Source organism: Lepus europaeus, chromosome 19 (genome assembly GCF_033115175.1).
Source record: "Lepus europaeus isolate LE1 chromosome 19, mLepTim1.pri, whole genome shotgun sequence".
Taxonomy (NCBI): Eukaryota; Metazoa; Chordata; class Mammalia; order Lagomorpha; family Leporidae; genus Lepus; species Lepus europaeus.
Genome location: NC_084845.1, coordinates 27,109,867 through 27,181,955, shown reverse-complemented (window position 1 = coordinate 27,181,955; position 72,089 = coordinate 27,109,867).

The window sequence follows — 72,089 nt, the reverse complement described above, 5'->3', positions numbered from 1 at the left end:
TAGAAAATACGAATGTGTAGACTGGTGTCTCCATGTGGAACCAATTAGTGTTTCCCAGCACAAAATTAAATTTTCCCTGATAAAAACATTCAAAACAATATAATCCATCGATAATATCCAGAAAACACAAACACAGAGTCTGTAGTAATATCTGGGATATAGTAAGCCAAAAAAAAAAAAAAAAGAAAACGGATATTTCTGGTTTCATCCAGTCATATCCGGACAAAGTGAGGTGGAATTCGTATGCAATGGACCGAGAAAATCACAGTAAAAATGGTTTTGGAGAAAAGTAAAGTCTTTTTCTTAGGAAAGTGCATAAAATGTCATCTATACAAACAGAAATATCATGTTTGTTTGCCGCAGTTCCTCTAGCTTTCTCCCTAGAACATACGAATGTGTATACTGGTGTATCCATGTTGAACCTATTAGTGTTTCTAAGGTACAAAATTAAATGTTCCCTGATAAAAACATTCAAAACAATAAAATCCATCCATAATATCCAGAAAACACAGACACTGAGGCTGTAGCAATATCTGGGATATAGTAAGACAAAACACAACCGGATATTTCTGGTTTCATCCACTCATATCCGGACAAAGTGGGGTGGAATTCATATGTAATGGATCGAGAAAATCACAGGAAAAATGGTTTTGGAGAAAAGCAAAGTCTTTTCTTTAGGAAAGTGCATAAAAGTCATCTATACAAACAGAAATATCATGTTTGTTTGCCGCAGTGCCTCTAGCTTTCTCCCTAGAAAATACAAATGTGTAGAGCTGGTGTCTCCGTGTGGAACCAATTAGTGTTTCTACGGTACAAAATTAAATGTTCCCTGATTAAAAACATGCAAAACCATAAAATCCGTTCATAATATCCGGAGAACACAAATACAGAAGCTTTCACAATATCTGGGATTGAGTTAGCCAAAACACAACCGGATATTTCTGGTTTCATCCAGTCATATCCGGACAAAGTGGGTTGGAATTCGTATGCAATGGACCAACAAAATCACAGTAAAAATGGTTTTAGAGAAAGGCAAAAAGTCTTTTCCATCGCAAGTGCATAAAATGTCATCTATACAAACAGACATATCATATCGATTTGCAGTTCCTCAAGCTTTCTCCCTAGAACATAGGAATGTGTTCCTGGTGTCTCCATGTGGAACCAATTAGTGTTTCTACGGTACAAAATTAAATGTTCCCTGATAAAAACATTCAAAACAATAAAATCCATCGATAATATCCAGAAAACACAGACACTGAGGCTGTAGCAATATCTGGGATATAGTAAGACAAAACACAACCGGATATTTCTGGTTTCATCCACTCATATCCGGACAAAGTGGGGTGGAATTCATATGTAATGGATCGAGAATATCACAGGAAAAATGGTTTTGGAGAAAAGCAAAGTCTTTTCTTTAGGAAAGTGCATAAAATGTCATCTATACAAACAGAAATATCATGTTTGTTTGCCGCAGTTCCTCTAGCTTTCTCCCTAGAAAATATGAATGTGTAGAGCTGGTGTCTCCATGTGGAACCAATTAGTGTTTCCCAGCACAAAATTAAATGTTCCCTGAAAAATAACATGCAAAAACATAAATTCCGTTGATAATATCCGGAAAACATAAACACAGAGGCTTTCACAATATCTGGGTTGTAGTAAGCCAAAACACAACCGGATATTTCTGGTTTCATCCAGTCATATCCGGACAAAGCGAGGTGGAATTCGTATGCAATGGACCGAGAAAATCACAGTAAAAATGGTTTTAGAGAAAAGCAAAGTTTTTTTCGCTATGCAAGTGCATAAAATGTCATGTATACAAACAGAAATATCATGTTTGTTTGCCGCAGTTCCTCTAACTTTCTCCCTAGAACATACGAATGTGTATACTGGTGTCTCCATGTTGAACCTATTAGTGTTTCTAAGGTACAAAATTAAATGTTCCCTGATAAAAACATTCAAAACAATAAAGTCCGTTGATAATGTCCAGAAAACACAAACACAGAGTCCGTTGCAATATCTGGGATTGAGTTAGCCAAAACACAACCGGATATTTCTGGTTTCATCCAGTCATATCCGGACTAAGGTTGGTGGAATTCGTATGCAATGAACCGGGAAAGTCGCAGTAAAAATGGTTTTGGAGTAAAACAAAGTCTTTTCCTTAAGCCAATGCATAAAATGTCATCTATACAAACAGAAACATCATGTTTGTTTACCGCAGTTATTCTAGCTTTCTCCCTAGAAAATACGAATGTGTAGACGGGTGTCTCCATGTGGAACCAATTAGTGTTTCCCAGCACAAAATTAAATGTTCCCTGATCAAAACATTCAAAACAATATAATCCATCGATAATATCCAGAAAACACAAACACAGAGTCTGTAGTAATATCTGGGATATAGTAAGCCAAAAATAAAGAAAACGGATATTTCTGGTTTCATCCAGTCATATCCGGACAAAGTGAGGTGGAATTCGTATGCAATGGACCGAGAAAATCACAGTAAAAATGGTTTTGGAGAAAAGTAAAGTCTTTTTCTTAGGAAAGTGCATAAAATGTCATCTATACAAACAGAAATATCATGTTTGTTTGCCGCAGTTCCTCTAGCTTTCTCCCTAGAAAATACAAATGTGTAGAGCTGGTGTCTCCGTGTGGAACCAATTAGTGTTTCTACGGTACAAAATTAAATGTTCCCTGATTAAAAACATGCAAAACCATAAAATCCGTTCATAATATCCGGAGAACACAAATACAGAAGCTTTCATAATATCTGGGATCGATTTAGCCAAAACACAACCGGATATTTCTGGTTTCATCCAGTCATATCCGGACAAAGTGGGTTGGAATTCGTATGCAATGGACCAACAAAATCACAGTAAAAATGGTTTTAGAGAAAGGCAAAAAGTCTTTTCCATCGGAAGTGCATAAAATGTCATCTATACAAACAGACATATCATATCGATTTGCAGTTCCTCACGCTTTCTCCCTAGAACATAGGAATGTGTTCCTGGTGTCTCCATGTGGAACCAATTAGTGTTTCTACGGTACAAAATTAAATGTTCCCTGATAAAAACATTCAAAACAATAAAATCCATCGATAATATCCAGAAAACACAGACACTGAGGCTGTAGCAATATCTGGGATATAGTAAGACAAAACACAACCGGATATTTCTGGTTTCATCCACTCATATCCGGACAAAGTGGGGTGGAATTCATATGTAATGGATCGAGAATATCACAGGAAAAATGGTTTTGGAGAAAAGCAAAGTCTTTTCTTTAGGAAAGTGCATAAACTGTCATCTATACAAACAGAAATATCATGTTTGTTTGCCGCAGTTCCTCTAGCTTTCTCCCTAGAAAATACGAATGTGTAGAGCTGGTGTCTCCATGTGGAACCAATTAGTGTTTCCCAGCACAAAATTAAATGTTCCCTGATAAATAACATGCAAAAACATAAATTCCGTTGATAATATCCGGAAAACATAAACACAGAGGCTTTCACAATATCTGGGTTGTAGTAAGCCAAAACACAACCGGATATTTCTGGTTTCATCCAGTCATATCCGGACAAAGTGAGGTGGAATTCGTATGCAATGGACCGAGAAAATCACAGTAAAAATGGTTTTGGAGAAAAGCAAAGTTTTTTTCGTTATGCAAGTGCATAAAATGTCATGTATACAAACAGAAATATCATGTTTGTTTGCCGCAGTTCCTCTAACTTTCTCCCTAGAACATACGAATGTGTAGACTGGTGTCTCCATGTTGAACCTATTAGTGTTTCTAAGGTACAAAATTAAATGTTCCCTGATAAAAACATTCAAAACAATAAAGTCCGTTGATAATGTCCAGAAAACACAAACACAGAGTCCATCGCAATATCTGGGATTGAGTTAGCCAAAACACAACCGGATATTTCTGGTTTCATCCAGTCATATCCGGACTAAGTTTGGTGGAATTCGTATGCAATGAACCGGGAAAATCGCAGTAAAAATGGTTTTGGAGTAAAACAAAGTCTTTTCCTTAAGCCAGTGCATAAAATGTCATCTATACAAACAGAAACATCATGTTTGTTTACCGCAGTTATTCTAGCTTTCTCCCTAGAAAATACGAATGTGTAGACTAGTGTCTCCATGTGGAACCAATTAGTGTTTCCCAGCACAAAATTAAGTGTTCCCTGATCAAAACATTCAAAACAATATAATCCATCGATAATATCCAGAAAACACAAACACAGAGTCTGTAGTAATATCTGGGATATAGTAAGCCAAAAAAAAGAAAACGGATATTTCTGGTTTCATCCAGTCATATCCGGACAAAGTGAGGTGGAATTCGTATGCAATGGACCGAGAAAATCACAGTAAAAATGGTTTTGGAGAAAAGTAAAGTCTTTTTCTTAGGAAAGTGCATAAAATGTCATCTATACAAACAGAAATATCATGTTTGTTTGCCGCAGTGCCTCTAGCTTTCTCCCTAGAAAATACAAATGTGTAGAGCTGGTGTCTCCGTGTGGAACCAATTAGTGTTTCTACGGTACAAAATTAAATGTTCCCTGATTAAAAACATGCAAAACCATAAAATCCGTTCATAATATCCGGAGAACACAAATACAGAAGCTTTCACAATATCTGGGATTGAGTTAGCCAAAACACAACCGGATATTTCTGGTTTCATCCAGTCATATCCGGACAAAGTGGGTTGGAATTCGTATGCAATGGACCAACAAAATCACAGTAAAAATGGTTTTAGAGAAAGGCAAAAAGTCTTTTCCATCGCAAGTGCATAAAATGTCATCTATACAAACAGACATATCATATCGATTTGCAGTTCCTCAAGCTTTCTCCCTAGAACATAGGAATGTGTTCCTGGTGTCTCCATGTGGAACCAATTAGTGTTTCTACGGTACAAAATTAAATGTTCCCTGATAAAAACATTCAAAACAATAAAATCCATCGATAATATCCAGAAAACACAGACACTGAGGCTGTAGCAATATCTGGGATATAGTAAGACAAAACACAACCGGATATTTCTGGTTTCATCCACTCATATCCGGACAAAGTGGGGTGGAATTCATATGTAATGGATCGAGAATATCACAGGAAAAATGGTTTTGGAGAAAAGCAAAGTCTTTTCTTTAGGAAAGTGCATAAAATGTCATCTATACAAACAGAAATATCATGTTTGTTTGCCGCAGTTCCTCTAGCTTTCTCCCTAGAAAATATGAATGTGTAGAGCTGGTGTCTCCATGTGGAACCAATTAGTGTTTCCCAGCACAAAATTAAATGTTCCCTGAAAAATAACATGCAAAAACATAAATTCCGTTGATAATATCCGGAAAACATAAACACAGAGGCTTTCACAATATCTGGGTTGTAGTAAGCCAAAACACAACCGGATATTTCTGGTTTCATCCAGTCATATCCGGACAAAGCGAGGTGGAATTCGTATGCAATGGACCGAGAAAATCACAGTAAAAATGGTTTTAGAGAAAAGCAAAGTTTTTTTCGCTATGCAAGTGCATAAAATGTCATGTATACAAACAGAAATATCATGTTTGTTTGCCGCAGTTCCTCTAACTTTCTCCCTAGAACATACGAATGTGTATACTGGTGTCTCCATGTTGAACCTATTAGTGTTTCTAAGGTACAAAATTAAATGTTCCCTGATAAAAACATTCAAAACAATAAAGTCCGTTGATAATGTCCAGAAAACACAAACACAGAGTCCGTTGCAATATCTGGGATTGAGTTAGCCAAAACACAACCGGATATTTCTGGTTTCATCCAGTCATATCCGGACTAAGGTTGGTGGAATTCGTATGCAATGAACCGGGAAAGTCGCAGTAAAAATGGTTTTGGAGTAAAACAAAGTCTTTTCCTTAAGCCAATGCATAAAATGTCATCTATACAAACAGAAACATCATGTTTGTTTAGCGCAGTTATTCTAGCTTTCTCCCTAGAAAATACGAATGTGTAGACGGGTGTCTCCATGTGGAACCAATTAGTGTTTCCCAGCACAAAATTAAATGTTCCCTGATCAAAACATTCAAAACAATATAATCCATCGATAATATCCAGAAAACACAAACACAGAGTCTGTAGTAATATCTGGGATATAGTAAGCCAAAAATAAAGAAAACGGATATTTCTGGTTTCATCCAGTCATATCCGGACAAAGTGAGGTGGAATTCGTATGCAATGGACCGAGAAAATCACAGTAAAAATGGTTTTGGAGAAAAGTAAAGTCTTTTTCTTAGGAAAGTGCATAAAATGTCATCTATACAAACAGAAATATCATGTTTGTTTGCCGCAGTTCCTCTAGCTTTCTCCCTAGAAAATACAAATGTGTAGAGCTGGTGTCTCCGTGTGGAACCAATTAGTGTTTCTACGGTACAAAATTAAATGTTCCCTGATTAAAAACATGCAAAACCATAAAATCCGTTCATAATATCCGGAGAACACAAATACAGAAGCTTTCACAATATCTGGGATCGATTTAGCCAAAACACAACCGGATATTTCTGGTTTCATCCAGTCATATCCGGACAAAGTGGGTTGGAATTCGTATGCAATGGACCAACAAAATCACAGTAAAAATGGTTTTAGAGAAAGGCAAAAAGTCTTTTCCATCGGAAGTGCATAAAATGTCATCTATACAAACAGACATATCATATCGATTTGCAGTTCCTCACGCTTTCTCCCTAGAACATAGGAATGTGTTCCTGGTGTCTCCATGTGGAACCAATTAGTGTTTCTACGGTACAAAATTAAATGTTCCCTGATAAAAACATTCAAAACAATAAAATCCATCGATAATATCCAGAAAACACAGACACTGAGGCTGTAGCAATATCTGGGATATAGTAAGACAAAACACAACCGGATATTTCTGGTTTCATCCACTCATATCCGGACAAAGTGGGGTGGAATTCATATGTAATGGATCGAGAATATCACAGGAAAAATGGTTTTGGAGAAAAGCAAAGTCTTTTCTTTAGGAAAGTGCATAAACTGTCATCTATACAAACAGAAATATCATGTTTGTTTGCCGCAGTTCCTCTAGCTTTCTCCCTAGAAAATACGAATGTGTAGAGCTGGTGTCTCCATGTGGAACCAATTAGTGTTTCCCAGCACAAAATTAAATGTTCCCTGATAAATAACATGCAAAAACATAAATTCCGTTGATAATATCCGGAAAACATAAACACAGAGGCTTTCACAATATCTGGGTTGTAGTAAGCCAAAACACAACCGGATATTTCTGGTTTCATCCAGTCATATCCGGACAAAGTGAGGTGGAATTCGTATGCAATGGACCGAGAAAATCACAGTAAAAATGGTTTTGGAGAAAAGCAAAGTTTTTTTCGTTATGCAAGTGCATAAAATGTCATGTATACAAACAGAAATATCATGTTTGTTTGCCGCAGTTCCTCTAACTTTCTCCCTAGAACATACGAATGTGTAGACTGGTGTCTCCATGTTGAACCTATTAGTGTTTCTAAGGTACAAAATTAAATGTTCCCTGATAAAAACATTCAAAACAATAAAGTCCGTTGATAATGTCCAGAAAACACAAACACAGAGTCCATCGCAATATCTGGGATTGAGTTAGCCAAAACACAACCGGATATTTCTGGTTTCATCCAGTCATATCCGGACTAAGTTTGGTGGAATTCGTATGCAATGAACCGGGAAAATCGCAGTAAAAATGGTTTTGGAGTAAAACAAAGTCTTTTCCTTAAGCCAGTGCATAAAATGTCATCTATACAAACAGAAACATCATGTTTGTTTACCGCAGTTATTCTAGCTTTCTCCCTAGAAAATACGAATGTGTAGACTGGTGTCTCCATGTGGAACCAATTAGTGTTTCCCAGCACAAAATTAAGTGTTCCCTGATCAAAACATTCAAAACAATATAATCCATCGATAATATCCAGAAAACACAAACACAGAGTCTGTAGTAATATCTGGGATATAGTAAGCCAAAAAAAAGAAAACGGATATTTCTGGTTTCATCCAGTCATATCCGGACAAAGTGAGGTGGAATTCGTATGCAATGGACCGAGAAAATCACAGTAAAAATGGTTTTGGAGAAAAGTAAAGTCTTTTTCTTAGGAAAGTGCATAAAATGTCATCTATACAAACAGAAATATCATGTTTGTTTGCCGCAGTGCCTCTAGCTTTCTCCCTAGAAAATACAAATGTGTAGAGCTGGTGTCTCCGTGTGGAACCAATTAGTGTTTCTACGGTACAAAATTAAATGTTCCCTGATAAAAAACATGCAAAACCATAAAATCCGTTCATAATATCCGGAGAACACAAATACAGAAGCTTTCACAATATCTGGGTTGTAGTAAGCCAAAACACAACCGGATATTTCTGGTTTCATCCAGTCATATCCGGACAAAGTGGGTTGGAATTCGTATGCAAAGGACGGAGAAAATCACAGTAAAAATGGTTTTGGAGAAAAGCGAAGTCTTTTCGTTAGGAAAGTGCATAAAATGTCATCTACACAAACAGAAATATCATGTTTGCCGCATTTCCTCTAGCTTTCTCCCTAGAAAATAAGAATGTGTAGAGCTGGTTTCTGCATGGTGAATTAATTAGTGTTTAAACGGTACAAAATTAAATGTTACCTGATAAAAACAATCAAAACGATAAAGTCCATCGATAATATCCAAAAATTACAAGCACAGTGGCTTTCTCAATATTTCGGATTTAGTTAGCCAAAATACAACCGTATATTTCAGTTTTCATCCAGGCATATCCGGACAAAGTGGTGTGGAATTCGTATGCAATGGACAGAGAAAATAAAAGTAAAAATGGTTTTGGAGAAAAGCAAAGTCTTTTTTTTAGGCAAGTGCATAAAGTCAGGTATACAAACAGAAATATCATGTTTGTTTTCCACAGTTCCTCTAGCTTTCTGCTAAGAAAATATGAATGTGTAGAGCTGGTTTCTCCTTGTGAAACCAATTAGTGTTTCCCAGCACAAAATTAAATGTTCCATGATAAAAAACATTCAAATCCATAAAGTCCGTTGATAATATCCGGAAAACACCAACACAGAGGCTTTCAAAATATTTCGGATTCAGTTAGCCAAAACACAACCGGATATTTCTGGTTTAATCCACTCATATCCGGACAAAGTGGGATGGAATTCGTATGCAATGGACCGAGAAAATCACAGTAAAAATAGTTTTGGAGAAAAGCGAAGTCTTTTCGTTAGGGAAGTATATAAAATGTCATCTATTCAAACAGAAATATCATGTTTGTTTGCCCCAGTTCCTCTAGGTTTCTACCTACAAAATACAAATGTGTAGAGCTGGTGTCTCCATGTGGAACCTGTTAGTGTTTCTACGGTACAAAATTAAATGTTCCCTGATAAAAAAGATTCAAAACCATAAAGTCGGTTGATAATATCTAGAAAACACAAACACAGAGGCTGTAGGAATATCTGGGATTGAGTTAGCCAAAACGCAACCAGATATTTCTGGTTTCATCCAGTCATATCCAGACAAAGTCGTGTGGAATTCGTATGCAATAGTCTGAGAAAATCATCGTAAAAATGGTTCTTGAGAAAAGCAAACTCTTTTCTTTAGGCAAGTGCATAAAATATCATCAAGAGGAACAGAAATATCAGGTTGGTTTGCCACAGTTCCTCTAGCTTCCTCCCTAGAAAATACAAATGTGCATCTGGTGTATCCATGTGGAGTCAACTACTGTTTCCCAGCACAAGATTAAATGTTCCCTGATAAAAAACATTCAAAAAAAAAAGTCCATTGATAATATCCGGAAAACACAAACAGAGAGGCTTTCGAAATATTTCGGATTGAGTTAGCCAAAACACAACCGGATATTTCTGGTTTCATCCAGTCATATCCGGACAAGGTGGTGTGGAATTCGTATGCAATTGACCGAGAAAATCACAGTAAAAATGGTTTTGGAGAAAAGCAAAGTCTTTTCGTTAGGCAAGTGAATAAAATGCCATGTATACAAACAGAAATATCATGTTTGTTTGCGGCAGTTCCTCTAGCTTTCTCCCTAGAAAATACGAATGTGTAGAGCTGGTGTCTCCATGTGAAATTAATTAGTGATTCCCAGCACAAAATTGAATATTCTCTGATAAAAAACATTCAAAACCATAAAGCCCGTTGATAATATCCGGAAAACACAAACAGAGAGGTTGTAGCAATAATGGGATTGAGTTAGCCAAAACACAATCGGATATTTCTGGTTTCATCCACTCATATCCGGACAAAGTGGTGTGGAATTCGTATGCAATGGACCGAGAAAATCACCGTAAAAATGGTTTTGGAGAAAAGCAAAGTCCTTTTGTCAGGCAAGTGCATAAAATGTCATCTATACAAACAGAAATATCATGTTTGTTTGCCGCAGTTCCTCTAGCTTTCTCCCTAGAAAATACGAATGTGTAGAGCTGGTGTCTCCATGTGGAACCAATTAGTGTTTCCCAGCACAAAATTAAATGTTCCCTGATAAATAACATGCAAAAACATAAATTCCGTTGATAATATCCGGAAAACATAAACACAGAGGCTTTCACAATATCTGGGTTGTAGTAAGCCAAAACACAACCGGATATTTCTGGTTTCATCCAGTCATATCCGGACAAAGTGGGTTGGAATTCGTATGCAATGGACCAACAAAATCACAGTAAAAATGGTTTTAGAGAAAGGCAAAAAGTCTTTTCCATCGCAAGTGCATAAAATGTCATCTATACAAACAGACATATCATATCGATTTGCAGTTTCTCAAGCTTTCTCCCTAGAACATAGGAATGTGTTCCTGGTGTCTCCATGTGGAACCAAATTGTATTTCTACGGTACAAAATTAAAGGTTCCCTGATAAAAACATTCAAAACAATAAAATCCATCGATAATATCCAGAAAACACAGACACTGAGGCTGTAGCAATATCTGGGATATAGTAAGACAAAACACAACCGGATATTTCTGGTTTCATCCAGTCATATCCGGACAAAGGGGGGTGGAATTCATATGTAATGGATCGAGAATATCACAGGAAAAATGGTTTTGGAGAAAAGCAAAGTCTTTTCTTTAGGAAAGTGCATAAAATGTCATCTATACAAACAGAAATATCATGTTTGTTTGCCACAGTTCCTCTAGCTTTCTCCCTAGAAAATACGAATGTGTAGAGCTGGTGTCTCCATGTGGAACCAATTAGTGTTTCCCAGCACAAAATTAAATGTTCCCTGATAAATAACATGCAAAAACATAAATTCCGTTCATAATATCCGGAAAACATAAACACAGAGGCTTTCACAATATCTGGGTTGTAGTAAGCCAAAACACAACCGGATATTTCTGGTTTCATCCAGTCATATCCAGACAAAGCGAGGTGGAATTCGTATGCAATGGACCGAGAAAATCACAGTAAAAATGGTTTTGGAGAAAAGCAAAGTTTTTTTCGTTATGCAAGTGCATAAAATGTCATGTATACAAACAGAAATATCATGTTTGTTTGCCGCAGTTCCTCTAACTTTCTCCCTAGAACATACGAATGTGTAGACTGGTGTCTCCATGTTGAACCTATTAGTGTTTCTAAGGTACAAAATTAAATGTTCCCTGATAAAAACATTCAAAACAATAAAGTCCGTTGATAATGTCCAGAAAACACAAACACAGAGTCCGTCGCAATATCTGGGATTGATTTAGCCAAAACACAACCGGATATTTCTGGTTTCATCCAGTCATATCCGGACTAAGTTTGGTGGAATTCGTATGCAATGAACCGGGAAAATCACAGTAAAAATAGTTTTGGAGTAAAACAAAGTCTTTTCCTTAAGCCAGTGCATAAAATGTCATCTATACAAACAGAAACATCATGTTTGTTTACCGCAGTTATTCTAGCTTTCTCCCTAGAAAATACGAATGTGTAGACTGGTGTCTCCATGTGGAACCAATTAGTGTTTCCCAGCACAAAATTAAATGTTCCCTGATAAATAACATGCAAAAACATAAATTCCGTTGATAATATCCGGAAAACATAAACACAGAGGCTTTCACAATATCTGGGTTGTAGTAAGCCAAAACACAACCGGATATTTCTGGTTTCATCCAGTCATATCTGGACAAAGCGAGGTGGAATTCGTATGCAATGGACCGAGAAAATCGCAGTAAAAATGGTTTTGGAGAAAAGCAAAGTTTTTTTCGTTATGCAAGTGCATAAAATGTCATGTATACAAACAGAAATATCATGTTTGTTTGCCGCAGTTCCTCTAACTTTCTCCCTAGAACATACGAATGTGTAGACTGGTGTCTCCATGTTGAACCTATTAGTGTTTCTAAGGTACAAAATTAAATGTTCCCTGATAAAAACATTCAAAACAATAAAGTCCGTTGATAATGTCCAGAAAACACAAACACAGAGTCCGTCGCAATATCTGGGATTGATTTAGCCAAAACACAACCGGATATTTCTGGTTTCATCCAGTCATATCCGGACTAAGTTTGGTGGAATTCGTATGCAATGAACCGGGAAAATCGCAGTAAAAATGGTTTTGGAGTAAAACAAAGTCTTTTCCTTAAGCCAGTGCATAAAATGTCATCTATACAAACAGAAACATCATGTTTGTTTACCGCAGTTATTCTAGCTTTCTCCCTAGAAAATACGAATGTGTAGACTGGTGTCTCCATGTGCAAACAATTAGTGTTTCCCAGCACAAAATTAAGTGTTCCCTGATAAAAACATTCAAAACAATATAATCCATCGATAATATCCAGAAAACACAAACACAGAGTCTGTAGTAATATCTGGGATATAGTAAGCCAAAAAAAAGAAAACGGATATTTCTGGTTTCATCCAGTCATATCCGGACAAAGTGAGGTGGAATTCGTATGCAATGGACCGAGAAAATCACAGTAAAAATGGTTTTGGAGAAAAGTAAAGTCTTTTTCTTAGGAAAGTGCATAAAATGTCATCTATACAAACAGAAATATCATGTTTGTTTGCCGCAGTTCCTCTAGCTTTCTCCCTAGAAAATACAAATGTGTAGAGCTGGTGTCTCCGTGTGGAACCAATTAGTGTTTCTACGGTACAAAATTAAATGTTCCCTGATAAAAAACATGCAAAACCATAAAATCCGTTCATAATATCCAGAGAACACAAATACAGAAGCTTTCACAATATCTGGGATTGAGTTAGCCAAAACACAACCGGATATTTCTGGTTTCATCCAGTCATATCCGGAAAAAGTGGGTTGGAATTCGTATGCAATGGACCAACAAAATCACAGTAAAAATGGTTTTAGAGAAAGGCAAAAAGTCTTTTCCATCGCAAGTGCATAAAATGTCATCTATACAAACAGACATATCATATCGATTTGCAGTTCCTCAAGCTTTCTCCCTAGAACATAGGAATGTGTTACTGGTGTCTCCATGTGGAACCAATTAGTGTTTCTACGGTACAAAATTAAATGTTCCCTGATAAAAACATTCAAAACAATAAAATCCATCGATAATGTCCAGAAAACACAGACACTGAGGATGTAGCAATATCTGGGATATAGTAAGACAAAACACAACCGGATATTTCTGGTTTCATCCAGTCATATCCAGACAAAGTGGGGTGGAATTCATATGTAATGGATCGAGAATATCACAGGAAAAATGGTTTTGGAGAAAAGCAAAGTCTTTTCTTTAGGAAAGTGCATAAAATGTCATCTATACAAACAGAAATATCATGTTTGTTTGCCGCAGTTCCTCTAGCTTTCTCCCTAGAAAATACGAATGTGTAGAGCTGGTGTCTCCATGTGGAACCAATTAGTGTTTCCCAGCACAAAATTAAATGTTCCCTGATAAATAACATGCAAAAACATAAAATCCGTTCATAATATCCGGAGAACACAAATACAGAAGCTTTCACAATATCTGGGTTGTAGTAAGCCAAAACACAACTGGATATTTCTGGTTTCATCCAGTCATATCCGGACAAAGTGGGTTGGAATTCGTATGCAATGGACCAAAAAATCACAGTAAAAATGGTTTTAGAGAAAGGCAAAAAGTCTTTTCCATCGCAAGTGCATAAAGTGTCATCTATACAAACAGACATATCATATCGATTTGCAGTTCCTCAAGCTTTCTCCCTAGAACATAGGAATGTGTTCCTGGTGTCTCCATGTGGAACCAATTAGTGTTTCTACGGTACAAAATTAAATGTTCCCTGATAAAAACATTCAAAACAATAAAGTCCGTTGATAATGTCCAGAAAACACAAACACAGAGTCCGTTGCAATATCTGGGATTGAGTTAGCCAAAACACAACCGGATATTTCTGGTTTCATCCAGTCATATCCGGACAAAGCGAGGTGGAATTCGTATGCAATGGACCGAGAAAATCACAGTAAAAATGGTTTTGGAGAAAAGAAAAGTTTTTTTCGTTATGGAAATGCATAAAATGTCATGTATACAAACAGAAATATCATGTTTGTTTGCCGCAGTTCCTCTAACTTTCTCCCTAGAACATACGAATGTGTAGACTGGTGTCTCCATGTTGAACCTATTAGTGTTTCTACGGTACAAAATTAAATGTTCCCTGATAAAAACATTCAAAACAATAAAGTCCGTTGATAATATCCGGAAAACACAAACACAGAGTCCGTCGCAATATCTGGGATTGATTTAGCCAAAACACAACCGGATATTTCTGGTTTCATCCAGTCATATCCGGACTAAGTTTGGTGGAATTCGTATGCAATGAACCGGGAAAATCGCAGTAAAAATGGTTTTGGAGTAAAACAAAGTCTTTTCCTTAAGCCAGTGCATAAAATGTCATCTATACTAAGAGAAACATCATGTTTGTTTACCGCAGTTATTCTAGCTTTCTCCCTAGAAAATACGAATGTGTAGACTGGTGTCTCCATGTGCAAACAATTAGTGTTTCCCAGCACAAAATTAAGTGTTCCCTGATCAAAACATTCAAAACAATATAATCCATCGATAATATCCAGAAAACACAAACACAGAGTCTGTAGTAATATCTGGGATATAGTAAGCCCAAAGAAAAGAAAACGGATATTTCTGGTTTCATCCCGTCATATCCGGACAAAGTGAGGTGGAATTCGTATGCAATGGACCGAGAAAATCACAGTAAAAATGGTTTTGGAGAAAAGTAAAGTCTTTTTCTTAGGAAAGTGCATAAAATGTCATGTATACAAACAGAAATATCATGTTTGTTTGCCGCAGTTCCTCTAGCTTTCTCCCTAGAAAATACAAATGTGTAGAGCTGGTGTCTCCGTGTGGAACCAATTAGTGTTTCTACAGTACAAAATTAAATGTTCCCTGATAAAAAACATGCAAAACCATAAAATCCGTTCATAATATCCAGAGAACACAAATACAGAAGCTTTCACAATATCTGGGATTGAGTTAGCCAAAACACAACCGGATATTTCTGGTTTCATCCAGTCATATCCGGACAAAGTGGGTTGGAATTCGTATGCAATGGACCAACAAAATCACAGTAAAAATGGTTTTAGAGAAAGGCAAAAAGTCTTTTCCATCGCAAGTGCATAAAATGTCATCTATACAAACAGACATATCATATCGATTTGCAGTTCCTCAAGCTTTCTCCCTAGAACATAGGAATGTGTTACTGGTGTCTCCATGTGGAACCAATTAGTGTTTCTACGGTACAAAATTAAATGTTCCCTGATAAAAACATTCAAAACAATAAAATCCATCGATAATATCCAGAAAACACAGACACTGAGGCTGTAGCAATATCTGGGATATAGTAAGACAAAACACAACCGGATATTTCTGGTTTCATCCACTCATATCCGGACAAAGGGGGGTGTAATTCATATGTAATGGATCGAGAATATCACAGGAAAAATGGTTTTGGAGAAAAGCAAAGTCTTTTATTTAGGAAAGTGCATAAAATGTCATCTATACAAACAGAAATATCATGTTTGTTTGCCGCAGTTCCTCTAGCTTTCTCCCTAGAACATACGAATGTGTAGAGCTGGTGTCTCCATGTGGAACCAATTAGTGTTTCCCAGCACAAAATTAAATGTTCCCTGATAAATAACATGCAAAAACATAAATTCCGTTGATAATATCCGGAAAACATAAACACAGAGGCTTTCACAATATCTGGGTTGTAGTAAGCCAAAACACAACCGGATATTTCTGGTTTCATCCAGTCATATCTGGACAAAGCGAGGTGGAATTCGTATGCAATGGACCGAGAAAATCACAGTAAAAATGGTTTTGGAGAAAAGCAAAGTTTTTTTCGTTATGCAAGTGCATAAAATGTCATGTATACAAACAGAAATATCATGTTTGTTTGCCGCAGTTCCTCTAACTTTCTCCCTAGAACATACGAATGTGTAGACTGGTGTCTCCATGTTGAACCTATTAGTGTTTCTAAGGTACAAAATTAAATGTTCCCTGATAAAAACATTCAAAACAATAAAGTCCGTTGATAATGTCCAGAAAACACAAACACAGAGTCCGTCGCAATATCTGGGATTGATTTAGCCAAAACACAACCGGATATTTCTGGTTTCATCCAGTCATATCCGGACTAAGTTTGGTGGAATTCGTATGCAATGAACCGGGAAAATCGCAGTAAAAATGGTTTTGGAGTAAAACAAAGTCTTTTCCTTAAGCCAGTGCATAAAATGTCATCTATACAAACAGAAACATCATGTTTGTTTACCGCAGTTATTCTAGCTTTCACCCTAGAAAATATGAATGTGTAGACTGGTGTCTCCATGTGGAACCAATTAGTGTTTCCCAGCACAAAATTAAATGTTCCCTGATAAATAACATGCAAAAACATAAATTCCGTTGATAATATCCGGAAAACATAAACACAGAGGCTTTCACAATATCTGGGTTGTAGTAAGCCAAAACACAACCGGATATTTCTGGTTTCATCCAGTCATATCTGGACAAAGTGAGGTGGAATTCGTATGCAATGGACCGAGAAAATCGCAGTAAAAATGGTTTTGAGGAAAAGCAAAGTTTTTTTCGTTATGCAAGTGCATAAAATGTCATGTATACAAACAGAAATATCATGTTTGTTTGCCGCAGTTCCTCTAACTTTCTCCCTAGAACATACGAATGTGTAGACTGGTGTCTCCATGTTGAACCTATTAGTGTTTCTAAGGTACAAAATTAAATGTTCCCTGATAAAAACATTCAAAACAATAAAGTCCGTTGATAATGTCCAGAAAACACAAACACAGAGTCCGTCGCAATATCTGGGATTGATTTAGCCAAAACACAACCGGATATTTCTGGTTTCATCCAGTCATATCCGGACTAAGTTTGGTGGAATTCGTATGCAATGAACCGGGAAAATCGCAGTAAAAATGGTTTTGGAGTAAAACAAAGTCTTTTCCTTAAGCCAGTGCATAAAATGTCATCTATACAAACAGAAACATCATGTTTGTTTACCGCAGTTATTCTAGCTTTCTCCCTAGAAAATACGAATGTGTAGACTGGTGTCTCCATGTGCAATTAGTGTTTCCCAGCACAAAATTAAGTGTTCCCTGATAAAAACATTCAAAACAATATAATCCATCGATAATATCCAGAAAACACAGACACAGAGTCTGTAGTAATATCTGGGATATAGTAAGCCAAAAAAAAGAAAACGGATATTTCTGGTTTCATCCAGTCATATCCGGACAAAGTGAGGTGGAATTCGTATGCAATGGACCGAGAAAATCACAGTAAAAATGGTTTTGGAGAAAAGTAAAGTCTTTTTCTTAGGAAAGTGCATAAAATGTCATCTATACAAACAGAAATATCATGTTTGTTTGCCGCAGTTCCTCTAGCTTTCTCCCTAGAAAATACAAATGTGTAGAGCTGGTGTCTCCGTGTGGAACCAATTAGTGTTTCTACGGTACAAAATTAAATGTTCCCTGATAAAAAACATGCAAAACCATAAAATCCGTTCATAATATCCAGAGAACACAAATACAGAAGCTTTCACAATATCTGGGATTGAGTTAGCCAAAACACCAACCGGATATTTCTGGTTTCATCCAGTCATATCCGGACAAAGTGGGTTGGAATTCGTATGCAATGGACCAACAAAATCACAGTAAAAATGGTTTTAGAGAAAGGCAAAAAGTCTTTTCCATCGCAAGTGCATAAAATGTCATCTATACAAACAGACATATCATATCGATTTGCAGTTCCTCAAGCTTTCTCCCTAGAACATAGGAATGTGTTACTGGTGTCTCCATGTGGAACCAATTAGTGTTTCTACGGTACAAAATTAAATGTTCCCTGATAAAAACATTCAAAACAATAAAATCCATCGATAATATCCAGAAAACACAGACACTGAGGCTGTAGCAATATCTGCGATATAGTAAGACAAAACACAACCGGATATTTCTGGTTTCATCCACTCATATCCGGACAAAGTGGGGTGGAATTCATATGTAATGGATCGAGAATATCACAGGAAAAATGGTTTTGGATAAAAGCAAAGTCTTTTCTTTAGGAAAGTGCATAAAATGTCATCTATACAAACAGAAATATCATGTTTGTTTGCCGCAGTTCCTCTAGCTTTGTCCCTAGAAAATACGAATGTGTAGAGCTGGTGTCTCCATGTGGAACCAATTAGTGTTTCCCAGCACAAAATTAAATGTTCGCTGATAAATAACATGCAAAAACATAAATTCCGTTGATAATATCCGGAAAACATAAACACAGAGGCTTTCACAATATCTGGGTTGTAGTAAGCCAAAACACAACCGGATATTTCTGGTTTCATCCAGTCATATCTGGACAAAGCGATGTGGAATTCGCATGCAATGGACCGAGAAAATCACAGTAAAAATGGTTTTGGAGAAAAGCAAAGTTTTTTTCGTTATGCAAGTGCATAAAATGTCATGTATACAAACAGAAATATCATGTTTGTTTGCCGCAGTTCCTCTAACTTTAACCCTAGAACATACGAATGTGTAGACTGGTGTCTCCATGTTGAACCTATTAGTGTTTCTAAGGTACAAAATTAAATGTTCCCTGATAAAAAACATGCAAAACCATAAAATCCGTTGATAATATCCGGAAAACACCAATACAGAAGCTTTCACAATATCTGGGATTGAGTTAGCCAAAACACAACCGGATATTTCTGGTTTCATCCAGTCATATCCGGACAAAGTGGGTTGGAATTCGTATGCAATCGACCAACAAAATCACAGTAAAAATGGTTTTAGAGAAATGCAAAAAGTCTTTTCCATCGCAAGTGCATAAAATGTCATCTATACAAACATAAATATCATGTTTGTTTGCCGCAGTTCCTCTAGGTTTCTCCCTAGAACATACAAATGTGTAGAGCTGGTGTCTCCATGTGGAACCAATTAGTGTTTCCCAGCACAAAATTAAATGTTCCCTGATAAATAACATGCAAAAACATAAATTCCGTTGGTAATATCCGGAAAACATAAACACAGAGGCTTTCACAATATCTGGGTTGTAGTAAGCCAAAACACAACCGGATATTTCTGGTTTCATCCAGTCATATCCGGACAAAGCGAGGTGGAATTCGTATGCAATGGACCGAGAAAATCACAGTAAAAATGGTTTTGGAGAAAAGCAAAGTTTTTTTTCGTTATGCAAGTGCATAAAATGTCATCTATACAAACAGAAATATCATGTTTGTTTGCCACAGTTCCTCTAACTTTCTCCCTAGAACATACGAATGTGTAGACTGGTGTCTCCATGTTGAACCTATTAGTGTTTCTAAGGTACAAAATTAAATGTTCCCTGATAAAAAACATGCAAAATCATAAAATCCGTTGATAATATCCGGAAAACACCAATACAGAAGCTTTCACAATATCTGGGATTGAGTTAGCCAAAACACAACCGGATATTTCTGGTTTCATCCAGTCATATCCGGACTAAGGTTGGTGGAATTCGTATGCAATGAACCGGGAAAATCGCAGTAAAAATGGTTTTGGAGTAAAACAAAGTCTTTTCCTTAAGCCAGTGCATAAAATGTCATCTATACAAACAGAAACATCATGTTTGTTTACCGCAGTTAATCTAGCTTTCTCCCTAGAATATACGAATGTGTAGACTGGTGTCTCCATGTGGAACCAATTAGTGTTTCCCAGCACAAAATTAAGTGTTCCCTGATAAAAACATTCAAAACAATATAATCCATCGATAATATCCAGAAAACACAAACACAGAGTCTGTAGTAATATCTGGGATATAGTAAGCCAAAAAAAAGAAAACGGATATTTCTGGTTTCATCCAGTCATATCCGGACAAAGTGAGGTGGAATTCGTATGCAATGGACCGAGAAAATCACAGTAAAAATGGTTTTGGAGAAAAGTAAAGTCTTTTTCTTAGGAAAGTGCATAAAATGTCATCTATACAAACAGAAATATCATGTTTGTTTGCCGCAGTTCCTCTAGCTTTCTCCCTAGAAAATACAAATGTGTAGAGCTGGTGTCTCCGTGTGGAACCAATTAGTGTTTCTACGGTACAAAATTAAATGTTCCCTGATAAAAAACATGCAAAACCATAAAATCCGTTCATAATATCCAGAGAACACAAATACAGAAGCTTTCACAATATCTGGGATTGAGTTAGCCAAAACACCAACCGGATATTTCTGGTTTCATCCAGTCATATCCGGACAAAGTGGGTTGGAATTCGTATGCAATGGACCAACAAAATCACAGTAAAAATGGTTTTAGAGAAAGGCAAAAAGTCTTTTCCATCGCAAGTGCATAAAATGTCATCTATACAAACAGACATATCATATCGATTTGCAGTTCCTCAAGCTTTCTCCCTAGAACTTAGGAATGTGTTACTGGTGTCTCCATGTGGAACCAATTAGTGTTTCTACGGTACAAAATTAAATGTTCCCTGATAAAAACATTCAAAACAATAAAATCCATCGATAATATCCAGAAAACACAGACACTGAGGCTGTAGCAATATCTGGGATATAGTAAGACAAAACACAACCGGATATTTCTGGTTTCATCCACTCATACCCGGACAAAGTGGGGTGGAATTCATATGTAATGGATCGAGAATATCACAGGAAAAATGGTTTTGGAGAAAAGCAAAGTCTTTTCTTTAGGAAAGTGCATAAAATGTCATCTATACAAACAGAAATATCATGTTTGTTTGCCGCAGTTCCTCTAGCTTTGTCCCTAGAAAATACGAATGTGTAGAGCTGGTGTCTCCATGTGGAACCAATTAGTGTTTCCCAGCACAAAATTAAATGTTCCCTGATAAATAACATGCAAAAACATAAATTCCGTTGATAATATCCGGAAAACATAAACACAGAGGCTTTCACAATATCTGGGTTGTAGTAAGCCAAAACACAACCGGATATTTCTGGTTTCATCCAGTCATATCTGGACAAAGCGATGTGGAATTCGCATGCAATGGACCGAGAAAATCACAGTAAAAATGGTTTTGGAGAAAAGCAAAGTTTTTTTCGTTATGCAAGTGCATAAAATGTCATGTATACAAACAGAAATATCATGTTTGTTTGCCGCAGTTCCTCTAACTTTAACCCTAGAACATACGAATGTGTAGACTGGTGTCTCCATGTTGAACCTATTAGTGTTTCTAAGGTACAAAATTAAATGTTCCCTGATAAAAAACATGCAAAACCATAAAATCCGTTGATAATATCCGGAAAACACCAATACAGAAGCTTTCACAATATCTGGGATTGAGTTAGCCAAAACACAACCGGATATTTCTGGTTTCATCCAGTCATATCCGGACAAAGTGGGTTGGAATTCGTATGCAATCGACCAACAAAATCACAGTAAAAATGGTTTTAGAGAAAGGCAAAAAGTCTTTTCCATCGCAAGTGCATAAAATGTCATCTATACAAACAGAAATATCATGTTTGTTTGCCGCAGTTCCTCTAGGTTTCTCCCTAGAACATACAAATGTGTAGAGCTGGTGTCTCCATGTGGAACCAATTAGTGTTTCCCAGCACAAAATTAAATGTTCCCTGATAAATAACATGCAAAAACATAAATTCCGTTGGTAATATCCGGAAAACATAAACACAGAGGCTTTCACAATATCTGGGTTGTAGTAAGCCAAAACACAACCGGATATTTCTGGTTTCATCCAGTCATATCCGGACAAAGCGAGGTGGAATTCGTATGCAATGGACCGAGAAAATCACAGTAAAAATGGTTTTGGAGAAAAGCAAAGTTTTTTTTCGTTATGCAAGTGCATAAAATGTCATCTATACAAACAGAAATATCATGTTTGTTTGCCACAGTTCCTCTAACTTTCTCCCTAGAACATACGAATGTGTAGACTGGTGTCTCCATGTTGAACCTATTAGTGTTTCTAAGGTACAAAATTAAATGTTCCCTGATAAAAAACATGCAAAATCATAAAATCCGTTGATAATATCCGGAAAACACCAATACAGAAGCTTTCACAATATCTGGGATTGAGTTAGCCAAAACACAACCGGATATTTCTGGTTTCATCCAGTCATATCCGGACTAAGGTTGGTGGAATTCGTATGCAATGAACCGGGAAAATCGCAGTAAAAATGGTTTTGGAGTAAAACAAAGTCTTTTCCTTAAGCCAGTGCATAAAATGTCATCTATACAAACAGAAACATCATGTTTGTTTACCGCAGTTAATCTAGCTTTCTCCCTAGAATATACGAATGTGTAGACTGGTGTCTCCATGTGGAACCAATTAGTGTTTCCCAGCACAAAATTAAGTGTTCCCTGATAAAAACATTCAAAACAATATAATCCATCGATAATATCCAGAAAACACAAACACAGAGTCTGTAGTAATATCTGGGATATAGTAAGCCAAAAAAAAGAAAACGGATATTTCTGGTTTCATCCAGTCATATCCGGACAAAGTGAGGTGGAATTCGTATGCAATGGACCGAGAAAATCACAGTAAAAATGGTTTTGGAGAAAAGTAAAGTCTTTTTCTTAGGAAAGTGCATAAAATGTCATCTATACAAACAGAAATATCATGTTTGTTTGCCGCAGTTCCTCTAGCTTTCTCCCTAGAAAATACAAATGTGTAGAGCTGGTGTCTCCGTGTGGAACCAATTAGTGTTTCTACGGTACAAAATTAAATGTTCCCTGATAAAAAACATGCAAAACCATAAAATCCGTTCATAATATCCAGAGAACACAAATACAGAAGCTTTCACAATATCTGGGATTGAGTTAGCCAAAACACCAACCGGATATTTCTGGTTTCATCCAGTCATATCCGGACAAAGTGGGTTGGAATTCGTATGCAATGGACCAACAAAATCACAGTAAAAATGGTTTTAGAGAAAGGCAAAAAGTCTTTTCCATCGCAAGTGCATAAAATGTCATCTATACAAACAGACATATCATATCGATTTGCAGTTCCTCAAGCTTTCTCCCTAGAACTTAGGAATGTGTTACTGGTGTCTCCATGTGGAACCAATTAGTGTTTCTACGGTACAAAATTAAATGTTCCCTGATAAAAACATTCAAAACAATAAAATCCATCGATAATATCCAGAAAACACAGACACTGAGGCTGTAGCAATATCTGGGATATAGTAAGACAAAACACAACCGGATATTTCTGGTTTCATCCACTCATATCCGGACAAAGTGGGGGTGGAATTCATATGTAATGGATCGAGAATATCACAGGAAAAATGGTTTTGGATAAAAGCAAAGTCTTTTCTTTAGGAAAGTGCATAAAATGTCATCTATACAAACAGAAATATCATGTTTGTTTGCCGCAGTTCCTCTAGCTTTGTCCCTAGAAAATACGAATGTGTAGAGCTGGTGTCTCCATGTGGAACCAATTAGTGTTTCCCAGCACAAAATTAAATGTTCCCTGATAAATAACATGCAAAAACATAAATTCCGTTGATAATATCCGGAAAACATAAACACAGAGGCTTTCACAATATCTGGGTTGTAGTAAGCCAAAACACAACCGGATATTTCTGGTTTCATCCAGTCATATCTGGACAAAGCGATGTGGAATTCGCATGCAATGGACCGAGAAAATCACAGTAAAAATGGTTTTGGAGAAAAGCAAAGTTTTTTTCGTTATGCAAGTGCATAAAATGTCATGTATACAAACAGAAATATCATGTTTGTTTGCCGCAGTTCCTCTAACTTTCTCCCTAGAACATACGAATGTGTAGACTGGTGTCTCCATGTTGAACCTATTAGTGTTTCTAAGGTACAAAATTAAATGTTCCCTGATAAAAAACATGCAAAACCATAAAATCCGTTGATAATATCCGGAAAACACCAATACAGAAGCTTTCACAATATCTGGGATTGAGTTAGCCAAAACACAACCGGATATTTCTGGTTTCATCCAGTCATATCCGGACAAAGTGGGTTGGAATTCGTATGCAATCGACCAACAAAATCACAGTAAAAATGGTTTTAGAGAAAGGCAAAAAGTCTTTTCCATCGCAAGTGCATAAAATGTCATCTATACAAACAGTAATATCATGTTTGTTTGCCGCAGTTCCTCTAGCTTTCTCCCTAGAACATACAAATGTGTAGAGCTGGTGTCTCCATGTGGAACCAATTAGTGTTTCCCAGCACAAAATTAAATGTTCCCTGATAAATAACATGCAAAAACATAAATTCCGTTGGTAATATCCGGAAAACATAAACACAGAGGCTTTCACAATATCTGGGTTGTAGTAAGCCAAAACACAAACGGATATTTCTGGTTTCATCCAGTCATATCCGGACAAAGCGAGGTGGAATTCGTATGCAATGGACCGAGAAAATCACAGTAAAAATGGTTTTGGAGAAAAGCAAAGTTTTTTTTCGTTATGCAAGTGCATAAAATGTCATCTATACAAACAGAAATATCATGTTTGTTTGCCACAGTTCCTCTAACTTTCTCCCTAGAACATACGAATGTGTAGACTGGTGTCTCCATGTTGAACCTATTAGTGTTTCTAAGGTACAAAATTAAATGTTCCCTGATAAAAAACATGCAAAATCATAAAATCCGTTGATAATATCCGGAAAACACCAATACAGAAGCTTTCACAATATCTGGGATTGAGTTAGCCAAAACACAACCGGATATTTCTGGTTTCATCCAGTCATATCCGGACTAAGGTTGGTGGAATTCGTATGCAATGAACCGGGAAAATCGCAGTAAAAATGGTTTTGGAGTAAAACAAAGTCTTTTCCTTAAGCCAGTGCATAAAATGTCATCTATACAAACAGAAATATCATGTTTGTTTGCCGCAGTTCCTCTAGCTTTCTCCCTAGAAAATACAAATGTGTAGAGCTGGTGTCTCCGTGTGGAACCAATTAGTGTTTCTACGGTACAAAATTAAATGTTCCCTGATAAAAAACATGCAAAACCATAAAATCCGTTCATAATATCCAGAGAACACAAATACAGAAGCTTTCACAATATCTGGGATTGAGTTAGCCAAAACACCAACCGGATATTTCTGGTTTCATCCAGTCATATCCGGACAAAGTGGGTTGGAATTCGTATGCAATGGACCAACAAAATCACAGTAAAAATGGTTTTAGAGAAAGGCAAAAAGTCTTTTCCATCGCAAGTGCATAAAATGTCATCTATACAAACAGACATATCATATCGATTTGCAGTTCCTCAAGCTTTCTCCCTAGAACATAGGAATGTGTTGCTGGTGTCTCCATGTGGAACCAATTAGTGTTTCTACGGTACAAAATTAAATGTTCCCTGATAAAAACATTCAAAACAATAAAATCCATCGATAATATCCAGAAAACACAGACACTGAGGCTGTAGCAATATCTGGGATATAGTAAGACAAAACACAACCGGATATTTCTGGTTTCATCCACTCATATCCGGACAAAGGGGGGTGGAATTCATATGTAATGGATCGAGAATATCACAGGAAAAATGGTTTTGGAGAAAAGCAAAGTCTTTTCTTTAGGAAAGTGCATAAAATGTCATCTATACAAACAGAAATATCATGTTTGTTTGCCGCAGTTCCTCTAGCTTTCTCCCTAGAAAATACGAATGTGTAGAGCTGGTGTCTCCATGTGGAACCAATTAGTGTTTCCCAGCACAAAATTAAATGTTCCCTGATAAATAACATGCAAAAACATAAATTCCGTTGATAATATCCGGAAAACATAAACACAGAGGCTTTCACAATATCTGGGTTGTAGTAAGCCAAAACACAACCGGATATTTCTGGTTTCATCCAGTCATATCTGGACAAAGCGATGTGGAATTCGCATGCAATGGACCGAGAAAATCACAGTAAAAATGGTTTTGGAGAAAAGCAAAGTTTTTTTCGTTATGCAAGTGCATAAAATGTCATGTATACAAACAGAAATATCATGTTTGTTTGCCGCAGTTCCTCTAACTTTCTCCCTAGAACATACGAATGTGTAGACTGGTGTCTCCATGTTGAACCTATTAGTGTTTCTAAGGTACAAAATTAAATGTTCCCTGATAAAAAACATGCAAAACCATAAAATCCGTTGATAATATCCGGAAAACACCAATACAGAAGCTTTCACAATATCTGGGATTGAGTTAGCCAAAACACAACCGGATATTTCTGGTTTCATCCAGTCATATCCGGACAAAGTGGGTTGGAATTCGTATGCAATCGACCAACAAAATCACAGTAAAAATGGTTTTAGAGAAAGGCAAAAAGTCTTTTCCATCGCAAGTGCATAAAATGTCATCTATACAAACAGAAATATCATGTTTGTTTGCCGCAGTTCCTCTAGCTTTCTCCCTAGAACATACAAATGTGTAGAGCTGGTGTCTCCATGTGGAACCAATTAGTGTTTCCCAGCACAAAATTAAATGTTCCCTGATAAATAACATGCAAAAACATAAATTCCGTTGGTAATATCCGGAAAACATAAACACAGAGGCTTTCACAATATCTGGGTTGTAGTAAGCCAAAACACAAACGGATATTTCTGGTTTCATCCAGTCATATCCGGACAAAGCGAGGTGGAATTCGTATGCAATGGACCGAGAAAATCACAGTAAAAATGGTTTTGGAGAAAAGCAAAGTTTTTTTTCGTTATGCAAGTGCATAAAATGTCATCTATACAAACAGAAATATCATGTTTGTTTGCCACAGTTCCTCTAACTTTCTCCCTAGAACATACGAATGTGTAGACTGGTGTCTCCATGTTGAACCTATTAGTGTTTCTAAGGTACAAAATTAAATGTTCCCTGATAAAAAACATGCAAAATCATAAAATCCGTTGATAATATCCGGAAAACACCAATACAGAAGCTTTCACAATATCTGGGATTGAGTTAGCCAAAACACAACCGGATATTTCTGGTTTCATCCAGTCATATCCGGACTAAGGTTGGTGGAATTCGTATGCAATGAACCGGGAAAATCGCAGTAAAAATGGTTTTGGAGTAAAACAAAGTCTTTTCCTTAAGCCAGTGCATAAAATGTCATCTATACAAACAGAAACATCATGTTTGTTTACCGCAGTTAATCTTGCTTTCTCCCTAGAATATACGAATGTGTAGACTGGTGTCTCCATGTGGAACCAATTAGTGTTTCCCAGCACAAAATTAAGTGTTCCCTGATAAAAACATTCAAAACAATATAATCCATCGATAATATCCAGAAAACACAAACACAGAGTCTGTAGTAATATCTGGGATATAGTAAGCCAAAAAAAAAGAAAATGGATATTTCTGGTTTCATCCAGTCATATCCGGACAAAGTGAGGTGGAATTCGTATGCAATGGACCGAGAAAATCACAGTAAAAATGGTTTTGGAGAAAAGTAAAGTCTTTTTCTTAGGAAAGTGCATAAAATGTCATCTATACAAACAGAAATATCATGTTTGTTTGCCGCAGTTCCTCTAGCTTTCTCCCTAGAAAATACAAATGTGTAGAGCTGGTGTCTCCGTGTGGAACCAATTAGTGTTTCTACGGTACAAAATTAAATGTTCCCTGAAAAAAAACATGCAAAACCATAAAATCCGTTCATAATATCCGGAGAACACAAATACAGAAGCTTTCACAATATCTGGGATTGAGTTAGCCACAACACAACCGGATATTTCTGGTTTCATCCAGTCATATCCGGACAAAGTGGGTTGGAATTCGTATGCAATGGACCAACAAAATCACAGTAAAAATGGTTTTAGAGAAAGGCAAAAAGTCTTTTCCATCGCAAGTGCATAAAATGTCATCTATACAAACAGACATATCATATCGATTTGCAGTTCCTCAAGCTTTCTCCCTAGAACATAGGAATGTGTTACTGGTGTCTCCATGTGGAACCAATTAGTGTTTCTACGGTACAAAATTAAAGGTTCCCTGATAAAAACATTCAAAACAATAAAAGCCATCGATAATATCCAGAAAACACAGACACTGAGGCTGTAGCAATATCTGGGATATAGTAAGACAAAACACAACCGGATATTTCTGGTTTCATCCAGTCATATCCGGACAAAGGGGGGTGGAATTCATATGTAATGGATCGAGAATATCACAGGAAAAATGGTTTTGGAGAAAAGCAAAGTCTTTTCTTTAGGAAAGTGCATAAAATGTCATCTATACAAACAGAAATATCATGTTTGTTTGCCGCAGTTCCTCTAGCTTTGTCCCTAGAAAATACGAATGTGTAGAGCTGGTGTCTCCATGTGGAACCAATTAGTGTTTCCCAGCACAAAATTAAATGTTCCCTGATAAATAACATGCAAAAACATAAATTCCGTTGATAATATCCGGAAAACATAAACACAGAGGCTTTCACAATATCTGGGTTGTAGTAAGCCAAAACACAACCGGATATTTCTGGTTTCATCCAGTCATATCCGGACAAAGTGGGTTGGAATTCGTATGCAATGGACCAACAAAATCACAGTAAAAATGGTTTTAGAGAAAGGCAAAAAGTCTTTTCCATCGCAAGTGCATAAAATGTCATCTATACAAACAGACATATCATATCGATTTGCAGTTCCTCAAGCTTTCTCCCTAGAACATAGGAATGTGTTACTGGTGTCTCCATGTGGAAGCAAATTGTATTTCTACGGTACAAAATTAAAGGTTCCCTGATAAAAACATTCAAAACAATAAAAGCCATCGATAATATCCAGAAAACACAGACACTGAGGCTGTAGCAATATCTGGGATATAGTAAGACAAAACACAACCGGATATTTCTGGTTTCATCCACTCATATCCGGACAAAGTGGGGTGGAATTCATATGTAATGGATCGAGAATATCACAGGAAAAATGGTTTTGGAGAAAAGCAAAGTCTTTTCTTTAGGAAAGTGCATAAAATGTCATCTATACAAACAGAAATATCATGTTTGTTTGCCGCAGTTCCTCTAGCTTTCTCCCTAGAAAATACGAATGTGTAGAGCTGGTGTCTCCATGTGGAACCAATTAGTGTTTCCCAGCACAAAATTAAATGTTCCCTGATAAATAACATGCAACAACATAAATTCCGTTGATAGTATCCGGAAAACATAAACACAGAGGCTTTCACAATATCTGGGTTGTAGTAAGCCAAAACACAACCGGATATTTCTGGTTTCATCCAGCCATATCCGGACAAAGCGAGGTGGAATTCGTATGCAATTGATCGAGAATATCACAGGAAAAAAGGTTTTGGAGAAAAGCAAAGTCTTTTTCTTAGGAAAGTGCATAAAATGTCATCTATACAAACAGAAATATCATGTTTGTTTGCCACAGTTATTCTAGCTTTCTCCCTAGAAAATACAAATGTGTAGAGCTGGTGTCTCCATGTGGAACCAATTAGTGTTTCCCAGCACAAAATTAAGTGTTCCCTGATAAATAACATGCAAAAACATAAATTCCGTTGATAATATCCGGAAAACATAAACACAGAGGCTTTCACAATATCTGGGTTGTAGTAAGCCAAAACACAACCAGATATTTCTGGTTTCATCCAGTCATATCCGGACAAAGCGAGGTGGAATTCGTATGCAATGGACCGAGAAAATCACAGTAAAAATGGTTTTGGAGAAAAGCAAAGTTTTTTTCGTTATGCAAGTGCATAAAATGTCATGTATACAAACAGAAATATCATGTTTGTTTGCCGCAGTTCCTCTAACTTTCTCCCTAGAACATACGAATGTGTAGACTGGTGTCTCCATGTTGAACCTATTAGTGTTTCTAAGGTACAAAATTAAATGTTCCCTGATAAAAAACATGCAAAACCATAAAATCCGTTGATAATATCCGGAAAACACCAATACAGAAGCTTTCACAATATCTGGGATTGAGTTAGCCAAAACACAACCGGATATTTCTGGTTTCATCCAGTCATATCCGGACTAAGTTTGGTGGAATTCGTATGCAATGAACCGGGAAAATCACAGTAAAAATGGTTTTGGAGTAAAACAAAGTCTTTTCCTTAAGCCAGTGCATAAAATGTCATCTATACAAACAGAAACATCATGTTTGTTTACCGCAGTTATTCTAGCTTTCTCCCGAGAAAATACGAATGTGTAGACTGGTGTCTCCATGTGGAACCAATTAGTGTTTCCCAGCACAAAATTAAGTGTTCCCTGATAAAAACATTCAAAACAATATAATCCATCGATGATATCCAGAAAACACAAACACAGAGTCTGTAGTAATATCTGGGATATAGTAAGCCAAAAAAAAAAAAAAGAAAACGGATATTTCTGGTTTCATCCAGTCATATCCGGACAAAGTGAGCTGGAATTCGTATGCAATGGACCGAGAAAATCACAGTAAAAATGGTTTTGGAGAAAAATAAAGTTTTTTCTTAGGAAAGTGCATAAAATGTCATCTATACAAACAGAAATATCATGTTTGTTTGCCGCAGTTCCTCTAGCTTTCTCCCTAGAAAATACAAATGTGTAGAGCTGGTGTCTCCGTGTGGAACCAATTAGTGTTTCTACGGTACAAAATTAAATGTTCCCTGATAAAAAACATGCAAAACCATAAAATCCGTTCATAATATCCGGAGAACACAAATACAGAAGCTTTCACAATATCTGGGATTGAGTTAGCCAAAACACAACCGGATATTTCTGGTTTCATCCAGTCATATCCGGACAAAGTGGGTTGGAATTCGTATGCAATGGACCAACAAAATCACAGTAAAAATGGTTTTAGAGAAAGGCAAAAAGTCTTTTCCATCGCAAGTGCATAAAATGTCATCTATACAAACAGACATATCATATCGATTTGCAGTTCCTCAAGCTTTCTCCCTAGAACATAGGAATGTGTTACTGGTGTCTCCATGTGGAACCAAATTGTATTTCTACGGTACAAAATTAAAGGTTCCCTGATAAAAACATTCAAAACAATAAAATCCATCGATAATATCCAGAAAACACAGACACTGAGGCTGTAGCAATATCTGGGATATAGTAAGACAAAACACAACCGGATATTTCTGGTTTCATCCACTCATATTCGGAGAAAGTGGGGTGGAATTCATATGTAATGGATGGAGAATATCACAGGAAAAATGGTTTTGGAGAAAAGCAAAGTCTTTTCTTTAGAAAGTGCATAAAATGTCATCTATACAAACAGAAATATCATGTTTGTTTGCCGCAGTTCCTCTAGCTTTCACCCTAGAAAATACGAATGTGTAGAGCTGGTGTCTCCATGTGGAACCAATTAGTGTTTCCCAGCACAAAATTAAATGTTCCCTGATAAATAACATGCAAAAACATAAATTCCGTTGATAATATCCGGAAAACATAAACACAGAGGCTTTCACAATATCTGGGTTGTAGTAAGCCAAAACACAACCAGATATTTCTGGTTTCATCCAGTCATATCCGGACAAAGCGAGGTGGAATTCGTATGCAATGGACCGAGAAAATCACAGTAAAAATGGTTTTGGAGAAAAGCAAAGTTTTTTTCGTTATGCAAGTGCATAAAATGTCATGTATACAAACAGAAATATCATGTTTGTTTGCCGCAGTTCCTCTAACTTTCTCCCTAGAACATACGAATGTGTAGACTGGTGTCTCCATGTTGAACCTATTAGTGTTTCTAAGGTACAAAATTAAATGTTCCCTGATAAAAAACATGCAAAACCATAAAATCCGTTGATAATATCCGGAAAATACCAATACAGAAGCTTTCACAATATCTGGGATTGAGTTAGCCAAAACACAACCGGATATTTCTGGTTTCATCCAGTCATATCCGGACTAAGTTTGGTGGAATTCGTATGCAATGAACCGGGAAAATCGCAGTAAAAATGGTTTTGGAGTAAAACAAAGTCTTTTCCTTAAGCCAGTGCATAAAATGTCATCTATACAAACAGAAACATCATGTTTGTTTACCGCAGTTATTCTAGCTTTCTCCCGAGAAAATACGAATGTGTAGACTGGTGTCTCCATGTGGAACCAATTAGTGTTTCCCAGCACAAAATTAAGTGTTCCCTGATAAAAACATTCAAAACAATATAATCCATCGATAATATCCAGGTAACACAAACACAGAGTCTGTAGTAATATCTGGGATATAGTAAGACAAAACACAACCGGATATTTCTGGTTTCATCCAGTCATATCCGGACAAAGTGAGGTGGAATTCGTATGCAATGGACCGAGAAAATCACAGTAAAAATGGTTTTGGAGAAAAGTAAAGTCTTTTTCTTAGGAAAGTGCATAAAATGTCATCTATACAAACAGAAATATCATGTTTGTTTGCCACAGTTATTCTAGCTTTCTCCCTAGAAAATACAAATGTGTAGAGCTGGTGTCTCCATGTGGAACCAATTAGTGTTTCCCAGCACAAAATTAAGTGTTCCCTGATAAATAACATGCAAAAACATAAATTCCGTTGATAATATCCGGAAAACATAAACACAGAGGCTTTCACAATATCTGGGTTGTAGTAAGCCAAAACACAACCAGATATTTCTGGTTTCATCCAGTCATATCCGGACAAAGCGAGGTGGAATTCGTATGCAATGGACCGAGAAAATCACAGTAAAAATGGTTTTGGAGAAAAGCAAAGTTTTTTTCGTTATGCAAGTGCATAAAATGTCATGTATACAAACAGAAATATCATGTTTGTTTGCCGCAGTTCCTCTAACTTTCTCCCTAGAACATACGAATGTGTAGACTGGTGTCTCCATGTTGAACCTATTAGTGTTTCTAAGGTACAAAATTAAATGTTCCCTGATAAAAAACATGCAAAACCATAAAATCCGTTGATAATATCCGGAAAACACCAATACAGAAGCTTTCACAATATCTGGGATTGAGTTAGCCAAAACACAACCGGATATTTCTGGTTTCATCCAGTCATATCCGGACTAAGTTTGGTGGAATTCGTATGCAATGAACCGGGAAAATCGCAGTAAAAATGGTTTTGGAGTAAAACAAAGTCTTTTCCTTAAGCCAGTGCATAAAATGTCCTCTATACAAACAGAAACATCATGTTTGTTTACCGCAGTTATTCTAGCTTTCTCCCGAGAAAATACGAATGTGTAGACTGGTGTCTCCATGTGGAACCAATTAGTGTTTCCCAGCACAAAATTAAGTGTTCCCTGATAAAAACATTCAAAACAATATAATCCATCGATGATATCCAGAAAACACAAACACAGAGTCTGTAGTAATATCTGGGATATAGTAAGCCAAAAAAAAAAAAAAGAAAACGGATATTTCTGGTTTCATCCAGTCATATCCGGACAAAGTGAGCTGGAATTCGTATGCAATGGACCGAGAAAATCACAGTAAAAATGGTTTTGGAGAAAAGTAAAGTCTTTTTCTTAGGAAAGTGCATAAAATGTCATCTATACAAACAGAAATATCATGTTTGTTTGCCGCAGTTCCTCTAGCTTTCTCCCTAGAAAATACAAATGTGTAGAGCTGGTGTCTCCGTGTGGAACCAATTAGTGTCTACGGTACAAAATTAAATGTTCCCTGATAAAAAACATGCAAAACCATAAAATCCGTTCATAATATCCGGAGAACACAAATACAGAAGCTTTCACAATATCTGGGATTGAGTTAGCCAAAACACAACCGGATATTTCTGGTTTCATCCAGTCATATCCGGACAAAGTGGGTTGGAATTCGTATGCAATGGACCAACAAAATCACAGTAAAAATGGTTTTAGAGAAAGGCAAAAAGTCTTTTCCATCGCAAGTGCATAAAATGTCATCTATACAAACAGACATATCATATCGATTTGCAGTTCCTCAAGCTTTCTCCCTAGAACATAGGAATGTGTTACTGGTGTCTCCATGTGGAACCAAATTGTATTTCTACGGTACAAAATTAAAGGTTCCCTGATAAAAACATTCAAAACAATAAAATCCATCGATAATATCCAGAAAATACAGACACTGAGGCTGTAGCAATATCTGGGATATAGTAAGACAAAACACAACCGGATATTTCTGGTTTCATCCACTCATATTCGGAGAAAGTGGGGTGGAATTCATATGTAATGGATGGAGAATATCACAGGAAAAATGGTTTTGGAGAAAAGCAAAGTCTTTTCTTTAGAAAGTGCATAAAATGTCATCTATACAAACAGAAATATCATGTTTGTTTGCCGCAGTTCCTCTAGCTTTCACCCTAGAAAATACGAATGTGTAGAGCTGGTGTCTCCATGTGGAACCAATTAGTGTTTCCCAGCACAAAATTAAATGTTCCCTGATAAATAACATGCAAAAACATAAATTCCGTTGATAATATCCGGAAAACATAAACACAGAGGCTTTCACAATATCTGGGTTGTAGTAAGCCAAAACACAACCAGATATTTCTGGTTTCATCCAGTCATATCCGGACAAAGCGAGGTGGAATTCGTATGCAATGGACCGAGAAAATCACAGTAAAAATGGTTTTGGAGAAAAGCAAAGTTTTTTTCGTTATGCAAGTGCATAAAATGTCATGTATACAAACAGAAATATCATGTTTGTTTGCCGCAGTTCCTCTAACTTTCTCCCTAGAACATACGAATGTGTAGACTGGTGTCTCCATGTTGAACCTATTAGTGTTTCTGAGGTACAAAATTAAATGTTCCCTGATAAAAAAACATGCAAAACCATAAAATCCGTTGATAATATCCGGAAAACACCAATACAGAAGCATTCACAATATCTGGGATTGAGTTAGCCAAAACACAACCGGATATTTCTGGTTTCATCCAGTCATATCCGGACTAAGTTTGGTGGAATTCGTATGCAATGAACCGGGAAAATCGCAGTAAAAATGGTTTTGGAGTAAAACAAAGTCTTTTCCTTAAGCCAGTGCATAAAATGTCATCTATACAAACAGAAACATCATGTTTGTTTACCGCAGTTATTCTAGCTTTCTCCCTAGAAAATACGAATGTGTAGACTGGTGTCTCCATGTGCAAACAATTATTGTTTCCCAGCACAAAATTAAATGTTCCCTGATAAAAACATTCAAAACAATATAATCCATCGATAATATCCAGAAAACACAAACACAGAGTCTGTAGTAATATCTGGGATATAGTAAGCCAAAAAAAAAGAAAACGGATATTTCTGGTTTCATCCAGTCATATCCGGACAAAGTGAGCTGGAATTCGTATGCAATGGACCGAGAAAATCACAGTAAAAATGGTTTTGGAGAAAAATAAAGTCTTTTTCTTAGGAAAGTGCATAAAATGTCATCTATACAAACAGAAATATCATGTTTGTTTGCCGCAGTTCCTCTAGCTTTCTCCCTAGAAAATACAAATGTGTAGAGCTGGTGTCTCCGTGTGGAACCAATTAGTGTTTCTACGGTACAAAATTAAATGTTCCCTGATAAAAAACATGCAAAACCATAAAATCCGTTCATAATATCCGGAGAGCACAAATACAGAAGCTTTCACAATATCTGGGATTGAGTTAGCCAAAACACAACCGGATATTTCTGGTTTCATCCAGTCATATCCGGACAAAGTGGGTTGGAATTCGTATGCAATGGACCAACAAAATCACAGTAAAAATGGTTTTAGAGAAAGGCAAAAAGTCTTTTCCATCGCAATTGCATAAAATGTCATCTATACAAACAGACATATCATATCGATTTGCAGTTCCTCAAGCTTTCTCCCTAGAACATAGGAATGTGTTACTGGTGTCTCCATGTGAACCAAATTGTATTTCTACGGTACAAAATTAAAGGTTCCCTGATAAAAACATTCAAAACAATAAAATCCATCGATAATATCCAGAAAACACAGACACTGAGGCTGTAGCAATATCGGGGATATAGTAAGACAAAACACAACCGGATATTTCTGGTTTCATCCAGTCATATCCGGACAAAGTGGGGTGGAATTCATATGTAATGGATCGAGAATATCACAGGAAAAATGGTTTTGGAGAAAAGCAAAGTCTTTTCTTTAGGAAAGTGCATAAAATGTCATCTATACAAACAGAAATATCATGTTTGTTTGCCGCAGTTCCTCTAGCTTTCTCCCTAGAAAATGCAAATGTGTAGAGCTGGTGTCTCCATGTGGAACCAATTAGTGTTTCCCAGCACAAAATTAAATGTTCCCTGATAAATAACATGCAAAAACATAAATTCCGTTGATAATATCCGGAAAACATAAACACAGAGGCTTTCACAATATCTGGGTTGTAGTAAGCCAAAACACAACCGGATATTTTTGGTTACATCCAGTCATATCCGGACAAAGCGAGGTGGAATTCGTATGCAATGGACCGAGAAAATCACAGTAAAAATGGTTTTGGAGAAAAGCAAAGTTTTTTTCGTTATGCAAGTGCATAAAATGTCATGTATACAAACAGAAATATCATGTTTGTTTGCCGCAGTTCCTCTAGCTTTCTCCCTAGAAAATGCAAATGTGTAGAGCTGGTGTCTCCGTGTGGAACCAATTAGTGTTTCTACGGTACAAAATTAAATGTTCCCTGAAAAAAAACATGCAAAACCATAAAATCCGTTCATAATATCCGGAGAACACAAATACAGAAGCTTTCACAATATCTGGGATTGAGTTAGCCAAAACACAACCGGATATTTCTGGTTTCATCCAGTCATATCCGGACAAAGTGGGTTGGAATTCGTATGCAATGGACCAACAAAATCACAGTAAAAATGGTTTTAGAGAAAGGCAAAAAGTCTTTTCCATCGCAAGTGCATAAAATGTCATCTATACAAACAGACATATCATATCGATTTGCAGTTCCTCAAGCTTTCTCCCTAGAACAGAGGAATGTGTTACTGGTGTCTCCATGTGGAACCAATTAGTGTTTCTACGGTACAAAATTAAATGTTCCCTGATAAAAACATTCAAAACAATAAAATCCGTTCATAATATCCGGAGAACACAATTACAGAAGCTTTCACAATATCTGGGATTGAGTTAGCCAAAACACAACCGGATATTTCTGGTTTCATCCAGTCATATCCGGACTAAGTTTGGTGGAATTCCTATGCAATGAACCGGGAAAATCGCAGTAAAAATGGTTTTGGAGTAAAACAAAGTCTTTTCCTTAAGCCAGTGCATAAAATGTCATCTATACAAACAGAAACATCATGTTTGTTTACCGCAGTTATTCTAGCTTTCTCCCTAGAAAATACGAATGTGTAGACTGGTGTCTCCATGTGCAAACAATTAGTGTTTCCCAGCACAAAATTAAATGTTCCCTGATAAAAACATTCAAAACAATATAATCCATCGATAATATCCAGAAAACACAAACACAGAGTCTGTAGTAATATCTGGGATATAGTAAGCAAAAAAAAAAGAAAACGGATATTTCTGGTTTCATCCAGTCATATCCGGACAAAGTGAGGTGGAATTCGTATGCAATGGACCGAGAAAATCACAGTAAAAATGGTTTTGGAGAAAAGTTAAATCTTTTTGTTAGGAAAGTGCATAAAATGTCATCTATACAAACAGAAATATCATGTTTGTTTGCCGCAGTTCCTCTAGCTTTCTCCCTAGAAAATACAAATGTGTAGAGCTGGTGTCTCCGTGTGGAACCAATTAGTATTTCTATGGTACAAAATTAAATGTTCCCTGATAAAAACATTCAAAACAATAAAATGCATCGATAATATCCAGAAAACACAGACACTGAGGCTGTAGCAATATCTGGGATATAGTAAGACAAAACACAACCGGATATTTCTGGTTTCATCCAGTCATATCCGGACAAAGCGAGGTGGAATTCGTATGCAATGGACCGAGAAAATCACAGTAAAAATGGTTTTGGAGAAAAGCAAAGTTTTTTTCGTTATGCAAGTGCATAAAATGTCATGTATACAAACAGAAATATCATGTTTGTTTGCCGCAGTTCCTCTAACTTTCTCCCTAGAACATACGAATGTGTAGACTGGTGTCTCCATGTTGAACCTATTAGTGTTTCTGAGGTACAAAATTAAATGTTCCCTGATAAAAAAACATGCAAAACCATAAAATTCGTTGATAATATCCGGAAAACACCAATACAGAAGCATTCACAATATCTGGGATTGAGTTAGCCAAAACACAACCGGATATTTCTGGTTTCATCCAGTCATATCCGGACTAAGTTTGGTGGAATTCGTATGCAATGAACCGGGAAAATCGCAGTAAAAATGGTTTTGGAGTAAAACAAAGTCTTTTCCTTAAGCCAGTGCATAAAATGTCATCTATACAAACAGAAACATCATGTTTGTTTACCGCAGTTATTCTAGCTTTCTCCCTAGAAAATACGAATGTGTAGACTGGTGTCTCCATGTGCAAACAATTAGTGTTTCCCAGCACAAAATTAAATGTTCCCTGATAAAAACATTCAAAACAATATAATCCATCGATAATATCCAGAAAACACAAACACAGAGTCTGTAGTAATATCTGGGATATAGTAAGCCCAAAAAAAAGAAAACGGATATTTCTGGTTTCATCCAGTCATATCCGGACAAAGTGAGGTGGAATTCGTATGCAATGGACCGAGAAAATCACAGTAAAAATGGTTTTGGAGAAAAGTAAAGTCTTTTTCTTAGGAAAGTGCATAAAATGTCATCTATACAAACAGAAATATCATGTTTGTTTGCCGCAGTTCCTCTAGCTTTCTCCCTAGAAAATACAAATGTGTAGAGCTGGTGTCTCCGTGTGGAACCAATTAGTGTTTCTACGGTACAAAATTAAATGTTCCCTGATAAAAAACATGCAAAACCATAAAATCCGTTCATAATATCCGGAGAGCACAAATACAGAAGCTTTCACAATATCTGGGATTGAGTTAGCCAAAACACAACCGGATATTTCTGGTTTCATCCAGTCATATCCGGACAAAGTGGGTTGGAATTCGTATGCAATGGACCAACAAAATCACAGTAAAAATGGTTTTAGAGAAAGGCAAAAAGTCTTTTCCATCGCAATTGCATAAAATGTCATCTATACAAACAGACATATCATATCGATTTGCAGTTCCTCAAGCTTTCTCCCTAGAACATAGGAATGTGTTACTGGTGTCTCCATGTGAACCAAATTGTATTTCTACGGTACAAAATTAAAGGTTCCCTGATAAAAACATTCAAAACAATAAAATCCATCGATAATATCCAGAAAACACAGACACTGAGGCTGTAGCAATATCGGGGATATAGTAAGACAAAACACAACCGGATATTTCTGGTTTCATCCAGTCATATCCGGACAAAGGGGGGTGGAATTCATATGTAATGGATCGAGAATATCACAGGAAAAATGGTTTTGGAGAAAAGCAAAGTCTTTTCTTTAGGAAAGTGCATAAAATGTCATCTATACAAACAGAAATATCATGTTTGTTTGCCGCAGTTCCTCTAGCTTTCTCCCTAGAAAATGCAAATGTGTAGAGCTGGTGTCTCCATGTGGAACCAATTAGTGTTTCCCAGCACAAAATTAAATGTTCCCTGATAAATAACATGCAAAAACATAAATTCCGTTGATAATATCCGGAAAACATAAACACAGAGGCTTTCACAATATCTGGGTTGTAGTAAGCCAAAACACAACCGGATATTTTTGGTTTCATCCAGTCATATCCGGACAAAGCGAGGTGGAATTCGTATGCAATGGACCGAAAAAATCACAGTAAAAATGGTTTTGGAGAAAAGCAAAGTTTTTTTCGTTATGCAAGTGCATAAAATGTCATGTATACAAACAGAAATATCATGTTTGTTTGCCGCAGTTCCTCTAGCTTTCTCCCTAGAAAATGCAAATGTGTAGAGCTGGTGTCTCCGTGTGGAACCAATTAGTGTTTCTACGGTACAAAATTAAATGTTCCCTGAAAAAAAACATGCAAAACCATAAAATCCGTTCATTATATCCGGAGAACACAAATACAGAAGCTTTCACAATATCTGGGATTGAGTTAGCCAAAACACAACCGGATATTTCTGGTTTCATCCAGTCATATCCGGACAAAGTGGGTTGGAATTCGTATGCAATGGACCAACAAAATCACAGTAAAAATGGTTTTAGAGAAAGGCAAAAAGTCTTTTCCATCGCAAGTGCATAAAATGTCATCTATACAAACAGACATATCATATCGATTTGCAGTTCCTCAAGCTTTCTCCCTAGAACATAGGAATGTGTTACTGGTGTCTCCATGTGGAACCAATTAGTGTTTCTACGGTACAAAATTAAATGTTCCCTGAAAAAAAAAACATTCAAAACAATAAAATCCGTTCATAATATCCGGAGATCACAATTACAGAAGCTTTCACAATATCTGGGATTGAGTTAGCCAAAACACAACCGGATATTTCTGGTTTCATCCAGTCATATCCGGACTAAGTTTGGTGGAATTCCTATGCAATGAACCGGGAAAATCGCAGTAAAAATGGTTTTGGAGTAAAACAAAGTCTTTTCCTTAAGCCAGTGCATAAAATGTCATCTATACAAACAGAAACATCATGTTTGTTTACCGCAGTTATTCTAGCTTTCTCCCTAGAAAATACGAATGTGTAGACTGGTGTCTCCATGTGGAACCAATTAGTGTTTCCCAGCACAAAATTAAATGTTCCCTGATAAAAACATTCAAAACAATATAATCCATCGATAATATCCAGAAAACACAAACACAGAGTCTGTAGTAATATCTGGGATATAGTAAGCAAAAAAAAAAGAAAACGGATATTTCTGGTTTCATCCAGTCATATCCGGACAAAGTGAGGTGGAATTCGTATGCAATGGACCGAGAAAATCACAGTAAAAATGGTTTTGGAGAAAAGTTAAATCTTTTTGTTAGGAAAGTGCATAAAATGTCATCTATACAAACAGAAATATCATGTTTGTTTGCCGCAGTTCCTCTAGCTTTCTCCCTAGAAAATACAAATGTGTAGAGCTGGTGTCTCCGTGTGGAACCAATTAGTATTTCTATGGTACAAAATTAAATGTTCCCTGATAAAAACATTCAAAACAATAAAATCCATCGATAATATCCAGAAAACACAGACACTGAGGCTGTAGCAATATCTGGGATATAGTAAGACAAAACACAACCGGATATTTCTGGTTTCATCCACTCATATCCGGACAAAGTGGGGTGGAATTCATATGTAATGGATCGAGAATATCACAGGAAAAATGGTTTTGGAGAAAAGCAAAGTCTTTTCTTTAGGAAAGTGCATAAAATGTCATCTATACAAACAGAAATATCATGTTTGTTTGCCGCAGTTCCTCTAGCTTTCTCCCTAGAACATACGAATGTGTAGAGCTGGTGTCTCCATGTGGAACCAATTAGTGTTTCCCAGCACAAAATTAAATGTTCCCTGATAAATAACATGCAAAAACATAAATTCCGTTGATAATATCCGGAAAACATAAACACAGAGGCTTTCACAATATCTGGGTTGTAGTAAGCCAAAACACAACCGGATATTTCTGGTTTCATCCAGTCATATCCGGACAAAGCGAGGTGGAATTCGTATGCAATGGACCGAGAAAATCACAGTAAAAATGGTTTTGGAGAAAAGCAAAGTTTTTTTCGTTATGCAAGTGCATAAAATGTCATGTATACAAACAGAAATATCATGTTTGTTTGCCGCAGTTCCTCTAACTTTCTCCCTAGAACATACGAATGTGTATACTGGTGTCTCCATGTTGAACCAATTAGTGTTTCTAAGGTACAAAATTAAATGTTCCCTGATAAAAACATTCAAAACAATAAAGTCCGTTGATAATGTCCAGAAAAAAAAAAAACACAGAGTCTGTCGCGATATCTGGGATTGAGTTAGCCAAAACACAACCGGATATTTCTGGTTTCATCCAGTCATATCCGGAATAAGTTTGGTGGAATTCCTATGCAATGAACCGGGAAAATCGCAGTAAAAATGGTTTTGGAGTAAAACAAAGTCTTTTCCTTAAGCCAGTGCATAAAATGTCATCTATACAAACAGAAACATCATGTTTGTTTACCGCAGTTATTCTAGCTTTCTCCCTAGAAAATACGAATGTGTAGACTGGTGTCTCCATGTGGAACCAATTAGTGTTTCCCAGCACAAAATTAAATGTTCCCTGATAAAAACATTCAAAACAATATAATCCATCGATAATATCCAGAAAACACAAACACAGAGTCTGTAGTAATATCTGGGATATAGTAAGCCAAAAAAAAAAGAAAACGGATATTTCTGGTTTCATCCAGTCATATCCGGACAAAGTGAGGTGGAATTCGTATGCAATGGACCGAGAAAATCACAGTAAAAATGGTTTTGAGAAAAGTTAAATCTTTTTGTTAGGAAAGTGCATAAAATGTCATCTATACAAACAGAAATATCATGTTTGTTTGCCGCAGTTCCTCGAGCTTTCTCCCTAGAAAATACAAATGTGTAGAGCTGGTGTCTCCGTGTGGAACCAATTAGTATTTCTATGGTACAAAATTAAATGTTCCCTGATAAAAACATTCAAAACAATAAAATCCATCGATAATATCCAGAAAACACAGACACTGAGGCTGTAGCAATATCTGGGATATAGTAAGACAAAACACAACCGGATATTTCTGGTTTCATCCACTCATATCCGGACAAAGTGGGGTGGAATTCATATGTAATGGATCGAGAATATCACAGGAAAAATGGTTTTGGAGAAAAGCAAAGTCTTTTCTTTAGGAAAGTGCATAAAATATCATCTATACAAACAGAAATATCATGTTTGTTTGCCGCAGTTCCTCTAGCTTTCTCCCTAGAAAATACGAATGTGTAGAGCTGGTGTCTCCATGTGGAACCAATTAGTGTTTCCCAGCACAAAATTAAATGTTCCCTGATAAATAACATGCAAAAACATAAATTCCGTTGATAATATCCGGAAAACATAAACACAGAGGCTTTCACAATATCTGGGTTGTAGTAAGCCAAAACACAACCGGATATTTCTGGTTTCATCCAGTCATATCCGGACAAAGCGAGGTGGAATTCGTATGCAATGGACCGAGAAAATCACAGTAAAAATGGTTTTGGAGAAAAGCAAAGTTTTTTTCGTTATGCAAGTGCATAAAATGTCATGTATACAAACAGAAATATCATGTTTGTTTGCCGCAGTTCCTCTAACTTTCTCCCTAGAACATACGAATGTGTATACTGGTGTCTCCATGTTGAACCAATTAGTGTTTCTAAGGTACAAAATTAAATGTTCCCTGAAAAAAAAAACATTCAAAACAATAAAGTCCGTTGATAATGTCCAGAAAAAACAAACACAGAGTCTGTCGCGATATCTGGGATTGAGTTAGCCAAAACACAACCGGATATTTCTGGTTTCATCCAGTCATATCCGGACTAAGTTTGGTGGAATTCATATGCAATGAACCGGGAAAATCGCAGTAAAAATGGTTTTGGAGAAAAGTAAAGTATTTTTCTTAGGAAAGTGCATAAAATGTCATCTATACAAACAGAAATATCATGCTTGTTTGCCGCAGTTCCTCTAGCTTTCTCCCTAGAAAATACAAATGTGTAGAGCTGGTGTCTCCGTGTGGAACCAATTAGTGTTTCTACGGTACAAAATTAAATGTTCCCTGATAAAAAACATGCAAAACCATAAAATCCGTTCATAATATCCGGAGAGCACAAATACAGAAGCTTTCACAATATCTGGGATTGAGTTAGCCAAAACACAACCGGATATTTCTGGTTTCATCCAGTCATATCCGGACAAAGTGGGTTGGAATTCGTATGCAATGGACCAACAAAATCACAGTAAAAATGGTTTTAGAGAAAGGCAAAAAGTCTTTTCCATCGCAATTGCATAAAATGTCATCTATACAAACAGACATATCATATCGATTTGCAGTTCCTCAAGCTTTCTCCCTAGAACATAGGAATGTGTTACTGGTGTCTCCATGTGAACCAAATTGTATTTCTACGGTACAAAATTAAAGGTTCCCTGATAAAAACATTCAAAACAATAAAATCCATCGATAATATCCAGAAAACACAGACACTGAGGCTGTAGCAATATCGGGGATATAGTAAGACAAAACACAACCGGATATTTCTGGTTTCATCCAGTCATATCCGGACAAAGGGGGGTGGAATTCATATGTAATGGATCGAGAATATCACAGGAAAAATGGTTTTGGAGAAAAGCAAAGTCTTTTCTTTAGGAAAGTGCATAAAATGTCATCTATACAAACAGAAATATCATGTTTGTTTGCCGCAGTTCCTCTAGCTTTCTCCCTAGAAAATGCAAATGTGTAGAGCTGGTGTCTCCATGTGGAACCAATTAGTGTTTCCCAGCACAAAATTAAATGTTCCCTGATAAATAACATGCAAAAACATAAATTCCGTTGATAATATCCGGAAAACATAAACACAGAGGCTTTCACAATATCTGGGTTGTAGTAAGCCAAAACACAACCGGATATTTTTGGTTTCATCCAGTCATATCCGGACAAAGCGAGGTGGAATTCGTATGCAATGGACCGAAAAAATCACAGTAAAAATGGTTTTGGAGAAAAGCAAAGTTTTTTTCGTTATGCAAGTGCATAAAATGTCATGTATACAAACAGAAATATCATGTTTGTTTGCCGCAGTTCCTCTAGCTTTCTCCCTAGAAAATGCAAATGTGTAGAGCTGGTGTCTCCGTGTGGAACCAATTAGTGTTTCTACGGTACAAAATTAAATGTTCCCTGAAAAAAAACATGCAAAACCATAAAATCCGTTCATTATATCCGGAGAACACAAATACAGAAGCTTTCACAATATCTGGGATTGAGTTAGCCAAAACACAACCGGATATTTCTGGTTTCATCCAGTCATATCCGGACAAAGTGGGTTGGAATTCGTATGCAATGGACCAACAAAATCACAGTAAAAATGGTTTTAGAGAAAGGCAAAAAGTCTTTTCCATCGCAAGTGCATAAAATGTCATCTATACAAACAGACATATCATATCGATTTGCAGTTCCTCAAGCTTTCTCCCTAGAACATAGGAATGTGTTACTGGTGTCTCCATGTGGAACCAATTAGTGTTTCTACGGTACAAAATTAAATGTTCCCTGAAAAAAAAAACATTCAAAACAATAAAATCCGTTCATAATATCCGGAGATCACAATTACAGAAGCTTTCACAATATCTGGGATTGAGTTAGCCAAAACACAACCGGATATTTCTGGTTTCATCCAGTCATATCCGGACTAAGTTTGGTGGAATTCCTATGCAATGAACCGGGAAAATCGCAGTAAAAATGGTTTTGGAGTAAAACAAAGTCTTTTCCTTAAGCCAGTGCATAAAATGTCATCTATACAAACAGAAACATCATGTTTGTTTACCGCAGTTATTCTAGCTTTCTCCCTAGAAAATACGAATGTGTAGACTGGTGTCTCCATGTGGAACCAATTAGTGTTTCCCAGCACAAAATTAAATGTTCCCTGATAAAAACATTCAAAACAATATAATCCATCGATAATATCCAGAAAACACAAACACAGAGTCTGTAGTAATATCTGGGATATAGTAAGCAAAAAAAAAAGAAAACGGATATTTCTGGTTTCATCCAGTCATATCCGGACAAAGTGAGGTGGAATTCGTATGCAATGGACCGAGAAAATCACAGTAAAAATGGTTTTGGAGAAAAGTTAAATCTTTTTGTTAGGAAAGTGCATAAAATGTCATCTATACAAACAGAAATATCATGTTTGTTTGCCGCAGTTCCTCTAGCTTTCTCCCTAGAAAATACAAATGTGTAGAGCTGGTGTCTCCGTGTGGAACCAATTAGTATTTCTATGGTACAAAATTAAATGTTCCCTGATAAAAACATTCAAAACAATAAAATCCATCGATAATATCCAGAAAACACAGACACTGAGGCTGTAGCAATATCTGGGATATAGTAAGACAAAACACAACCGGATATTTCTGGTTTCATCCACTCATATCCGGACAAAGTGGGGTGGAATTCATATGTAATGGATCGAGAATATCACAGGAAAAATGGTTTTGGAGAAAAGCAAAGTCTTTTCTTTAGGAAAGTGCATAAAATGTCATCTATACAAACAGAAATATCATGTTTGTTTGCCGCAGTTCCTCTAGCTTTCTCCCTAGAACATACGAATGTGTAGAGCTGGTGTCTCCATGTGGAACCAATTAGTGTTTCCCAGCACAAAATTAAATGTTCCCTGATAAATAACATGCAAAAACATAAATTCCGTTGATAATATCCGGAAAACATAAACACAGAGGCTTTCACAATATCTGGGTTGTAGTAAGCCAAAACACAACCGGATATTTCTGGTTTCCTCCAGTCATATCCGGACAAAGCGAGGTGGAATTCGTATGCAATGGACCGAGAAAATCACAGTAAAAATGGTTTTGGAGAAAAGCAAAGTTTTTTTCGTTATGCAAGTGCATAAAATGTCATGTATACAAACAGAAATATCATGTTTGTTTGCCGCAGTTCCTCTAACTTTCTCCCTAGAACATACGAATGTGTATACTGGTGTCTCCATGTTGAACCAATTAGTGTTTCTAAGGTACAAAATTAAATGTTCCCTGATAAAAACATTCAAAACAATAAAGTCCGTTGATAATGTCCAGAAAAAAAAAAAACACAGAGTCTGTCGCGATATCTGGGATTGAGTTAGCCAAAACACAACCGGATATTTCTGGTTTCATCCAGTCATATCCGGAATAAGTTTGGTGGAATTCCTATGCAATGAACCGGGAAAATCGCAGTAAAAATGGTTTTGGAGTAAAACAAAGTCTTTTCCTTAAGCCAGTGCATAAAATGTCATCTATACAAACAGAAACATCATGTTTGTTTACCGCAGTTATTCTAGCTTTCTCCCTAGAAAATACGAATGTGTAGACTGGTGTCTCCATGTGGAACCAATTAGTGTTTCCCAGCACAAAATTAAATGTTCCCTGATAAAAACATTCAAAACAATATAATCCATCGATAATATCCAGAAAACACAAACACAGAGTCTGTAGTAATATCTGGGATATAGTAAGCCAAAAAAAAAAGAAAACGGATATTTCTGGTTTCATCCAGTCATATCCGGACAAAGTGAGGTGGAATTCGTATGCAATGGACCGAGAAAATCACAGTAAAAATGGTTTTGAGAAAAGTTAAATCTTTTTGTTAGGAAAGTGCATAAAATGTCATCTATACAAACAGAAATATCATGTTTGTTTGCCGCAGTTCCTCGAGCTTTCTCCCTAGAAAATACAAATGTGTAGAGCTGGTGTCTCCGTGTGGAACCAATTAGTATTTCTATGGTACAAAATTAAATGTTCCCTGATAAAAACATTCAAAACAATAAAATCCATCGATAATATCCAGAAAACACAGACACTGAGGCTGTAGCAATATCTGGGATATAGTAAGACAAAACACAACCGGATATTTCTGGTTTCATCCACTCATATCCGGACAAAGTGGGGTGGAATTCATATGTAATGGATCGAGAATATCACAGGAAAAATGGTTTTGGAGAAAAGCAAAGTCTTTTCTTTAGGAAAGTGCATAAAATATCATCTATACAAACAGAAATATCATGTTTGTTTGCCGCAGTTCCTCTAGCTTTCTCCCTAGAAAATACGAATGTGTAGAGCTGGTGTCTCCATGTGGAACCAATTAGTGTTTCCCAGCACAAAATTAAATGTTCCCTGATAAATAACATGCAAAAACATAAATTCCGTTGATAATATCCGGAAAACATAAACACAGAGGCTTTCACAATATCTGGGTTGTAGTAAGCCAAAACACAACCGGATATTTCTGGTTTCATCCAGTCATATCCGGACAAAGCGAGGTGGAATTCGTATGCAATGGACCGAGAAAATCACAGTAAAAATGGTTTTGGAGAAAAGCAAAGTTTTTTTCGTTATGCAAGTGCATAAAATGTCATGTATACAAACAGAAATATCATGTTTGTTTGCCGCAGTTCCTCTAACTTTCTCCCTAGAACATACGAATGTGTATACTGGTGTCTCCATGTTGAACCAATTAGTGTTTCTAAGGTACAAAATTAAATGTTCCCTGAAAAAAAAAACATTCAAAACAATAAAGTCCGTTGATAATGTCCAGAAAAAACAAACACAGAGTCTGTCGCGATATCTGGGATTGAGTTAGCCAAAACACAACCGGATATTTCTGGTTTCATCCAGTCATATCCGGACTAAGTTTGGTGGAATTCATATGCAATGAACCGGGAAAATCGCAGTAAAAATGGTTTTGGAGAAAAGTAAAGTATTTTTCTTAGGAAAGTGCATAAAATGTCATCTATACAAACAGAAATATCATGCTTGTTTGCCGCAGTTCCTCTAGCTTTCTCCCTAGAAAATACAAATGTGTAGAGCTGGTGTCTCCGTGTGGAACCAATTAGTGTTTCTACGGTACAAAATTAAATGTTCCCTGATAAAAAACATGCAAAACCATAAAATCCGTTCATAATATCCGGAGAGCACAAATACAGAAGCTTTCACAATATCTGGGATTGAGTTAGCCAAAACACAACCGGATATTTCTGGTTTCATCCAGTCATATCCGGACAAAGTGGGTTGGAATTCGTATGCAATGGACCAACAAAATCACAGTAAAAATGGTTTTAGAGAAAGGCAAAAAGTCTTTTCCATCACAATTGCATAAAATGTCATCTATACAAACAGACATATCATATCGATTTGCAGTTCCTCAAGCTTTCTCCCTAGAACATAGGAATGTGTTACTGGTGTCTCCATGTGAACCAAATTGTATTTCTACGGTACAAAATTAAAGGTTCCCTGATAAAAACATTCAAAACAATAAAATCCATCGATAATATCCAGAAAACACAGACACTGAGGCTGTAGCAATATCTGGGATATAGTAAGACAAAACACAACCGGATATTTCTGGTTTCATCCAGTCATATCCGGACAAAGTGGGGTGGAATTCATATGTAATGGATCGAGAATATCACAGGAAAAATGGTTTTGGAGAAAAGCAAAGTCTTTTCTTTAGGAAAGTGCATAAAATGTCATCTATACAAACAGAAATATCATGTTTGTTTGCCGCAGTTCCTCTAGCTTTCTCCCTAGAAAATACAAATGTGTAGAGCTGGTGTCTCCATGTGGAACCAATTAGTGTTTCCCAGCACAAAATTAAATGTTCCCTGATAAATAACATGCAAAAACATAAATTCCGTTGATAATATCCGGAAAACATAAACACAGAGGCTTTCACAATATCTGGGTTGTAGTAAGCCAAAACACAACCGGATATTTTTGGTTTCATCCAGTCATATCCGGACAAAGCGAGGTGGAATTCGTATGCAATGGACCGAGAAAATCACAGTAAAAATGGTTTTGGAGAAAAGCAAAGTTTTTTTCGTTATGCAAGTGCATAAAATGTCATGTATACAAACAGAAATATCATGTTTGTTTGCCGCAGTTCCTCTAGCTTTCTCCCTAGAAAATGCAAATGTGTAGAGCTGGTGTCTCCGTGTGGAACCAATTAGTGTTTCTACGGTACAAAATTAAATGTTCCCTGAAAAAAAACATGCAAAACCATAAAATCCGTTCATAATATCCGGAGAACACAAATACAGAAGCTTTCACAATATCTGGGATTGAGTTAGCCAAAACACAACCGGATATTTCTGGTTTCATCCAGTCATATCCGGACAAAGTGGGTTGGAATTCGTATGCAATGGACCAACAAAATCACAGTAAAAATGGTTTTAGAGAAAGGCAAAAAGTCTTTTCCATCGCAAGTGCATAAAATGTCATCTATACAAACAGACATATCATATCGATTTGCAGTTCCTCAAGCTTTCTCCCTAGAATAGAGGAATGTGTTACTGGTGTCTCCATGTGGAACCAATTAGTGTTTCTACGGTACAAAATTAAATGTTCCCTGATAAAAACATTCAAAACAATAAAATCCGTTCATAATATCCGGAGAACACAATTACAGAAGCTTTCACAATATCTGGGATTGAGTTAGCCAAAACACAACCGGATATTTCTGGTTTCATCCAGTCATATCCGGAATAAGTTTGGTGGAATTCCTATGCAATGAACCGGGAAAATCGCAGTAAAAATGGTTTTGGAGTAAAACAAAGTCTTTTCCTTAAGCCAGTGCATAAAATGTCATCTATACAAACAGAAACATCATGTTTGTTTACCGCAGTTATTCTAGCTTTCTCCCTAGAAAATACGAATGTGTAGACTGGTGTCTCCATGTGGAACCAATTAGTGTTTCCCAGCACAAAATTAAATGTTCCCTGATAAAAACATTCAAAACAATATAATCCATCGATAATATCCAGAAAACACAAACACAGAGTCTGTAGTAATATCTGGGATATAGTAAGCCAAAAAAAAAAGAAAATGGATATTTCTGGTTTCATCCAGTCATATCCGGACAAAGTGAGGTGGAATTCGTATGCAATGGACCGAGAAAATCACAGTAAAAATGGTTTTGGAGAAAAGTTAAATCTTTTTGTTAGGAAAGTGCATAAAATGTCATCTATACAAACAGAAATATCATGTTTGTTTGCCGCAGTTCCTCTAGCTTTCTCCCTAGAAAATACAAATGTGTAGAGCTGGTGTCTCCGTGTGGAACCAATTAGTGTTTCTATGGTACAAAATTAAATGTTCCCTGATAAAAACATTCAAAACAATAAAATCCATCGATAATATCCAGAAAACACAGACACTGAGGCTGTAGCAATATCTGGGATATAGTAAGACAAAACACAACCGGATATTTCTGGTTTCATCCACTCATATCCGGACAAAGTGGGTTGGAATTCATATGTAATGGATCGAGAATATCACAGGAAAAATGGTTTTGGAGAAAAGCAAAGTCTTTTCTTTAGGAAAGTGCATAAAATGTCATCTATACAAACAGAAATATGATGTTTGTTTGCCGCAGTTCCTCTAGCTTTCTCCCTAGAAAATACGAATGTGTAGAGCTGGTGTCTCCATGTGGAACCAATTAGTGTTTCCCAGCACAAAATTAAATGTTCCCTGATAAATAACATGCAAAAACATAAATTCCGTTGATAATATCCGGAAAACATAAACACAGAGGCTTTCACAATATCTGGGTTGTAGTAAGCCAAAACACAACCGGATATTTCTGGTTTCATCCAGTCATATCCGGACAAAGCGAGGTGGAATTCGTATGCAATGGACCGAGAAAATCACAGTAAAAATGTTTTTGGAGAAAAGCAAAGTTTTTTTCGTTATGCAAGTGCATAAAATGTCATGTATACAAACAGAAATATCATGTTTGTTTGCCGCAGTTCCTCTAACTTTCTCCCTAGAACATACGAATGTGTATACTGGTGTCTCCATGTTGAACCAATTAGTGTTTCTAAGGTACAAAATTAAATGTTCCCTGATAAAAACATTCAAAACTATAAAGTCCGTTGATAATGTCCAGAAAAAACAAACACAGAGTCTGTCGCGATATCTGGGATTGAGTTAGCCAAAACACAACCGGATATTTCTGGTTTCATCCAGTCATATCCGGACTAAGTTTGGTGGAATTCGTATGCAATGAACCGGGAAAATCGCAGTAAAAATGGTTTTGGAGAAAAGTAAAGTCTTTTTCTTAGGAAAGTGCATAAAATGTCATGTATACAAACAGAAATATCATGTTTGTTTGCCGCAGTTCCTCTAGCTTTCTCCCTAGAAAATACAAATGTGTAGAGCTGGTGTCTCCGTGTGGAACCAATTAGTGTTTCTACGGTACAAAATTAAATATTCCCTGATAAAAAACATGCAAAACCATAAAATCCGTTCATAATATCCGGAGAACACAAATACAGAAGCTTTCACAATATCTGGGATTGAGTTAGCCAAAACACAACCGGATATTTCTGGTTTCATCCAGTCATATCCGGACAAAGTGGGTTGGAATTCGTATGCAATGGACCAACAAAATCACAGTAAAAATGGTTTTAGAGAAAGGCAAAAAGTCTTTTCCATCGCAAGTGCATAAAATGTCATCTATACAAACAGACATATCATATCGATTTGCAGTTCCTCAAGCTTTCTCCCTAGAACATAGGAATGTGTTCCTGGTGTCTCCATGTGGAACCAAATTGTATTTCTACGGTACAAAATTAAAGGTTCCCTGATAAAAACATTCAAAACAATAAAATCCATCGATAATATCCAGAAAACACAGACACTGAGGCTGTAGCAATATCTGGGATATAGTAAGACAAAACACAACCGGATATTTCTGGTTTCATCCAGTCATATCCGGACAAAGTGGGGTGGAATTCATATGTAATGGATCGAGAATATCACAGGAAAAATGGTTTTGGAGAAAAGCAAAGTCTTTTCTTTAGGAAAGTGCATAAAATGTCATCTATACAAACAGAAATATCATGTTTGTTTGCCGCAGTTCCTCTAGCTTTCTCCCTAGAAAATACGAATGTGTAGAGCTGGTGTCTCCATGTGGAACCAATTAGTGTTTCCCAGCACAAAATTAAATGTTCCCTGATAAATAACATGCAAAAACATAAATTCCGTTGATAATATCCGGAAAACATAAACACAGAGGCTTTCACAATATCTGGGTTGTAGTAAGCCAAAACACAACCGGATATTTCTGGTTTCATCCAGTCATATCCGGACAAAGCGAGGTGGAATTCGTATGCAATGGACCGAGAAAATCACAGTAAAAATGGTTTTGGAGAAAAGCAAAGTTTTTTTCGTTATGCAAGTGCATAAAATGTCATGTATACAAACAGAAATATCATGTTTGTTTGCCGCAGTTCCTCTAACTTTCTCCCTAGAACATACGAATGTGTAGACTGGTGTCTCCATGTTGAACCTATTAGTGTTTCTAAGGTACAAAATTAAATGTTCACTGATAAAAAAACATGCAAAACCATAAAATCCGTTGATAATATCCAGAAAACACCAATACAGAAGCATTCACAATATCTGGGATTGAGTTAGCCAAAACACAACCGGATATTTCTGGTTTCATCCAGTCATATCCGGAATAAGTTTGGTGGAATTCCTATGCAATGAACCGGGAAAATCGCAGTAAAAATGGTTTTGGAGTAAAACAAAGTCTTTTCCTTAAGCCAGTGCATAAAATGTCATCTATACAAACAGAAACATCATGTTTGTTTACCGCAGTTATTCTAGCTTTCTCCCTAGAAAATACGAATGTGTAGACTGGTGTCTCCATGTGGAACCAATTAGTGTTTCCCAGCACAAAATTAAATGTTCCCTGATAAATAACATGCAAAAACATAAATTCCATTGATAATATCCGGAACACATAAACACAGAGGCTTTCACAATATCTGGGTTGTAGTAAGCCAAAACACAACCGGATATTTCTGGTTTCATCCAGTCATATCCGGACAAAGCGAGGTGGAATTCGTTTGCAATGGACCGAGAAAATCACAGTAAAAATGGTTTTGGAGAAAAGTAAAGTCTTTTTGTTAGGAAAGTGCATAAAATGTCATCTATACAAACAGAAATATCATGTTTGTTTGCCGCAGTTCCTCTAGCTTTCTCCCTAGAAAATACAAATGTGTAGAGCTGGTGTCTCCGTGTGGAACCAATTAGTGTTTCTACGGTACAAAATTAAATGTTCCCTGATAAAAAACATGCAAAACCATAAAATCTGTTCATAATATCCGGAGAACACAAATACAGAAGCTTTCACAATATCTGGGATTGAGTTAGCCAAAACACAACCGGATATTTCTGGTTTCATCCAGTCATATCCGGACAAAGTGGGTTGGAAGTCGTATGCAATGGACCAACAAAATCACAGTAAAAATGGTTTTAGAGAAAGGCAAAAAGTCTTTTCCATCGCAAGTGCATAAAATGTCATCTATACAAACAGACATATCATATCGATTTGCAGTTCCTCAAGCTTTCTCCCTAGAATATAGGAATGTGTTACTGGTGTCTCCATGTGGAACCAATTAGTGTTTCTACGGTACAAAATTAAATGTTCCCTGATAAAAATATTCAAAACAATAAAATCCATCGATAATATCCAGAAAACACAGACACTGAGGCTGTAGCAATATCTGGGATATAGTAAGACAAAACACAACCGGATATTTCTGGTTTCATCCACTCATATCTGGACAAAGTGGGGTGGAATTCATATGTAATGGATCGAGAATATCACAGGAAAAATGGTTTTGGAGAAAAGCAAAGTCTTTTCTTTAGGAAAGTGCATAAAATGTCATGTATACAAACAGAAATATCATGTTTGTTTGCCGCAGTTCCTCTAACTTTCTCCCTAGAACATACGAATGTGTATACTGGTGTCTCCATGTTGAACCTATTAGTGTTTCTAAGGTACAAAATTAAATGTTCCCTGATAAAAACATTCAAAACAATAAAGTCCGTTGATAATGTCCAGAAAACACAAACACAGAGTCCGTCGCAATATCTGGGATTGAGTTAGCCAAAACACAACCGGATATTTCTGGTTTCATCCAGTCATATCCGGACAAAGGTTGGTGGAATTCGTATGCAATGAACCGGGAAAATCGCAGTAAAAATGGTTTTGGAGTAAAACAAAGTCTTTTCCTTAAGCCAGTGCATAAAATGTCATCTATACAAACAGAAACATTATGTTTCTTTACCGCAGTTATTCTAGCTTTCTCCTTAGAAAATACGAATGCGTAGAGCTGGTGTCTCCATGTGGAACCAATTAGTGTTTCCCAGCACAAAATTAAATGTTCCCTGATAAAAAACATGCAAAACCATAAAATCCGTTCATAATATCCGAAGAACACAAATACAGAAGCTTTCACAATATCTGGGATTGAGTTAGCCAAAACACAACCGGATATTTCTGGTTTCATCCAGTCATATCCGGACAAAGTGGGTTGGAATTCGTATGCAATGGACCAACAAAATCACAGTAAAAATGGTTTTAGAGAAAGGCAAAAAGTCTTTTCCATCGCAAGTGCATAAAATGTCATCTATACAAACAGACATATCATATCGATTTGCAGTTCCTCAAGCTTTCTCCCTAGAACATAGGAATGTGCTACTGGTGTCTCCATGTGGAACCAATTAGTGTTTCTATGGTACAAAATTAAATGTTCCCTGATAAAAACATTCAAAACAATAAAAGCCATCGATAATATCCAGAAAACACAGACACTGAGGCTGTAGCAATATCTGGGATATAGTAAGACAAAACACAACCGGATATTTCTGGTTTCATCCACTCATATCCGGACAAAGTGGGGTGGAATTCATATGTAATGGATCGAGAATATCACAGGAAAAATGGTTTTGGAGAAAATCGAAATCTTTTCTTTAGGAAAGTGCATAAAATGTCATCTATACAAACAGAAATATCATGTTTGTTTGCCGCAGTTCCTCTAGCTTTCTCCCTAGAAAATACGAATGTGTAGAGCTGGTGTCTCCATGTGGAACCAATTAGTGTTTCCCAGCACAAAATTAAATGTTCCCTGATAAATAACATGCAAAAACATAAATTCCGTTGATAGTATCCGGAAAACATAAACACAGAGGCATTCACAATATCTGGGTTGTAGTAAGCCAAAACACAACCGGATATTTCTGGTTTCATCCAGTCATATCCGGACAAAGCGAGGTGGAATTCGTATGCAATGGACCGAGAAAATCGCAGCAAAAATGGTTTTGGAGTAAAACAAAGTCTTTTCCTTAAGCCAGTGCATAAAATGTCATCTATACAAACAGAAATATCATGTTTGTTTGCCGCAGTTCCTCTAGCTTTCTCCCTAGAAAATACGAATGTGTAGAGCTGGTGTCTCCATGTGGAACCAATTAGTGTTTCCCAGCACAAAATTAAATGTTCCCTGATAAATAACATGCAAAAACATAAATTCCGTTGATAATATCCGGAAAACATAAACACAGAGGCTTTCACAATATCTGGGTTGTAGTAAGCCAAAACACAACCAGATATTTCTGGTTTCATCCAGTCATATCCGGACAAAGCGAGGTGGAATTCGTATGCAATGGACCGAGAAAATCACAGTAAAAATGGTTTTGGAGAAAAGCAAAGTTTTTTTCGTTATGCAAGTGCATAAAATGTCATGTATACAAACAGAAATATCATGTTTGTTTGCCGCAGTTCCTCTAACTTTCTCCCTAGAACATACGAATGTGTAGACTGGTGTCTCCATGTTGAACCTATTAGTGTTTCTAAGGTACAAAATTAAATGTTCACTGATAAAAAAACATGCAAAACCATAAAATCCGTTGATAATATCCGGAAAACACCAATACAGAAGCATTCACAATATCTGGGATTGAGTTAGCCAAAACACAACCGGATATTTCTGGTTTCATCCAGTCATATCCGGACTAAGTTTGGTGGAATTCCTATGCAATGAACCGGGAAAATCGCAGTAAAAATGGTTTTGGAGTAAAACAAAGTCTTTTCCTTAAGCCAGTGCATAAAATGTCATCTATACAAACAGAAACATCATGTTTGTTTACCGCAGTTATTCTAGCTTTCTCCCTAGAAAATACGAATGTGTAGACTGGTGTCTCCATGTGGAACCAATTAGTGTTTCCCAGCACAAAATTAAATGTTCCCTGATAAATAACATGCAAAAACATAAATTCCATTGATAATATCCGGAACACATAAACACAGAGGCTTTCACAATATCTGGGTTGTAGTAAGCCAAAACACAACCGGATATTTCTGGTTTCATCCAGTCATATCCGGACAAAGCGAGGTGGAATTCGTTTGCAATGGACCGAGAAAATCACAGTAAAAATGGTTTTGGAGAAAAGTAAAGTCTTTTTGTTAGGAAAGTGCATAAAATGTCATCTATACAAACAGAAATATCATGTTTGTTTGCCGCAGTTCCTCTAGCTTTCTCCCTAGAAAATACAAATGTGTAGAGCTGGTGTCTCCGTGTGGAACCAATTAGTGTTTCTACGGTACAAAATTAAATGTTCCCTGATAAAAAACATGCAAAACCATAAAATCTGTTCATAATATCCGGAGAACACAAATACAGAAGCTTTCACAATATCTGGGATTGAGTTAGCCAAAACACAACCAGATATTTCTGGTTTCATCCAGTCATATCCGGACAAAGTGGGTTGGAAGTCGTATGCAATGGACCAACAAAATCACAGTAAAAATGGTTTTAGAGAAAGGCAAAAAGTCTTTTCCATCGCAAGTGCATAAAATATCATCTATACAAACAGACATATCATATCGATTTGCAGTTCCTCAAGCTTTCTCCCTAGAATATAGGATTGTGTTACTGGTGTCTCCATGTGGAACCAATTAGTGTTTCTACGGTACAAAATTAAATGTTCCCTGATAAAAATATTCAAAACAATAAAATCCATCGATAATATCCAGAAAACACAGACACTGAGGCTGTAGCAATATCTGGGATATAGTAAGACAAAACACAACCGGATATTTCTGGTTTCATCCACTCATATCTGGACAAAGTGGGGTGGAATTCATATGTAATGGATCGAGAATATCACAGGAAAAATGGTTTTGGAGAAAAGCAAAGTCTTTTCTTTAGGAAAGTGCATAAAATGTCATGTATACAAACAGAAATATCATGTTTGTTTGCCGCAGTTCCTCTAACTTTCTCCCTAGAACATACGAATGTGTATACTGGTGTCTCCATGTTGAACCTATTAGTGTTTCTAAGGTACAAAATTAAATGTTCCCTGATAAAAACATTCAAAACAATAAAGTCCGTTGATAATGTCCAGAAAACACAAACACAGAGTCCGTCGCAATATCTGGGATTGATTTAGCCAAAACACAACCGGATATTTCTGGTTTCATCCAGTCATATCCGGACTAAGGTTGGTGGAATTCGTATGCAATGAACCGGGAAAATCGCAGTAAAAATGGTTTTGGAGTAAAACAAAGTCTTTTCCTTAAGCCAGTGCATAAAATGTCATCTATACAAACAGAAACATTATGTTTCTTTACCGCAGTTATTCTAGCTTTCTCCTTAGAAAATACGAATGCGTAGAGCTGGTGTCTCCATGTGGAACCAATTAGTGTTTCCCAGCACAAAATTAAATGTTCCCTGATAAAAAACATGCAAAACCATAAAATCCGTTCATAATATCCGGAGAACACAAATACAGAAGCTTTCACAATATCTGGGATTGAGTTAGCCAAAACACAACCGGATATTTCTGGTTTCATCCAGTCATATCCGGACAAAGTGGGTTGGAATTCGTATGCAATGGACCAACAAAATCACAGTAAAAATGGTTTTAGAGAAAGGCAAAAAGTCTTTTCCATCGCAAGTGCATAAAATGTCATCTATACAAACAGACATATCATATCGATTTGCAGTTCCTCAAGCTTTCTCCCTAGAACATAGGAATGTGCTACTGGTGTCTCCATGTGGAACCAATTAGTGTTTCTATGGTACAAAATTAAATGTTCCCTGATAAAAACATTCAAAACAATAAAAGCCATCGATAATATCCAGAAAACACAGACACTGAGGCTGTAGCAATATCTGGGATATAGTAAGACAAAACACAACCGGATATTTCTGGTTTCATCCACTCATATCCGGACAAAGTGGGGTGGAATTCATATGTAATGGATCGAGAATATCACAGGAAAAATGGTTTTGGAGAAAATCGAAATCTTTTCTTTAGGAAAGTGCATAAAATGTCATCTATACAAACAGAAATATCATGTTTGTTTGCCGCAGTTCCTCTAGCTTTCTCCCTAGAAAATACGAATGTGTAGAGCTGGTGTCTCCATGTGGAACCAATTAGTGTTTCCCAGCACAAAATTAAATGTTCCCTGATAAATAACATGCAAAAACATAAATTCCGTTGATAGTATCCGGAAAACATAAACACAGAGGCATTCACAATATCTGGGTTGTAGTAAGCCAAAACACAACCGGATATTTCTGGTTTCATCCAGTCATATCCGGACAAAGCGAGGTGGAATTCGTATGCAATGGACCGAGAAAATCGCAGCAAAAATGGTTTTGGAGTAAAACAAAGTCTTTTCCTTAAGCCAGTGCATAAAATGTCATCTATACAAACAGAAATATCATGTTTGTTTACCGCAGTTATTATAGCTTTCTCCCTAGAAATTACGAATGTGTAGACTGGTGTCTCCATGTGGAACCAATTAGTGTTTCCCAGCACAAAATTAAATGTTCCCTGATCAAAACATTCAAAACAATATAATCCATCGATAATATCCAGAAAACACAAACACAGAGTCTGTAGTAATATCTGGGATATAGTAAGCCAAAAAAAAAAAAGAAAACAGATATTTCTGGTTTCATCCAGTCATATTCGGACAAAGTGAGGTGGAATTCGTATGCAATAGACTGAGAAAATCACAGTAAAAATGGTTTTGGAGAAAAGTAAAGTCTTTTTGTTAGGAAAGTGCATAAAATGTCATCTATACAAACAGAAATATCATGTTTGTTTGCCGCAGTTCCTCTAGCTTTCTCCCTAGAAAATACGAATGTGTAGAGCTGGTGTCTCCGTGTGGAACCAATTAGTGTTTCTACGGTACAAAATTAAATGTTCCCTGATAAAAAACATGCAAAACCATAAAATCCGTTCATAATATCCGGAGAACACAAATACAGAAGCTTTCACAATATCTGGGATTGAGTTAGCCAAAAAAAAACCGGATATTTCTGGTTTCATCCAGTCATATCCGGACAAAGTGGGTTGGAATTCGTATGCAATGGACCAACAAAATCACAGTAAAAATGGTTTTAGAGAAAGGCAAAAAGTCTTTTCCATCGCAAGTGCATAAAATGTCATCTATACAAACAGACATATCATATCGATTTGCAGTTCCTCAAGCTTTCTCCCTAGAACATAGGAATGTGTTACTGGTGTCTCCATGTGGAACCAATTAGTGTTTCTACGGTACAAAATTAAATGTTCCCTGATAAAAACATTCAAAACAATAAAAGCCATCGATAATATCCAGAAAACACAGACACTGAGGCTGTAGCAATATCTGGGATATAGTAAGACAAAACACAACCGGATATTTCTGGTTTCATCCACTCATATCCGGACAAAGGGGGGGTGGAATTCATATGTAATGGATCGAGAATATCACAGGAAAAATGGTTTTGGAGAAAAGCAAAGTCTTTTCTTTAGGAAAGTGCATAAAATGTCATCTATACTAACAGAAATATCATGTTTGTTTGCCGCAGTTCCTCTAGCTTTCTCCCTAGAAAATACGAATGTGTAGAGCTGGTGTCTCCATGTGGAACCAATTAGTGTTTCCCAGCACAAAATTAAATGTTCCCTGATAAATAACATGCAAAAACATAAATTCCGTTGATAATATCCGGAAAACATAAACACAGAGGCATTCACAATATCTGGGTTGTAGTAAGCCAAAACACAACCGGATATTTCTGGTTTCATCCAGTCATATCCGGACAAAGCGAGGTGGAATTCGTATGCAATGGACCGAGAAAATCACAGTAAAAATGGTTTTGGAGAAAAGCAAAGTTTTTTTTCGTTATGCAAGTGCATAAAATGTCATGTATACAAACAGAAATATCATGTTTGTTTGCCGCAGTTCCTCTAACTTTCTCCCTAGAACATACGAATGTGTATACTGGTGTCTCCATGTTGAACCTTTTAGTGTTTCCCAGCACAAAATTAAATGTTCCCTGATCAAAACATTCAAAACAATATAATCCATCGATAATATCCAGAAAACACAAACACAGAGTCTGTAGTAATATCTGGGATATAGTAAGCTAAAAAAAAAAAAAGAAAACAGATATTTCTGGTTTCATCCAGTCATATTTGGACAAAGTGAGGTGGAATTCGTATGCAATAGACCGAGAAAATCACAGTAAAAATGGTTTTGGAGAAAAGTAAAGTCTTTTTGTTAGGAAAGTGCATAAAATGTCATCTATACAAACAGAAATATCATGTTTGTTTGCCGCAGTTCCTCTAGCTTTCTCCCTAGAAAATACGAATGTGTAGAGCTGGTGTCTCCGTGTGGAACCAATTAGTGTTTCTACGGTACAAAATTAAATGTTCCCTGATAAAAAACATGCAAAACCATAAAATCCGTTCATAATATCCGGAGAACACAAATACAGAAGCTTTCACAATATCTGGGATTGAGTTAGCCACAACACAACCGGATATTTCTGGTTTCATCCAGTCATATCCGGACAAAGTGGGTTGGAATTCGTATGCAATGGACCAACAAAATCACAGTAAAAATGGTTTTAGAGAAAGGCAAAAAGTCTTTTCCATCGCAAGTGCATAAAATGTCATCTATACAAACAGACATATCATATCGATTTGCAGTTCCTCAAGCTTTCTCCCTAGAACATAGGAATGTGTTACTGGTGTCTCCATGTGGAACCAATTAGTGTTTCTACGGTACAAAATTAAATGTTCCCTGATAAAAACATTCAAAACAATAAAAGCCATCGATAATATCCAGAAAACACAGACACTGAGGCTGTAGCAATATCTGGGATATAGTAAGACAAAACACAACCGGATATTTCTGGTTTCATCCACTCATATCCGGACAAAGGGGGGGGTGGAATTCATATGTAATGGATCGAGAATATCACAGGAAAAATGGTTTTGGAGAAAAGCAAAGTCTTTTCTTTAGGAAAGTGCATAAAATGTCATCTATACAAACAGAAATATCATGTTTGTTTGCCGCAGTTCCTCTAGCTTTCTCCCTAGAAAATACGAATGTGTAGAGCTGGTGTCTCCATGTGGAACCAATTAGTGTTTCCCAGCACAAAATTAAATGTTCCCTGATAAATAACATGCAAAAACATAAATTCCGTTGATAATATCCGGAAAACATAAACACAGAGGCATTCACAATATCTGGGTTGTAGTAAGCCAAAACACAACCGGATATTTCTGGTTTCATCCAGTCATATCCGGACAAAGCGAGGTGGAATTCGTATGCAATGGACCGAGAAAATCACAGTAAAAATGGTTTTGGAGAAAAGCAAAGTTTTTTTCGTTATGCAAGTGCATAAAATGTCATGTATACAAACAGAAATATCATGTTTGTTTGCCGCAGTTCCTCTAACTTTCTCCCCAGAACATACGAATGTGTATACTGGTGTCTCCATGTGGAACCAATTAGTGTTTCTACGGTACAAAATTAAATGTTCCCTGATAAAAACATTCAAAACAATAAAGTCCGTTGATAATGTCCAGAAAACACAGACACTGAGGCTGTAGCAATATCTGGGATATAGTAATACAAAACACAACCGGATATTTCTGGTTTCATCCAGTCATATCCGGACTAAGTTTGGTGGAATTCGTATGCAATGAACCGGGAAAATCGCAGTAAAAATGGTTTTGGAGTAAAACAAAGTCTTTTCCTTAAGCCAGTGCATAAAATGTCATCTATACACACAGAAACATCATGTTTGTTTACCAAAGTTATTCTAGCTTTCTCCCTAGAAAATACGAATGTGTAGACTGGTGTCTCCATGTGGAACCAATTAGTGTTTCCCAGCACAAAATTAAATGTTCCCTGATAAAAACATTCAAAACAATATAATCCATCAATAACATCCAGAAAACACAGACACTGAGGCTGTAGTAATATCTGGGATATAGTAATCCAAAAAAAAGAAAACGGATATTTCTGGTTTCATCCACTCATATCCGGACAAAGTGAGGTGGAATTCATATGCAATGGACCGAGAAAATCACAGTAAAAATGGTTTTGGAGAAAAGTAAAGTCTTTTTCTTAGGAAAGTGCATAAAATGTCATCTATAAAAACAGAAATATCATGTTTGTTTGCCGCAGTTCCTCTAGCTTTCTCCCTAGAAAATACAAATGTGTAGAGCTGGTGTCTCCGTGTGGAACCAATTAGTGTTTCTACGGTACAAAATTAAATGTTCCCTGATAAAAAACATGCAAAACCATAAAATCCGTTCATAATATCCGGAGAACACAAATACAGAAGCTTTCACAATATCTGGGATTGAGTTAGCCACAACACAACCGGATATTTCTGGTTTCATCCAGTCATATCCGGACAAAGTGGGTTGGAATTCGTATGCAATGGACCAACAAAATCACAGTAAAAATGGTTTTGGAGTAAAACAAAGTCTTTTCCTTAAGCCAGTGCATAAAATGTCATCTATACAAACAGAAACATCATGTTTGTTTACCGCAGTTATTCTAGCTTTCTCCCTAGAAAATACGAATGTGTAGACTGGTGTCTCCATGTGGAACCAATTAGTGTTTCCCAGCACAAAATTAAATGTTCCCTGATAAAAAATTTCAAAACAATATAATCCATCGATAATATCCAGAAAACACAAACACAGAGTCTGTAGTAATATCTGGGATATAGTAAGCCCAAAAAAAAGAAAACGGATATTTCTGGTTTCATCCAGTCATATCCGGACAAAGCGAGGTGGAATTCGTATGCAATGGACCGAGAATATCACAGTAAAAATGGTTTTGGAGAAAAGCAAAGTTATTTTCGTTATGCAAGTGCATAAAATGTCATGTATAGAAACAGAAATATCATATTTGTTTGCCGCAGTTCCTCTAGCTTTCTCCCTAGAAAATACAAATGTGTAGAGCTGGTGTCTCCGTGTGGAACCAATTAGTGTTTCTACGGTACAAAATTAAATGTTCCCTGATAAAAAACATGCAATACCATAAAATCCGTTTACAATGTCCGGAGAACACAAATACAGATGCTTTCACAATATCTGGGATTGAGTTAGCCAAAACACAACCGGATATTTCTGGATTCATCCAGTCATATCCGGACAAAGTGGGTTGGAATTCGTATGCAATGGACCAACAAAATCACAGTAAAAATGGTTTTAGAGAAAGGCAAAAAGTCTTTTCCATCGCAAGTGCATAAAATGTCATCTATACAAACAGACATATCATATCGATTTGCAGTTCCTCAAGCTTTCTCCCTAGAACATAGGAATGTGTTACTGGTGTCTCCATGTGGAACCAATTAGTGTTTCTACGGTACAAAATTAAATGTTCCCTGATAAAAATATTCAAAACAATAAAATCCATCGATAATATCCAGAAAACACAGACACTGAGGCTGTAGCAATATCTGGGATATAGTAAGACAAAACACAACCGGATATTTCTGGTTTCATCCACTCATATCCGGACAAAGTGGGGTGGAATTCATATGTAATGGATCGAGAATATCACAGGAAAAATGGTTTTGGAGAAAAGCAAAGTCTTTTCTTTAGGAAAGTGCATAAAATGTCATCTATACAAACAGAAATATCATGTTTGTTTGCCGCAGTTCCTCTAGCTTTCTCCCTAGAAAATACGAATGTGTAGAGCTGGTGTCTCCATGTGGAACCAATTAGTGTTTCCCAGCACAAAATTAAATGTTCCCTGATAAATAACATGCAAAAACATAAATTCCGTTGATAGTATCCGGAAAACATAAACACAGAGGCTTTCACAATATCTGGGTTGTAGTAAGCCAAAACACAACCGGATATTTCTGGTTTCATCCAGTCATAGCCGGACAAAGCGAGGTGGAATTCGTATGCAATGGACCGAGAAAATCACAGTAAAAGTGGTTTTGGAGAAAAGCAAAGTTTTTTTCGTTATGCAAGTGCATAAAATGTCATGTATACAAACAGAAATATCATGTTTGTTTGCCGCCTTTCCTCTAACTTTCTCCCTAGAACATACGAATGTGTAGACTAGTGTCTCCATGTTGAACCTATTAGTGTTTCTAAGGTACAAAATTAAATGTTCCCTGATAAAAACATTCAAAACAATAAAGTCCGTTGATAATGTCCAGAAACCACAAACACAGAGTCCGTCGCAATATCTGGGATTGAGTTAGCCAAAACACAACCGGATATTTCTGGTTTCATCCAGTCATATCCGGACTAAGTTTGGTGGAATTCGTATGCAATGAACCGGGAAAATCGCAGTAAAAATGGTTTTGGAGTAAAACAAAGTCTTTTCCTTAAGCCAGTGCATAAAATGTCATCTATACACACAGAAACATCATGTTTGTTTACCGCAGTTATTCTAGCTTTCTCCCTAGAAAATACGAATGTGTAGACTGGTGTCTCCATGTGCAAACAATTAGTGTTTCCCAGCACAAAATTAAATGTTCCCTGATAAAAAACATGCAAAACCATAAAATCCGTTCATAATATCCGGAGAACACAAATACAGAAGCTTTCACAATATCTGGGATTGAGTTAGCCAAAACACAACCGGATATTTCTGGTTTCATCCAGTCATATCCGGACAAAGTGGGTTGGAATTCGTATGCAATGGACCAACAAAATCACAGTAAAAATGGTTTTAGAGAAAGGCAAAAAGTCTTTTCCATCGCAAGTGCATAAAATATCATCTATACAAACAGACATATCATATCGATTTGCAGTTCCTCAAGCTTTCTCCCTAGAACATAGGAATGTGTTACTGGTGACTCCATGGGGAACCAATTAGTGTTTCTATGGTACAAAATTAAATGTTCCCTGATAAAAACATTCAAAACAATAAAATCCATCGATAATATCCAGAAAACACAGACACTGAGGCTGTAGCAATATCTGGGATATAGTAAGACAAAACACAACCGGATATTTCTGGTTTCATCCACTCATATCTGGACAAAGTGGGGTGGAATTCGTATGCAATGGACCGAGAAAATCACAGTAAAAATGGTTTTGGAGAAAAGCAAAGTTTTTTCGTTATGCAAGTGCATAAAATGTCATGTATACAAACAGAAATATCATGTTTGTTTGCCGCAGTTCCTCTAACTTTCTCCCCAGAACATACGAATGTGTATACTGGTGTCTCCATGTTGAACCTATTAGTGTTTCTAAGGTACAAAATTAAATGTTCCCTGATAAAAACATTCAAAACAATATAATCCATCGATAATATCCAGAAAACACAAACACAGAGTCTGTAGTAATATCTGGGATATAGTAAGCCAAAAAAAAAAGAAAACGGATATTTCTGGTTTCATCCAGTCATATCCGGACAAAGTGAGGTGGAATTCGTATGCAATGGACCGAGAAAATCACAGTAAAAATGCTTTTGGAGAAAAGCAAAGTTTTTTTCGTTATGCAAGTGCATAAAATGTATGTATACAAACAGAAATATCATGTTTGTTTGCCGCAGTTCCTCTAACTTTCTCCCTAGACATACGAATGTGTATACTGGTGTCTCCATGTTGAACCTATTAGTGTTTCTACGGTACAAAATTAAATGTTCCCTGATAAATAACATGCAAAAACATAAATTCCGTTGATAATATCCGGAAACATAAACACAGAGGCTTTCACAATATCTGGGTTGTAGTAAACCAAAACACAACCGGATATTTCTGGTTTCATCCAGTCATATCCAGACAAAGCGAGGTGGAATTCGCATGCAATGGACCGAGAAAATCACAGTAAAAATGGTTTTGGAGAAAAGCAAAGTTTTTTTCGTTATGCAAGTGCATAAAATGTCATGTATACAAACAGAAATATCATGTTTGTTTGCCGCAGTTCCTCTAGCTTTCTCCCTAGAAAATACAAATGTGTAGAGCTGGTGTCTCCGTGTGGAACCAATTAGTGTTTCTACGGTACAAAATTAAATGTTCCCTGATAAAAAACATGCAAAACCATAAAATCCGTTCATAATATCCAGAGAACACAAATACAGAAGCTTTCACAATATCTGGGATTGAGTTAGCCAAAACACAACTGGATATTTCTGGTTTCATCCAGTCATATCCGGACAAAGTGGGTTGGAATTTGTATGCAATGGACCAACAAAATCACAGTAAAAATGGTTTTAGAGAAAGGCAAAAAGTCTTTTCCATCGCAAGTGCATAAAATGTCATCTATACAAACAGACATATCATATCGATTTGCAGTTCCTCAAGCTTTCTCCCTAGAACATAGGAATGTGTTCCTGGTGTCTCCATGTGGAACCAATTAGTGTTTCTACGGTACAAAATTCAATGTTCCCTGATAAAAACATTCAAAACAATAAAATCCATCCATAATATCCAGAAAACACAGACACTGAGGCTGTAGCAATATCTGGGATATAGTAAGACAAAACACAACCGGATATTTCTGGTTTCATCCACTCATATCCGGACAAAGTGGGGTGGAATTCATATGTAATGGATGGAGAATATCACAGGAAAAATGGTTTTGGAGAAAAGCAAAGTCTTTTCTTTAGGAAAGTGCATAAAATGTCATCTATACAAACAGAAATATCATGTTTGTTTGCCGCAGTTCCTCTAGCTTTCTCCCTAGAAAATACAAATGTGTAGAGCTGGTGTCTCCGTGTGGAACCAATTAGTGTTTCTACGGTACAAAATTAAATGTTCCCTGATAAAAAACATGCAATACCATAAAATCCGTTTACAATGTCCGGAGAACACAAATACAGATGCTTTCACAATATCTGGGATTGAGTTAGCCAAAACACAACCGGATATTTCTGGATTCATCCAGTCATATCCGGACAAAGTGGGTTGGAATTCGTATGCAATGGACCAACAAAATCACAGTAAAAATGGTTTTAGAGAAAGGCAAAAAGTCTTTTCCATCGCAAGTGCATAAAATGTCATCTATACAAACAGACATATCATATCGATTTGCAGTTCCTCAAGCTTTCTCCCTAGAACATAGGAATGTGTTACTGGTGTCTCCATGTGGAACCAATTAGTGTTTCTACGGTACAAAATTAAATGTTCCCTGATAAAAATATTCAAAACAATAAAATCCATCGATAATATCCAGAAAACACAGACACTGAGGCTGTAGCAATATCTGGGATATAGTAAGACAAAACACAACCGGATATTTCTGGTTTCATCCACTCATATCCGGACAAAGTGGGGTGGAATTCATATGTAATGGATCGAGAATATCACAGGAAAAATGGTTTTGGAGAAAAGCAAAGTCTTTTCTTTAGGAAAGTGCATAAAATGTCATCTATACAAACAGAAATATCATGTTTGTTTGCCGCAGTTCCTCTAGCTTTCTCCCTAGAAAATACGAATGTGTAGAGCTGGTGTCTCCATGTGGAACCAATTAGTGTTTCCCAGCACAAAATTAAATGTTCCCTGATAAATAACATGCAAAAACATAAATTCCGTTGATAGTATCCGGAAAACATAAACACAGAGGCTTTCACAATATCTGGGTTGTAGTAAGCCAAAACACAACCGGATATTTCTGGTTTCATCCAGTCATAGCCGGACAAAGCGAGGTGGAATTCGTATGCAATGGACCGAGAAAATCACAGTAAAAGTGGTTTTGGAGAAAAGCAAAGTTTTTTTCGTTATGCAAGTGCATAAAATGTCATGTATACAAACAGAAATATCATGTTTGTTTGCCGCCTTTCCTCTAACTTTCTCCCTAGAACATACGAATGTGTAGACTAGTGTCTCCATGTTGAACCTATTAGTGTTTCTAAGGTACAAAATTAAATGTTCCCTGATAAAAACATTCAAAACAATAAAGTCCGTTGATAATGTCCAGAAACCACAAACACAGAGTCCGTCGCAATATCTGGGATTGAGTTAGCCAAAACACAACCGGATATTTCTGGTTTCATCCAGTCATATCCGGACTAAGTTTGGTGGAATTCGTATGCAATGAACCGGGAAAATCGCAGTAAAAATGGTTTTGGAGTAAAACAAAGTCTTTTCCTTAAGCCAGTGCATAAAATGTCATCTATACACACAGAAACATCATGTTTGTTTACCGCAGTTATTCTAGCTTTCTCCCTAGAAAATACGAATGTGTAGACTGGTGTCTCCATGTGCAAACAATTAGTGTTTCCCAGCACAAAATTAAATGTTCCCTGATAAAAAACATGCAAAACCATAAAATCCGTTCATAATATCCGGAGAACACAAATACAGAAGCTTTCACAATATCTGGGATTGAGTTAGCCAAAACACAACCGGATATTTCTGGTTTCATCCAGTCATATCCGGACAAAGTGGGTTGGAATTCGTATGCAATGGACCAACAAAATCACAGTAAAAATGGTTTTAGAGAAAGGCAAAAAGTCTTTTCCATCGCAAGTGCATAAAATATCATCTATACAAACAGACATATCATATCGATTTGCAGTTCCTCAAGCTTTCTCCCTAGAACATAGGAATGTGTTACTGGTGACTCCATGGGGAACCAATTAGTGTTTCTATGGTACAAAATTAAATGTTCCCTGATAAAAACATTCAAAACAATAAAATCCATCGATAATATCCAGAAAACACAGACACTGAGGCTGTAGCAATATCTGGGATATAGTAAGACAAAACACAACCGGATATTTCTGGTTTCATCCACTCATATCTGGACAAAGTGGGGTGGAATTCGTATGCAATGGACCGAGAAAATCACAGTAAAAATGGTTTTGGAGAAAAGCAAAGTTTTTTCGTTATGCAAGTGCATAAAATGTCATGTATACAAACAGAAATATCATGTTTGTTTGCCGCAGTTCCTCTAACTTTCTCCCCAGAACATACGAATGTGTATACTGGTGTCTCCATGTTGAACCTATTAGTGTTTCTAAGGTACAAAATTAAATGTTCCCTGATAAAAACATTCAAAACAATATAATCCATCGATAATATCCAGAAAACACAAACACAGAGTCTGTAGTAATATCTGGGATATAGTAAGCCAAAAAAAAAAGAAAACGGATATTTCTGGTTTCATCCAGTCATATCCGGACAAAGTGAGGTGGAATTCGTATGCAATGGACCGAGAAAATCACAGTAAAAATGCTTTTGGAGAAAAGCAAAGTTTTTTTCGTTATGCAAGTGCATAAAATGTATGTATACAAACAGAAATATCATGTTTGTTTGCCGCAGTTCCTCTAACTTTCTCCCTAGACATACGAATGTGTATACTGGTGTCTCCATGTTGAACCTATTAGTGTTTCTACGGTACAAAATTAAATGTTCCCTGATAAATAACATGCAAAAACATAAATTCCGTTGATAATATCCGGAAACATAAACACAGAGGCTTTCACAATATCTGGGTTGTAGTAAACCAAAACACAACCGGATATTTCTGGTTTCATCCAGTCATATCCAGACAAAGCGAGGTGGAATTCGCATGCAATGGACCGAGAAAATCACAGTAAAAATGGTTTTGGAGAAAAGCAAAGTTTTTTTCGTTATGCAAGTGCATAAAATGTCATGTATACAAACAGAAATATCATGTTTGTTTGCCGCAGTTCCTCTAGCTTTCTCCCTAGAAAATACAAATGTGTAGAGCTGGTGTCTCCGTGTGGAACCAATTAGTGTTTCTACGGTACAAAATTAAATGTTCCCTGATAAAAAACATGCAAAACCATAAAATCCGTTCATAATATCCAGAGAACACAAATACAGAAGCTTTCACAATATCTGGGATTGAGTTAGCCAAAACACAACTGGATATTTCTGGTTTCATCCAGTCATATCCGGACAAAGTGGGTTGGAATTTGTATGCAATGGACCAACAAAATCACAGTAAAAATGGTTTTAGAGAAAGGCAAAAAGTCTTTTCCATCGCAAGTGCATAAAATGTCATCTATACAAACAGACATATCATATCGATTTGCAGTTCCTCAAGCTTTCTCCCTAGAACATAGGAATGTGTTCCTGGTGTCTCCATGTGGAACCAATTAGTGTTTCTACGGTACAAAATTCAATGTTCCCTGATAAAAACATTCAAAACAATAAAATCCATCCATAATATCCAGAAAACACAGACACTGAGGCTGTAGCAATATCTGGGATATAGTAAGACAAAACACAACCGGATATTTCTGGTTTCATCCACTCATATCCGGACAAAGTGGGGTGGAATTCATATGTAATGGATGGAGAATATCACAGGAAAAATGGTTTTGGAGAAAAGCAAAGTCTTTTCTTTAGGAAAGTGCATAAAATGTCATCTATACAAACAGAAATATCATGTTTGTTTGCCGCAGTTCCTCTAGCTTTCTCCCTAGAAAATACGAATGTGTAGAGCTGGTGTCTCCATGTGGAACCAATTAGTGTTTCCCAGCACAAAATTAAATGTTCCCTGATAAATAACATGCAAAAACATAAATTCCGTTGATAATATCCGGAAAACATAAACACAGAGGCTTTCACAATATCTGGGTTGTAGTAAGCCAAAACACAACCGGATATTTCTGGTTTCATCCAGTCATATCCGGACAAAGCGAGGTGGAATTCGTATGCAATGGACCGAGAAAATCACAGTAAAAATGGTTTTGGAGAAAAGCAAAGTTTTTTTCGTTATGCAAGTGCATAAAATGTCATGTATACAAACAGAAATATCATGTTTGTTTGCCGCAGTTCCTCTTTCTCCCTAGAACATACGAATGTGTAGACTGGTGTCTCCATGTTGAACCTATTCGTGTTTCTAAGGTACAAAATTAAATGTTCCCTGATAAAAACATTCAAAACAATAAAATCCATCGATAATATCCAGAAAACACAAACACAGAGTCCGTCGCAATATCTGGGATTGAGTTAGCCAAAACACAACCGGATATTTCTGGTTTCATCCAGTCATATCCGGACTAAGTTTGGTGGAATTCGTATGCAATGAACCGGGAAAATCGCAGTAAAAATGGTTTTGGAGTAAAACAAAGTCTTTTCCTTAAGCCAGTGCATAAAATGTC